At 46.6% G+C, this 72,089-nt stretch overlaps 1 protein-coding gene across 5 annotated transcripts; it reads left to right on the top strand.

Moving 5' to 3' along the window:
* The first annotated feature begins 12,799 nt into the window (after nucleotides 1–12,799).
* LOC126547888 (5-phosphohydroxy-L-lysine phospho-lyase) lies at nucleotides 12,800–47,901 on the top strand. Of its 5 annotated transcripts, XM_050195918.2 has the most exons (12): nucleotides 12,978–13,067; nucleotides 15,634–16,066; nucleotides 17,196–17,317; nucleotides 18,752–18,911; nucleotides 20,996–21,070; nucleotides 22,436–22,529; nucleotides 26,067–26,278; nucleotides 31,618–31,718; nucleotides 37,681–37,805; nucleotides 39,661–39,815; nucleotides 44,489–44,578; nucleotides 45,593–47,901. In XM_050195918.2, the coding sequence occupies exons 3-12, from the start codon at nucleotides 17,263–17,265 to the stop codon at nucleotides 45,867–45,869; spliced, it is 1,344 nt and encodes a 447-aa protein (XP_050051875.1). In that variant the 5' UTR covers nucleotides 12,978–13,067; nucleotides 15,634–16,066; nucleotides 17,196–17,262; the 3' UTR covers nucleotides 45,870–47,901. The 5 variants fall into 5 exon arrangements, with proteins under 5 accessions (XP_050051872.1, XP_050051875.1, XP_072141411.1 ...); XM_050195915.3 differs by lacking the exon at nucleotides 15,634–16,066 and having other exon boundaries at nucleotides 12,800–13,067; XM_072285310.1 differs by lacking the exon at nucleotides 12,978–13,067 and having other exon boundaries at nucleotides 13,086–16,066.
* The last annotated feature ends 24,188 nt before the right edge of the window (nucleotides 47,902–72,089 follow it).

Consider the following 72,089-nt stretch of genomic DNA (forward strand, 5'->3'; position numbering starts at 1 on the left):
TGCAGAATCGAATGAGTGGTCACTTCATATCCAGAGAACATACATCAGCCAAACATATTTTTTGAAAGTCCACTCTAATCCTGAACATCCCTGTTTTAACACCATTAATGATATGACATATGCTACACTGTTTCGTAATCGTCCTTCCGTAAGACAGCCTTTCTCGCTGCGTGTGAGGGAGCTTAGTCATGAAACGCGTGTTCCACTCCTGGAACTTCGCCTAATGCATCCAGCCAAGCTGCTACCTCCTTGGGAGTGGCAGCTCATACAATGCGATATATCTTTCGTGCAAGTTACGAAACACGCTTCAGACATTGAAATCCAAATGCATTTCCGGGAACTACAGCACAAACACTCCTGCACGGAGTTCTACACAGACGCATCGAAGTCACACGACGGGGTGTCCTACGCAGCCGTCGGGCCATCCTTCTCGGAAACCGACGTACTACATGCGGAAACTAGTATCTTTACGGCTGAGGCCTACGCACTATTGTCGGCTGTGAAGCATATCAGAAAATCAGAACTCCAGAAAGCAGTCATATATACGGATTCCCTTAGTGTTGTGAAGGCCTTGATGGCATTCTCTAACCACAAAAATCCGGTAATTAACGAACTCTATTCTGCTCTGTGTAAAGCGTATATAGGTAATCAGCATGTCATCATATGCTGGGTGCCAGGTCATAGGGGCATCGAAGGTAACGTTGTGGCGGACCAGATGGCCACGTCAGTTGCATCACATTCTGCTAATCACACCGCTGCAGTTCCTGTCACAGACCTGAAGCCCTTCTTACGGAGGAAACTACGGAACCAGTGGCAACGCCTATGGGACGCGGAAACAAATAATAAGCTCCACGTGATAAAGCCACAGTTAGGATTCTGGCCTTCCGTAACAAAATCACGCCGGACAGATGTCCTATTCTGTCGTCTAAGAATAGGACACACATTTGACACACATAACTATTTACTCACCGGAAACGAGCCTCCAACCTGCGGTAGATGCGGGGAGAGGCTCACCGTCCTCCACGTCCTTCTGGAGTGTCGGAAAGCCGAGTATGAAAGAAAGAAACATTTTCCCATAGCATACCAGCAGCAGATCCCCCTTCATCCAGGAATGTTACTCGGCCCAGAACCGCTATTTGACACCGTCGCAGTTCTAAGTTATCTGAAAGATGTTGTGTTTCATGTTTTTAGCCCCACATGTTCGTAGCGTCTCCTCTCTTCAGAGGATGGCGCTATGATAATTATTTTGAATAGCACATGCCTCTAGGCCCTTGTGGTTCAAGGGCTCTGGCGAGGCAGCAGTGCTCCAAGTAATTTTACCATCTTATATATTTTATAATTTGCATCATCCTTCTACGATGGATTTTAATGTTCATAGTACTCGTCATTAATCATCGCCATAATTTTATAGCACATAGATTTTACGCACTTTACAGCGACTATTTTTAGGCCACTTTACAGCCAAGTCACATCTCCGTCACAGAACTCATCATTCCACCGCGAAATCACTAACACTGTCTTGGCGCTCTTTGGCCATATCTGGCCCTTGCGCCACTAAACCACATACATTCGTACCAGTATGAGAAATAGAAACACATATTCGACTAATTATCGAAAATTACCTAATTAACTTCTTAATTAATTACTTTAGACACACATTGCAATTTACGAATTGCAGCCGGTGAGCTTGCAAGACGTATTCCCTTGAATCTCCAGGATGACGCCAGTTTCGAGATATTATTTCCCGAAATGTGGGATGGAGTACATATGGGCATCCCAGTTACCTTTGTGATTCAGTGCATAATAATGGTTGTGGCAAATAACCCCCCCCCCACACACACACACACAGACACGCAAAAAAAAAAAAAAAAGCTAAGTGGAACATCAGTGCATTTTTACAGCGAGTTTGATGGCGCATATCTCCAAGCTGATGTCAATCGCGAAATTCATTCAAAGTGAATAGTCCTTGCAACCTCACCGGCATCAATTCGTAAATTGCAGTATGTGCCGTAATCAATTAAGAAGTTAATTAGTGAATGTTCGTTAATTATTTGAATACGTGTTTCGATTTCTCGCTCAAGTAATGTCCGCCTCATTGAACAATGCAGCTCAAGGACTAGAATTGTGTTTATCTGCAACAAGCGATTTTTTCGCCTGTTGCAGTCGCGTGAAACGCATACATATACGTGTCCCCTCGACGGAGGACACGCTACAGTTATAGCAGCTGCCCTGCCAGATGTGGCATTCCTGTCGCGTTGGGTGAAACAGCTGCTTTTATGTGAACGCGAGGATGACACTGCACCGTCGTTTCTTTTTCAAGTTTCTGATTACACTGTGCCCTGTCCTGTACGCCGTGCAATTTGCTTGCTGTGCCGCGGATATGCGGCGTTTGCTGTATAGCGAAGATATGAAAGGGCTTTGTTAGACGAATAGTATTAGCCTTAGTTAGAAAGCCCAAACGCCATTCCACATCGATTGAAGCTTAGAACAACCTGATTACCTTATATCGGGCCATGGAAGTGAAATTTTATTTAATGTATACATTATAGTAATTAGTTAATTAATTAGTAATAGGTTGCTGATCTATCCACAACTGAAGCTTCGTTCCAGCGGGTCAGAAACGCTGTACTATGGCTTTTGCGTTAAGTTTCACGCGCTTAAAGTAGCATTTTTGAGGTATCAAACGGGTGGTACCAAATCTGATGCGTTGGGCTTTGCGTAGTTAAGTAAAAACGGTCTTCGAAAAACTCGCTCAGATATCTAACAATGCAGCCTTCTGCTTTTGGTCCTCACGTTCAAAAAAAAAAAAAAAATATTGGTATTGTGTGGATATGTTTGAGTGTGCGTGGCGCCGTTATGGCGTTGTTCTCTTTCCTGAAAACACGTCGACAGCTCTAGTTGCGTTGGTTAAACCATTGGGAGAAACAAAAAAAGTGTGAGCCTGTGTGGTGAGGGGAGTGGGGGAAATACCAGCCAACTTCGGCGATATTTTTTTTTTTTTTTTGAAGCTCGGAACTCGTTTCTACAGTGGCATGACCTCACCGCGCGGACAACGCCTCGTTACCACAAATTCCTTCGCGCGGTGCGCAAAAAACGTCGTTCTGGCCTCGGAAATGCTCACACGCACAAAACGCCCCACTCCCAGGATGCGCGTGCTGCACGTTACCCCGCAGATGTAGACGAGTGGAAGTTTTTGCGCACGAGCTCAGTGTACCGCTTCTTTTTTTTCTTTTTCGTTTCCATTGGACCCTTAAGGATATAGCATGCGTTTCTTTTGTGCATGTGCATGTGCAAATGTAATGTAAATAATGTTCGCCCTACGTCGCTGACACTATACTTAGGTGCAGTAAAAGAAACATTGCGCAACATCTTAGTGCTTGGCGCGTCCGGCTACCAAGTGTACTACATTGCCACAGGCGTATGACGTTGATGCTCGGCAGTTGTGGGGGGAAAAAAACCTGGAGATCTTTAACGTGCACCTGAATCTGAATACACGAGCGTATTTCGCACTTCGTCCTCTCACGAAAATGCGGGCCAGAATCGCACCCGTGACCTCCGAAGCACAGCAGCGCAACGGCTTCGAGAGGAGGTGAACTGTACGAGTAGGAATTAACAGTGTTGTATTTGTCTTTTACACATATTTGCATTGTAGAGTAGCCTACAGAAAGAGGTCCCAGACAATAACGCTGGAATGGGAACTCTTGTTAAATACATGAAACATGTGAATATTAAGAGCATACAAGCTGTTGCAATACCAACGTTATCTATAGCGAAATAAAGTAAAATATTAGGTTGAGAGAACGAAGAAATCCAGAGAAGTGCTGTGTGAGAACATATTACCTATATTTTATATGTATATCTATTAAGATATACGACACACGTTCAACACCAAAAAGGAGCCAGTTATACAATTTTAAATTAGCACGCTCAACAGCTTGTTGCCCTTAGTTGCTATACTAATATGAAATAACACGTTGTAATTTAAAGAAAATTTTGTGTTATTTAAGTTGACTAGGTGATGGCAACCAATGACAAATCATAGATTAGGGTTAGATATCACGCAAAGGACTATAGTGGTAAAATTATACTTATAGTTATAATTATTACAATATAATAATTATAATCACTTAGGTGTGCATTATGACAAGAAAATGTAAGTATACAAAATACGTGATTTTGTACGCGCTAAAGAGGTGCTAAATGACAAGAATAAGTATAAGAACCCATGACGAAAAGCGTAATTATTGTGGCTGAATGAGAAGGGGCACAGTGAAGCTTAGACATGGTGGGAAGGCAGAAATAATAATCAGGCTTCCGTACCCTATTACCACAATCTGTAGGGCATAATAGGAATCGACTTAATATATAGGGTGTCCTATCTAACGCTAGTCAAGCTGTTGTTTGTTTAATTTGTTTAAATACTGTTTTCTAATTAGCAAAGTAATTAGTACAATAAAATTATGTTTGTGGCGGAAGAGGACAGATGATCGAACGCCGCTTATATGTCTCGTAACCGTATATTGTAACTTTTTTTAAAGCTTGGGTAACGTTAGCTGGGACAGCCAGTATACTGGGACAATGTTAGTCCTGTTCTTGTTGTTCGAAGAAAACAGCGTGTACTTTGTTTTCGCGAGGTTTTTTATTAGCTTATTTGTTTGGCATCATGAACAAAGTTTAATAATGTTGCCATGAAGACTGTTAGTTCGTTGATGTTCTAGGCAGAAGAAAATATAGTAAAAAAATTAAATTATGGGGTTTTACGTGCCAAAACCACTTTCTGATTATGAGGCACGCCGTAGTGGAGGACTCCGGAAATTTCGACCACCTGGGGTTCTTTAACGTGCACCTAAATCTAAGTACACGGGTGTTTTCGCATTTCGCCCCCATCGAAATGCGGCCGCCGTGGCCGGGATTCGATCCCGCGACCTCGTGCTCGGCAGCCCAACACCATAGCCACTGAGCAACCACGGCGGGTAAAATATAGTAGTGTCGTTCGTATATAATAAACAATTACTATAGGAGAAGTAAGTGTGTCAGACAGGTCATTAATGTAAAGTAAAAATAAAAGTTGGTCAAGATTTCAGCTTTCGGGAACGCCGATGTTAACTATTTTAGTGTCAGACATTACTCCCGATATAGGCCATTTGTTTCCTGTTCGGGAGGTAGCTGAGTATTAATTCCAATGAGGGACCTGCAGTAATTCCCTAAGAATTAACCTCGGCTTATGCATAAGAACGCCATGGTTAATTGACTGAAAGGAATTAGTGAAATCACTAAAAAAAAACTGATCCGACTAATTTCCCAGCATCAATATCAGGCTCAATACTATCAGTAAGAGCAATCATGGAGGTGTTAGGTGAATATCCATGACGAAAAGCAAAACGTATATTTGTTAACAGGTTAGGTTTTTTTAATGGCAATTGTAATCACGATTTTCGCGATCTTGAGGGGGCACCACAGTCTAGCAAAAATGGCGGCTGGATCCAGGAATCCGTCGATGCTCAGCTTCAACTCTGTCACATACTTTCTCGACTGCGATATTCAATCAATCGCGGAGTTTCGTCGAAGGCCAACTTCGTTTGTTGGCCAAGTACTTTGTGACTGTTGGCTTAAACGAAAGAAAAAAAAGATGACGCAGTGTAAGTCGGCGGCCTACGCTTGCAAAAGTATACATACCCTGCCGCAAGCGAATCCGCATACATCATGAGTGAGCTTCCGTGGTGTTTTAACTCACGTCGGCGTCAGTGGTGCTGAACGTTCCTGTATACAGCAGCAACATTGGAGAAGCGCAAGCTTGTCTCTTGTACGCTGGCATACTGCTACAGGTTAAGAAGCACTCTATTTAGCCACTTTGCGGGGGGCAGTATAGGTGACCAATTGATACAGTTCACCGTGGCGTGACCTGCATATGCTTTTGAGTGCAGAAATCTACACGAGTATACTGCAGTAGATGCGCTCACAATTTAGCGAAAACCAGTGCTTGTAAATGATTGATTCAGATATCTTGTTATACGAAGTGCCGGCGTACAAGCGTGCTACAACGAAAACGCCGAATGGTCTGTCTGCTTAGATATAAGCGGATTCGAGAGCTGGCACTTCGCGCTGCCGGTGATTATTCGCGTCAGAGCTAGGCCGGGAGCGCGTAGCGATTAAATATACGAGTTGCTTTATATGGTCGCCTGACATTTCGTGTATATGGGGCCTGAATGTGATAAAGCTCCGCGTGGCTGAAGCTATAGGATGTAAGCTAACCTAGGGCGCGATCGGAGATGTCTTGTTCGATACGCGTTCTGTTCGGTTGCTGCAACGTCACTAAGTAGCAGTATGCAAAATTTGTGACAACGGGGTGGAGACAGCAGCCAATCAGGAAGCGGTGACCTCCCCGGAAGTTTACTTCCGTCGTTTGTCGTCTGCTTGCAGACAGTATACTACAAAACAAAATGTTTCTCGTCTTCCAAATGAATGAAATCTTTATCTACAAAAATATTTTTTTTTCTTCTCAAGCCCAAACACGTTTTCAAATAGTAGTACGTGTGACTACTGCAATTTATAACTATAGGTTTGTTCGATTCAGAAAGAGGTGCACGGCACCACAAACGAAAAGGTGCAGGGGGTGCCGGCCTGCACCCACTCGCTGCAAGGTTCAAGGGTGCAGTGCACCGCGGCGGCACCTTGCCTTGCACCCCGTTCAATCGAGCGCGGGGGTGCAGGGTGCACTGCTGCACCTCGGGGAATCGAGGGTCTAGGTGCAGTCCACCGTGAGTAGGTGCAGAAGGTGCAGAGAGACTTGGCTGAATCGAATAGACCTTATTAGTTTCTTTGCGTCGTCCCTAGGTAGTGTCGCGCACAGCGAGAAAAAAAAAAAAACGACGGGTAGAGTGGCACACTTTTCAAGAGGCAGCGACAACATTCCAGTGGCTCGCTGGCACCGATGATGGGGTCGATTTCGCTGTACAACCAACGAATTATTTGTTTCGAGAAACAAAAACGACGCCGGAATTCACTTTCTGCCATTTCTTCAAACGCGTTTCGCACCGCCATACGCCCTCCTCCTTCCTCTAGAAACGCCAGCGCAACAACCTAAGTTCCCAACGGAAGCGCCATTTTCTCGAATTAAACTATGGATTGTATTTAAACGTGCCATGCCGCAGCCGCCGGTTAATTGGATCCAATGCAGTCCAACAGACGCGCCAGGCGAAGCCGTATGATCGCTCCAAACTTCCCAGCTCCCGTCGGGTTCGGCGCCTATATCAGACGAAATGCTCGGTGGGAGGATGATTGACAGGAGCGTGTCGTCATTTTGACGTCACCAAAAACATGGCCGCGCCCCGCGGCTGGCGACGTCGGCGCGGAGTAGGCCAATCGCGCGCGCCGGTAACCGAACGAACGCGCCGAACAACCATCTCCGATCGCACCCCTAATCGACACTTTAGGAGTTCTTTCCCTCGTGTATCACGGTGTTGGTGTTCAGTGCGCGTTCGAAATAAATGTTTATCTAATTACCCTTTGCATCATTTGAGCTCATATGGTGTTTACTTAGAATGGGCTTGCCGAACTACTTGAGGGGCACTGACAGGAAATGTGTCTGGAGACCGAAAAAAAAAAAGAGTTTCTGCAAGAGACCTATCTGTGGAGCTGAGAGAGCTGTGACATATACGTTACCACGACATCTTGCATATGTTATACGCTGACAAGAACAGCATAAAGCAGTTGCTAGCTGAGTCAAATTGTATAGCCACTGTCCAAGTGTCTTGCGTCGTGTACCATCTCTCCGCAAATTATTTACCTGATATACTTGGTTGTGGCGCGAAATACATTTCGTGAAAAGGGACAGAAAAAAGAAGACGGTAATTGGTGCTTCACTGGCTTCTTTATTTTTTCTGTCCCTTTTCACGAAAGGTATTTCGTGCCACTATCAAGTATACCTGGGATATCTAAGCACCAACTTGGCCAAGAGAAGTCCTTTTGGAATATCTGTCCGTAGATGAACACACCTCGTTAATTCTACCTGTAACTGAGAATTGACGCAAAGATCTTCGAAGCAAAGTGTCTACTCAGCGTTTTCCTGTTCTCTGCTTGAATGATACTGTTTTTATACTCGATGGCCAGAACCAACCGTACAATAAATAGAAACTCTCGAATGAGCCGCCTGCATATGGTGGACTTGATCCGAGCCGCCCCTATAACATGCCACTGGCTGCCGACAATCTGAGAAGCTGAAAAACTTACCGAGAAACATTTTAGGGAGTATATTATACATTCGTGTTACGCTTCTCGTATAATCCAAGATCACTGAAACATGTTCAGCCCCTCGCACGCGCGCTAATTTGAACACCACAGCTTATTCCGATAGAGGTGGCTAATTGTCTCTTAGTGCGAAAGCATGCCAATCTAGTGACGACCGTGTCTGCTCGTGATTCTCATTGAAAGGCAACATGATTGCATATTTATAACCGAAGATACACAGGCGACTGTGCAAGGAAAAACAGTTAGAAATCATCGCCGAAGCATTCCGTACAGATGGTTAACCAGTGAAGCAGAGACATGCGGCCCCGGCATCACTGGGTTAATACTGACGGTTCATTAAACGACGGCTTGGTAGGCTGCCGGATCCTCGGTACGCAGTTGCTGCTTGTGCTCGGCTGCACGGGCCTATTCTGGTGCCCGGGCGGAAGCATCGGAACGGCGTAGACGAACTCGTTCCCGGCTTTGCTCGCGGCGTTGCGGATCGAAAGCTGCCTGCTCCTCAGGAGTACGTATGACGCATGGACTACCCATTTCAGAGCCGGAGAGAAACTGCTGCGCGCGTGCTCCGCTGTGATGGAGAGCAATGACGTCACTACTGGCGCAGCCAATCGCGCGCCTCTCTTTATCATTTTTTTGTCGCGCGTGCGCATGGGGTTGCGCCGGAGGAGTTATTGGCGTACAGGCGACAGACGGGTGCACGGATCGGCTAGCCATATGCAGCTTCGCTGTAAAACCTTAGCTGCAGATCAATTTAGCTAAAGCGCTTCGCCGTCGAGGAAAAACCCGAAATCATGTAAGCTCTCTTATCAGACAAAAAGTAGACATCCGGCTGAAAATGCCGCAAGCATACAACCATCGTTGCAGTTACAATATGGGCGTGGCCATACGCATGTTTCTAGGCGCTGTTAGGATCGGCCTGCAGCTATTTCAGCCCGCTGCAGGTGCGTTGATCGATCCGGGGTGGTGGCGCCCTTCAGAGAACCAGCGAGGACAGCGCTAACCAACCGTGAACGTCCTTTGGAGAACTGCGGACTACGGCAGCTCCGGAATTTAAAGGCGCCGGCTGGGTTCGGGCGTGACCACCTGGCTGCGGGGACGCAGGACAATGGACACCACGACGACTGCGCTGCAAAGGTCGTCTGCCCGCGGAGGGGGCACTGAAACCTGTGTGTGCGTGTGTGTAAAACGTCCCGCAGAGAGGGTGCTTGTTTACGCTGACGTCGAACGTTTTGCCTCACCTAGGGATCTAGGGAACACGAAGTGGATAAAACGAGCTGTTGTCGGCGGATAGAGTGTGCTCGTCGTCGTGCTCTGTGCTCGTCAATGTACTAGTGAGCTGTGTGCTCGTTTGCTGTATGCTTTTGTCTCGCGGGCTCCATTTGGGAGTGGCGCTAGACTGTCGATGTATGTCTTGTTTAAGCTGTAAATAATGTAAATAAGTCCTGCTCGCCTAGTCCTGTCGCCCCAAGTTCCTCCGATCGTCCTACAAGCCCGACTCAAAACCCTTACAGCGCACAGCTGCCTCCTCTTCGCCTCGCTGGTATACGGAAACGACGGAATAGTTCCCCACTATTCCATCTTGTGGATGTGCAGAACGGCATGCAACAGTGCTCTGGATGTTTCTTTTTGCGCCACTGGTCTGGCGACACCAAAAGAGGGCTTGACAAATGGCCGATGTACTACGCAGCAAACGTGGCTTCAAAATTCTCACGCACGGATCCCGGATAGAGTGCTTCGCGGCGCGGAGTCCGTTACGTGAAAATAGCGATAAGGCGGGGTGCCATTAGCTTTTCTTTTACTAAAGGGGACGATAACAATAGGCCGACAGTTAGTGCCTTCAGTATTGTTGCCTATGTTGAAGATGGGGATAACTTTGCTTTCTTATTAGTGCATCGGGTGAAACAGCGGTCCTAAATAATTAATTAATGATGCGGGCCGAAGTAATAGCTGTAATGTCAATTCTATTTTTAATGTAGCGCGCATGGAAGTTACAGATACCAGGGCTTGTGCATTTAAGATTAAGAATTCTATTGAGCGCCTCGCTTGGGCGTCTTGGCAGAAACAAGAAGGAATGCGACGCGTGTTGAAGGTTATGACATCGGGAAGGACCTAGTAAGCATGTGTTGCAGAGAAAAAAAAATACATTCTGGGGTTTGACGCGCCAAAGCCACAATATGATTATGAGGCGCGCTGTAGTAGGGGACTCCGGATTAATTTTGACCACCTGGGGTTCTTTAACGTGCATGCAAAGCACGGAAAGCGGGCGTTTCTGCACTTCGCTCCCAGTAAAATACGGCCGGAATTTGATCCCGTGCCTAGCAGCGTAACGCCATAGCCACTGAGCAACCACAACGGGTATTGCACAGAAACAAGGTGATCACTGAACGCCCTGGTGATATTCCACAAACCATGCCATCCCGTCTCCGTAGAACTGGATTTCTTATATTACATTGATATTGACATTGGTCTTTTGTTCAAAAAAGTTGTTAATTGCACGCCATTGTTTACTTTAGTTGTAGCCCATTTCTTGTACTTGATTGTGATACTGAATCTTCCTAGCCACTTTTAGCAAATAATTCAGTGTTACTTATAACTGTAAAGCAAATATATAAAAGCTGACTCTTTAATTTTTAGATAAAATCTTTCTTACGGATAACTATAGCAATACAGGGGTTAACCAGGTGTTTCGAGGTGAAGAGTAACTTCTACGGCTGGATACATGCAGTTGATGGTGTAAGACGACTGACTGTACGTCATACAGTGAAGTGGCACGAGATCAGTCAACGTTGATGACCAGTTCAATAAACTTCATTTGATCAAAACAAGACTTTTGGTGCTGCCGGAAACGAAGCATTATTAGATAATGGCCGGTAATGATGGCTCGTATGATGTGGGCTTCGAGGGTGCGGAGGGCGCTAACATGTTAGGGCATGATCAATAATGGTATACCTGATCAAGCGTTAGAGTAACGAGCGGGAACACTGAGGGTGAGGGTAACTGATCAAGGCCGTAACCCTCACAAATGTCAATGCACACTTTTGAAATCGTGCATGAGTCGTCAAGTAAATTATTGATTATATCTCAAACGACTACTACATTTTTGTTCGCTTGTGTAATTGTGTTAAGCAATGAGCTATAGACCAGAATAAAATTACAAAGGAGAGAGATAGGTGAATAATAGACACAGCCGAATATAGTTCTCTTGTTATCAGCATCAAGGACACATTTATTAAATACCCCATACCGCTTCACAGTCGCTCTCAACGCGAATCTCAGCTTTGGTCGACGTTTGTATCTTCATATTACAAGTCACCAGTCGGCTGTTCGTATCAGAACATGCACGGTCGTCAGAGAACGCCATGTTTTGACCTGTTTGTCTTTTTACGCCAACTGTCCTACCGGCTTCACAACACGCCGTGCTGACAGTAGGGCAGCGGTCACGCAGGAGCTTGATTCTCACGCTCATCGCTTTCAACGAACGGAAACAGAACGCGCATGAATGGCGAAGCGTATCAGACTGCTGTCCAGCAGCAGAGTAATCACGATGACGGGCGCTCGAAATCGATCAGCGCAGCAAAAGCCGGCCCTCGAACGAAATAAGGGCGCATGCAGCCGGCAAATAGACGTCACCACTAGGAGCACTGATAAGCCGCAAAGGTCTAACAGCTTACGACGACGGAGACTTCGTGACAGCTGGCTCTCAAAAATCACCATTTCCGAAAAGGGGCCCGCCGTTCAAGGCATTCCCAACAGCAATCAGCTGTGAGTCGCGCGCGAGCGCGATAAGACGCGAGAAAACCAGCTCTGGCGCGCGGGCGATTGCGACGGCACAAGTATGTCCTTCGCGGTGTCCCGCCGGGTCGCACACACCCCCTGTGCGCGAGTAACACGCCCTCCGACACGCTATCGCCACGTGCACAGCACATGGGCGCCGCGCCCCTAGCTCGTCGTCGCAGCCGCGGCGTTTCCTCCCTCGGGACCTGTGCCAACGCACGCTCAAAAAAAAAAAAAATAAAAAAAAAAAAATCGGAGAGAAAATTGCAGTGAAGCCAGCGTGGCGCGCTGACCCGCCGTCGCCGAGGCGGTTTTGACTGGATTCACCCGCCGCCTAAATGGAGGCTCATACAGCTGCGGGCGCCGTGTGTTTACTAGGCGTCGTCCGCATACAGAAAATTAGCGTTCGGCACGCGCTTTTGATTTTGTCTTCGCCGTCTCTATTTTCTTGTTCTAATCGCCCTCCCGTTCAGTCGCGCAGGCTAGCGTTGATAGCGAAGCGATTGCCCCATCGGCATCTGAGCACTCCGAGTCCGCGCGGTCTGCGCGCCCCTCACCCGCTCCCGGCGAAGAGAAGTCGGAGTCAGTAGGGGTACCGGCGAGGAAGAGACAGCGTCAGGCAGCGTCTCTCGCTCATAACAACCCTTACAATAGAGCTGTCCTTTCTCTCTAAACAGAGGTGCAACGACGTCACGACGTTAGGATGACACGATTGGCTGGCTGAACAAACGACTGTCCGGGTCGACCAATGAAATGGCTGACACAAAATAGGCAGGGTGCCATTATAAGCGGACAGTGCGGTTTTGCCCGGCGAGGTCGTGGCCGTGGTACACCGGGCTCTTGTTGCTGGGAGATATCTTGCCAGTGCTGTCGCTGAGCTGGTAGTGCAGCCTGAGCATTACTTGCCTACTGTCAGTTTTAGTCTAATCAGTCTCGCTCTCGCGCATCGCCCACACTTACAACCAGGCCGCAATGGAGACTGCACCGTCCTCGCTCGAGAAAATTAGCAAAGAGGAAACCATTCGGCTGCGTGACATCTACATAGGGTGAGTCTGCATTGCATGTGCGCTGGCCGCGCGTTGGTTGTGCCTTTTCAGCTGTCTAGCGATTGACTTTCAAGGCACTTTGGGTGCTTTGAGCTTGTCGCAAGGACTGCGCGGATGCCGGCACAAAATTTGTGTTCATTGACCCGCGCGGCTCTGTCTCAGTGACCTTGACTTTCCTGCTACCGGTAGCGTACCGTAACTCGTATACTCGTGTCGGATGGTCACACTCTTGTGGGTTTTTTGACTACGTAGGGTCGCGTTCGTCTCCAATTAGTTCACGGCGCGAAAGCGCCTATATATATACGGCTGCTAGGACTTTCTCCGTTCATTAGCGGATCGCATTTTCGAAGCGCGTGCGCATGTTGCGTCGATCTCGCGGTTAGCTATTTTCGGCACACGTTCTGCTCTAGTGTGGCATAGAGCCAGTATTTGCGCGCTGTTGCGGTGCCTGGCATTCTTGTGCACTGTTCCGTTGCGCTGCCTGTATATGTGCTATTTGGCTGCCAGCGCAAGCAAGAATTCGGCTGCAGCTCGCGTGTGCCTCGGCGTCTTAGTTGGTAGGCGTGACAGGCGTATTTATGCATAGCCTGATAACAGGGTGGCGTGACCCCCGTAAAAACTCCGGCAGCTTCAGAGCCGTCGCACGGTGATCAGATTGCGCAAAATTAGTTGCAATGAGGTTCCGCCTACAGAACAAACAAATGTTGTGATGTAGCTGTGTTGGACCCCGCTTGAGCGTCCATCGCTTCGAATCTGATATTGTTTTCGCGCCAAATTTTGTTTTGAACTGTGCAGCGTAACGTGCTTGTCGCTCATAGAATGCGAACTGGCCTGGCGCGGTTGGCACCGCTGCCATGAATGATTGAATCGCTCGTGCGGTCAGATACTTCATGGATTAGGCTGTGATCGCAGTTGTCGCCTGCATTTGGCACTGAACACATCGCAAAATGTTAGCACGTTGTAGGTGACGTTGAAACTAGCGTACGCAGCCAATTAACAGACATCTACGGCATCGACCCTCAGTCCTTGCTTCAAGCAACATTTCCTTTTGCTAATTCAGCACTCAAAGTGTAAGGCTTTACAAGCTTTTCCTGAAACCTTCGGAAACCTAAATATAGGCAAGCACATTTGTTGTCAACTAAGTTTAGAGCTGACCTCTGTCGAAACTGATCAGTTGCGAGGCTTATGAAGCATGTTACCTTTGAGTGCTAAGGAAGTGGCAGGTGCTGTGCTTCCCGTCTAAATTCCTGGCCATCAGGAAGGAAGTACTTCATGTGGAAATTACATTATTTTCTGTGTAGGAATTTACCTAGACAGTAAAGAACTGAGTCAAAGGTTGTTTGTCATTCATTTCTCAGTCATTCATGATATTTCTCGAAGATTGGGTATGGGACACCTCACCAGTTGCATGACATCTGATTATATAGATGTTATCCTTGCCACATCATCGAAAGGAGAGTCGTGGTACAAGTAAAGGAACTTGTATGTATTAATCCTTCAAGGGGAGAACATGTCCCCTTTTGGAAACTGCCATGGCTGGCACTGAAACCTCTTTGTCCATATTGCGCAATACGATGTTATTGGGCAATACCATGTCATTTTGTTTCTTGCTGAATTTGCATCTAATCGCGTATCTTTTACCTGAACACGTCCTGCACAAAGCCAAATTCAAATAAGCATGACTAGCCCAAGCCCACTACTTCATCCTTTTTGATTACTCAACTTGGAGCTTGTAACTCTATTTTCGTAATTTGACAGTGACATTGGGATTCTACATGCATAAGAAAAGAGGCATCCTTAGCACTTCAGTGCCGAGCCATCTGAGGTCTTGAGGCCAAGGTGTTTGATACGGTAGATGTTTTTTGTCACTGTCTCAACAGAACGGAACTGTTCTTACGTGCTTATTAGCTGCCACATCTGTTTAGACTCTGAATCAGTAGGTTGTAAACATAGGGGTCTGAAACAAATACTGATGTAGTTTTCTTTGAGTTGTTTCAAGTTTGCTTGTCAGGTTTGAAGAATGTTCCACTGTTTTCTTTATTAATCCAACACAGTCGCTACTTTTCTCTCGTGCTTGCATCAGAAGGTAGCAGGAACTTGCTTTCTGAAGGTAGCATTTGCATCTTGAGAACTTAAAATGTCGAGATTTATTGTGTCCAAGTTGCACATATTGAGAACAATCGAAAGCGGTGGTAAGCAGGAAGCCCAGCTGTCATTTCTTGTTGCTGCTTGCCCTCCTTGGAGGTGTGTCGAAGGTGCTTATTTAAGCACTTTTGACTGTGGGAAACATTGCAACTACATGTTACAGCCAGACAAATCGAGGCCAAATGGTAAACAACCTTGATACCCGCCTCCCCTTATGCAATAATTTCCACCTGTTCCCACTTCATAAACTTCTTTGATGGCTTGGATGTCTAGACAGGGCTAACCACTGCCCTTGCGCTCTCACCTGTCTTCGTGTGTGCTCCTGTGTGTGTGTGTGTGTCTGTGCAAAAGCAAAAAAAAAAAAAAGACGAGCCCCTGGTCCATTCCGGCTACACATACTAATCTGCCTCACCTCTTTTAGTTTCCTTTTAGGCGCCCAAGCCCTAACCACCACAAAGACCTCCACTGCTGCTGCTGCTGCTGCCAGCAGCTTCCAGCACCGATTCGACAGCAGCCCTTACCATCGCCGCAGGTGTTTCACGGACAGATATCCCGCTCAGCTGCTTGCAGTGTCCCAAACATGGGAGAGAGAGCTAGAGGCACTCTTTGTAGCACTAGCACATGGTGGACAGGTGGACAAAGGACTGATGCAGAGTGCATGCACTCTAGGCTGACTGAAACAGCCCAAGGCAGGCGCAGTGCTCTGTCAACCAGCCATTGCCCGTGGCCAGAGGAGACCAGCTCGGACTACACTGGGGGAACTCTCGTGCGCAATGAACTTGGAGATAGCTCTAGCCCCAGCTTCCTTGTGCTCAGATCTCTTGCGATGGCTAGAGATTCACCGTGAGAAAAAGGTGGGCACCCCGCATGTTGTGCAGCGGGTGTGGCCTGTGCTTCCAGATGGTAAACGCGTATTGACACGGCAGAAAAGAGGGGAAGGTAATGATCTCTTTGATCCTCCTTTGCTTCGTTTTGATGCACCCACCTGAGGTTGCCCTTGCACCTTAAGGCAAGGACTGGTGTGCTGGTTGAGAGAGAAAGTGCTGAGAAAGACTGTGTGAATGGATTTTTCCTTGAGTGTTCCAGAAGTGTTTGCCACTTGAGTGTGTGGGCTGTGTGTTTGCGTGCTTGTGGGTGAAAGTTGCATCCTCTCCAATTTGCACATCCTCTTTACCCTTCCCAACTGCCCGGATTCCTCCCTGCTGTTGCAGCCAGGTCGGCGAGACTGTTTTGCCTGCCGACGAGGTCTGCGACACATTTTTTTCTTCCCTCCTATTTTTTGCTGCCCTGCCTCGTCACTTTTGTCTGTGCTGGAGTGGCAATGTATGACTGATAGTTACTTGGCCGGTGTGCTGTGTTGTGCACAGATTGCTTGTCGTAGCCAAGAACACTACACAGGAATTGTGCTAAATTTGTTTTCAGCTCATGGCACCACCCTTCCCCTCTCGTACTGCCGAAATAACAAAAAAAAGCAACTCTCAACGTTGTCTGTTAGGTTGCATGACTGGCTGTTTGCGTTACCTTCTCAAAAAAAAAAAAAAAAAAGCAGTGCCAATACGCTGCTTTTCTAGCTTTCTGTCGTCATTCATGAGCTTAGTTAGGAAGAGTGTATTTCTCTGTGCTGGGGCTTCCAATTCCTATTGGTATTAGGCAGCAATTTTGTGGTTCTGAAGAGAACTGGGGTATACTTTGGCATAGTACAGCAATGGGACAAGTAGTTCTTGTTTGCAGTAATGTGATTGCTCTAAGTGGGAGCTCGGGGGACTTTCACTTCTGGGTATGCAACTTTGAGACTGCCTTTTCTGAGTGGACATTATGAAATGAATTAGCATAGACCAAGCCTTTTGGCATTGTCTTGTTTTGCCAGTCCCGTAGCCCAAGAGATTTGCGTTGAGTGCTGCAAATGCATTTGCTCGCCTCGTTCCATGGTGATGCAACTAACAGTACTCCCTCTCCTCTCTCTGCTGCCTGTGTGTGCTGCAGGAAGTCGTGCACTGTCTTCTTCAAGAGCAACGGGCCTCTGAAGATAGTGCGTGGCCAGGGCCAGTACATGTACGATGAGTCTGGCAATGCGTACCTCGACTGCATCAACAACGTTGCCCACGGTGAGTGCACCAGCTCCGTTGCCTATTCTTGCTGGTTTCATGGTAGTAAGCGAGAGAGGAAAACTATGTAGATCCTAAGCCATGTGGGAATGGCAAAGCAAAGCATTCTGTTGCACAATGCATTTCATTAAAGTTTGTAACATTTTTGCTTTCTGTGTACTTCACTTCTGTATTGCCCATCTGGATTTTAGTGTCGATGTTTGTGGTTTTTTGGCACTTTGAGACTGTTAAAATGCCCGACACATGTTTTAAGCGAAGCTTGAAATTTAGAAATGCCAACTGCTGATTCAGTGGACACGTATTGAAGGACAACATGTTTGGTACAACCTTCCTTGGTTACAAGTGAAGAGAAAATGCAACACAGCGCCACCAACATTCTCGCTCCTTGGTGATTTGAATTGTGGCAAGAGGATGCTCCTGTTCTCTTCTTACTTTTGACTGTTGTTCATATTTAGTGGCGCGTTTAGCAGCGGCATGACAATGTACACACAATTCAACTTCTTCCATTGCTTGGTCTTTTTCCACCACCAGAAGCAGAGTAATGCATAGTCTCTGAACGCACTTTGTATCTGTGTAGAATTCCTAACCCATTTGGAGTACAGTGCACATCAGTACAGTGGAGAGATGACAAGGAAACGTCATGCAGTAGGACACGGCGGCTACCCTGATGGGCTACAGTCTAACAAATAGCAAAAGCCCGGGAGCAGTCGTATAGATGATTCACATTAAAATGAGCAGCAGACACATGACTAATGGAGATTGCTAGTGGGTGCACAGGAGAGATTGGCAAGGTGTAAACTGCGCACGCTGTGGTTGTAACGCCGTGTTTGAAGACGGGGCACAGAAATAATTCGGAGAATGATCGCCGTTCTGTATCCCATCCTCTAATGCATTGCTATAACCCTGTTCCATCAAGCCAGCAACCAACTAGCCCATCTAAGTCTCCTAATGTGCAAACCGGTTTTCTCGCTCTGCTGTTGGAATAAACCAGCTGTTTTGAGAGCATGCACAAAGGGAGAGAACATTATTGTTCGATGGTGTTTGTCTTGAGGAATTTACATGCACTAATGAACTGAGCAACGTACCTGAACAGTACATGTTGAAATGATGTGGCTAAAGCCATGCAATTTTGGTTGCGTTTTGCTGTTGACAAGTGCCCAGTGGACATATTTAGAACCTCTGAAATTTGTGCACTCCCATTAGAGCAGCTCTGGAATGGAAGCTGTTCACGCTCTGGATATTCGTCATAAGTGAAGCAAAATGGCTACAGCAATAACCATAGATGTTGAAGTAACATGACTGTCACCATAGGCAACTGTAACATAGGATTCTGTGACATTGTGACTTTGCACTATCCCTTGAAGCAAAAATTATACAAAATGTGGAGCTGGGCACATATAAGTGAGCCTCTCTCTGTCTCTTCCACTGTCGCAGTGGGCCACTGCCACCCGCATGTGGTCAAGGCTGGCGCCGAGCAGATGGCATTGCTTAGCACCAACAGCCGCTACCTGCATGACCACCTGGTGCTCTACGCTCAGCGGCTCACAAACTACTTCCCAAACAAGCTCTCAGTCTGCTATTTCGTTAATTCAGGGTCAGTATGCAGTCCTGTGCTACTCTTTCAGGTTAATGGAAGGGTGGATGTCATTTAAAGAGTACTGACATGACATTGACATTTTTTTGGTGTGTGTTAAATGAAGGTGAACGCCCTCTAAACCCAAGAAACAATACTAGTAAGCATCGGAGCACCCTAAATAATGCACTATATAACTTGTTCATATGCAACCAGCTCCTCAGTACCTAGAAAGTGCATGCTGGCTCAATTTATTCCTGAAATTGCTGTGGATGCCATATGCGAGTGTAGCCAGAATAAACAATTGCAGCGCACTTTTTGCCTTTCTGATGAACAATGTGATCAAAGGTGGCCTTGTTGCTACATGATGTTGGCAAATGTTGCACCATGTCGTCTCCCAATTATGTTGATAATGCCAAGTCTAGCATTTCGAAACCAACGTTATCACCTTAAAGTATTCTATAAGGGTTTTTCAAGCGTCATGCTTGCTAAATGCCACCTTTATATGTGCAAGATGCAGGTGGTAGAGTTTCTGTAACATTGAAAATATGTTGGTGCTCCTTTAAAACATGTTGGTACTCTTTTTAAGCCGCACACTCCCTGCTTGATCTCTCGACACATTAGTTTGTAATGCAAAACAAACGGTAATTTCTGAACAGTGGGAAAGCTTTTTGTCCTTCAGTGAACGTTAGGGCATTCTTTCTGTGTTGTACCTCTGCAGCCATATGGTAGTTGCCAGAAAACTTTGGAAGGAATGCAAATACAGTCGCCGAACGTTTATTCGGACCTCACAGGGACTGCGGAATTGTCTGAATAAACAGGTGTCCGAAAAAGCAGATTAAGAAAAAAAGAAATCCTTTATTTCCACGCACTTATTCGGGCTCGGCAGTAGGCTTGAAGAAATTGTGAATGCACCGTTGCACATGTTCCGTGTATGCGCAATCAGATAAGCCTGAATCTCTGAGAGGGTCGTACGGTCACTATAGGCGGCTGAAAGCGCAGTCTCTGCTTGTACACGCTCCGCATGATTGGCAGCGTAGCACTTGGTGCATCATCTTCAGACTCCGAGTCATCATCCAGCGGTGCAGCAGAAACCTAACGAATGATCTCGCTGTCATCGAGTTCTGCGCATGTCAGTACAGAAGTGTTGGCACCTGTGAAACTGTCAAATGAGACGGTGTCCGGAATCGCAATGCAACTGCGCAGGTCTCGGCAGAACATTTTCGGCGTCAGTAGGGAGCACATCGGAAGGTGACAAATCCTAGGCCTCCCGGAACCCGCTTGCCGGCATTCTCCAGCGCAGTCTGCGTGGGCACTGTCGGCGTCATTAGACACTTGATGCGATGTTTCCGTATGCCACGTTGGATCACTGCAACCTCGACGCAGCACACAAAGCGAACATCACGCCGTCACGCCGACACCAGTCGCACAAGCGAAAAACATGGCCTACTCGCAGTGTCATGCACAAAGAAAGAAACAACTCAGCTGCTGGATTGTCTTGACATGGCTTACTAAGCTGAGACCAGAACTGCTGTAGCTACGAACCAGGCAGAAACGATGATGATGAGCGGGGATTTGCAGTAGCGCCACTTCGTGGGGCAGCAAGGAGGCTCCGTTCAAGACAAAAATGGCGTTCAGCGAGTCTAACCATGCACCGGTCAGAGTCACTGCATGGTGCTCTCGATCGAGTTGGCTCAAGGAGTGTCCGAAAAATCTGACGAGAGGTTGCAAGGTGCTGAACTTTCGGCAGTTGTTATACATTATGGTCTATGGGGAGAATGGCGGTGCCGCGAAGCAGACCGAATAATTGAGCATGTCCGAATTTTCGTAGTCCGAAAAATCAGTCGGCAACTGTAAATCTACAGTAACTGTCAAACTTAACACGAACAGTACTCGTATCTGTTGGCTTAACATTAAAACAAGGGCCATAAGAAGCAAACAGCTCTTTTTTCAGAAAACTTAAACCCAGTTTGCATGGGAATGGAATTTCATAATGTATGTTAGCGTTTGGAAGATATCTATTACATCTTCCAGTCTGTATTTTGACTACCTCTGCATTTGTTGCTTCTGTTCGTTCTGCACCTTGCTTCTCTTCTATTCCACAGGTCCGAGGCAAATGACCTTGCTATGAGGCTGGCGAAGTGTTACACAAAGAACAAAGACATCATTTGCCTTGACAGGTATGGATATCCAGTCTTATAGCTCTTGGGGTGGGGGTGGGGGGGGGGGGGCTTATTGTAAAAGTTTGTAAAAATGATTCCCCATTGCTGTTATCGGGTTTCGCTATTATTGAGACCTGCTGTTAATACAGCGCCTTTGAATAGAATGCGGTTAGACTTGTTAATCTAAATGCTCTAGAAGAAGTCGAAAAAGTGTTCAGTACGTAAAAATATGCAAGTACTAAAACTTGCAATTCTTGCATGTAAAGTGTTTGGCCTTGGTGACAATCGTCACTTCTGAAGGCATACAGCTAACACTGTTTTAGGGGTGGCGGTGAATGCAAGAATAAAGACTTTAGAGGCACGAATAGACATGTAGCGTTCCGGCTTTGCTGTCATTTGCATACGATTTCCATTCACGACTGTGACTATGTGGATTCCACCATGCTTCGTTTCGGTTGGACGTTGGCGCTGTTTTTGCCCTTTTGCGTCGCACATTTGCAGGACTCTCCAAGCTGCGAGAGTTGTCTGAATTAACCGGTGTGCGGCAAAATGTGTCCGAATTCACTCGAGTCTGATTGAGTTAAATAATGCATATGCTTACTAGGAACAGAGGACGAGTCCGAATTAACGAGGTTTTACTGTACTATAGTTGCATAGTTTTTTAGAAGTGCCAGTCAGTGCCTCCATAATTCAGGGTTCCATGTCTTGGAGCCTTGGAGTTAGCATTGCCTTTTAAGTGCCATCAGATTGCATGATATGTGGCTGGTATTGACTTGCTAACTGCCATACCAATGTGAAGAGGCTACAAAAGAAGCTAATTCTGTAATAAGATCAAGAACTGGCTGAGTTGGTTTCGATGCTTAATTGTGAGTGGCTAAAAAAAAATGCAGGACAATGAAAGGGATTAGGCCATATAAATGCCCACTTGCAACTCAAATTTAAATGAAAAATGCACCCTCTTACACATGAGCATTGGTTACATGATTTCGGGGCCTGCAGACCATGCAAAGGAACCAGTTGAAAATTATACCATGGACTGTTAATGAAAGTTGGATGGAAATGACCTAAAAGTAACTTATTGCTTTTTGGTAATTGCTTAGTTACTTTTATAGGGCAGTATTTGATCACTGCCATCAATTACAGTTTGGAAAGAGGTAATAATGGATTGCATTTTTTTCTGCAATGGGTACAAGTATGACCTTTGCTCAGAGTTTCCTGTGGGAAAAGGGTGGGAAATTTTAGAACTGTGCAAATTTTTCAAATACCATTAATGCAATTGCTTAGCCACTTGACATACTTGGCAGAAAGAACCTCGCTACAGCCGAGATGATGCCATGTTCACTGTGAGAGTCTTGACACATTTCTGGTTCCATTGTCGCACAGTGCTTACCATGGCCACCTGCAGTCCACCACGGCCATCAGTCCATACAAATTCAACCACATCATTGGCTGGCAGAAGAAAAAATCTGTACATGTGGTGAGTTATCTATAAAAGTAGCGTATGCCAGTTACCAAGCGCAGTTAAACCCACGTATAACAGTCCCAGATATAACGATTTATCAGTTATAACGACCACATTTCCCTGCAGTTAAAATTTTCCAACCGTTACTATTTAAACTGCTTTCAGGTATAATGAACATTTTCAGAAGTGCCATACTATTACAACAAACACTTCAAACCTGGTCATGGAAAAATAAGAATGCCTGCAGAGCTTCGCAGCGCGGAAGCGGGACTGAAGTGGGCGCACGGTTGTGCGCCTCCTGCTTCAGTCCAACCGTGTCGGATATCAGACCACCAAAGTGGGCAAGCGCCGTGCACTGATTTAAAAAATGGCGAGGAAAGTTGCTTGCCTTGAGCCATGCTTTCAAGGAATGTCTCCAGCATGCGTCATGGCGCGAAGACAGTACAGCAACCACGGCTTCCAAGATAGCACTGGGGCATGCAAGGGTGCTATCTCAAAGACCATGGCGGTGGTACTCTCACTTTGTGCAATTCTCCGTGTCGCACTGCATGCACTATGCCTATTTGGATGATTTGGACCAGCGGCTGCTCAAGCGTTGGTATCGTACCACTGCTGTTGATATTCACATGGCCAGAGTCTGCGTGAATGCGACAGGACATGCTGCTGCCACACAAACTTGCAAAGAGTCTGCAGTTACAGCGCTGTTATCAGCAGATCGTGGTTCATCCACGCTTCGTCTACATCGTTGCTGATAATGGTTCATGATGACGTTCTACCTTTCAAACTTTGTACTTTTTCGGCTGAAGTGACATACAAAACGTAACGTCGCTGCTCTCGGCGCGTGAGTGGCTGATGCTGATTCTATGGCAAGACCCTTCAAAATTCCAGCATGCCACAGTAGTTTCCGTTTCCCACCAACAATAATACACTTCACTACTGTGTGCAGAAGCACTTGTGTCCTGCTTATAGCAAAATATGCCAAGCTCTTGGAGAAAAAGTGCCAGTGACTGCTCTCGTGATTTCGAAGTGGCAGGTGATCCGAAACGGCTGGGTGCTGTTTTGAAAGAGGTATGACGGCACATTTCATTCTTTAGATGGCGTTTAATGGAAACTTGTAGCTAGATGCAGGAAAGAAACTGAATATTCAATTCACAGCCTAAAGTGGTGTTTAATGGTAACTGCCCATGCGAGCTTCAATATCGTTACTTTTTGCTCGTTTTGCCAGGAGAGTTCACGTGCAATGAATTACTGGTATATCGACCACTTTTCGCCTAACTGAGTTCGTTATAAATGGGTTCAACTGTGGCGTGCAAACCACTGTGGTGCAAGGTAAATTGGTACATGCATGACTTTGCCGTGAGCCATATTCAAGTTGCATGCTGTAGCAGCTTGGAATGAAACTTTAAGCATGCCACTTGCTGTATGTTGGTAGCGTGACTTTGTTAAATCCATTAATGCTGTGCAAAATTTATTCTCCAGATCAAGAAATTGTGAAATTAATTGGGAAAAAAAATGGAATGTCATTGAAATTGATCTGATCACTCTCGGAACCCTAAAATACAGTTCGCGGAACCCAGTTTGACATTCGTCTTTCTCTTGTGTCCTGCTTGAGAACATGAAGAACCGTAACTATCCAATTTTTCTCGTAAAGGGCCACATCAAAACAGGCATGTGTACACTGAGTTACTGTGCATTACACGCCAAATCTAACTGGGAGAATGTTTGTTGAAAGGCCTGCTGTTGATAAGATTCAAGAAAGTTTTGACTTTGATGTGAATTTGCTGGCCTTCAAAACAGGTAAAGGCAACCCAGCATCCTTTCCCCTTAGGTATGCATGCAGTGACGAGTTCTATTGCTTCATCAATAAATGCTTGTACACCAATATTCAAGTGATTTCTCACTTTTATCCTGCACCATTAAAACAGGATAAATGCTTTAAAAGATTTGATAGAAATCTGTCAAATCGGGCAAAGGATAAACTGACAGAAGAAATTGAAACAAATAAGTGCTGCACATTGGAGCAGTGAAATGGATAATTTTTCAGTGGTCAAGACAGTTTGAAAGGGTGGAAGTGCATGGGGGGATATTTCTTTGCATGTGCTCATAGCGCTCTGAAGGACAGTGAAATCTCGTTACCACAAACGCCACATTAAAGCACTTTTCAGAAATCCCCTACAGAGTGCCTTATAGTTGGTGTGAAGATATTTCAGTGATACAATTTTCATAATACTGAACTTTTCAGAATAAGTCATTATTCAGTTTCTATGTCATGTTAACATGTATTATTCACGTGGTAACATATAGTAATATTCCGAAATCTGAGGATTTTTAGATATCTGTGTATCTATCATTCACGGCAGCCAGAACTGTACAGGCTAGCAGACAAGGCACAGAAAGTGGACGCCATGGCGCATGGGTTTCGAGGGACTGATGCATCATGTTTTGCGAGCACATGCTTTGCCCGGACAAGTGTCACTTAGCAACAGAGGCGCGTCTGTTCCTTTTTTCTGCATCTGCCTCTTCTTTCTTTTGCGTTTCTTTCTGTGGCCGTACCAGATAACTCTTTCACATGTAGTGACTAGTGAAAATGTTTGTTGCTGCCATGAACGTCGCCGAACAATTTCTTGCGGCCAGCTTTCACATGTGTCGGCAACGACATGATTTCCATCAGACTGACATCCAAATTGAACCCAGTTCTCGTTGTATTCGTGCCCCTCTATTGTCGCAATAAAACAACACGAAAACCGGTAGTATGTCTGAATGTCACTACCTATTTAAAAATAATATGCTTTGTGGTCGTTAGTAGTGTTCCACATTTACGATTGCTTAGTGCTCAACTGCGGAGACGCCATCACAACACGTCGGCAGAAAAGCCCTATTTCGGTGGCGCTTGCTGTTGGCCTGCCCAAAATTGTGCTGATCGCTGCGACGGTGTGACCAACTTGGTAGAAAACAGTGGCAGAGCGACAGAACTAGCTGTGTCACTGAGTGAAAATATTTCTTTTTGAAACGGCCTACACGTGTGAAGAAATGTAACCCCTTTGCTCACGAGGGTGCCGCACGGTCAGACTTTCCAGATGGTGTCGTTTACATGCGCTTGCACTTTAGATTAGTTCAGTTGTCTGTCTCGAGTGAGACAGTTATGGTGTCCATAGCAAGAAATCTGAAAAATGGTAAGAAAAATCGCGCTTTGGAGGGCGACATGCAGCTGCCTCTTTGTCGGTGCTTTTCTCTGTGTCAGTGTCTCTTGCATGCTCCAGTGTTACTGTACGGTGCTTCAGTGGTGTGTGGTGGCAGAATCAGTGGAAAAAGCAGCGCAGACCATGAGCCAATAGCGACATTTTCGTGAGTAGATCATATGGTGACAACTGATAAATTGATGGGTGGCATGATTAATTTGAAGCTTTGACTATAATGACCTTTCAAAATGACGAACAATTTACCGTAGTCCCTGAAGTTATTTATGTCGAGATTTCACTGTACAACTGCCTGCAGAACTGAACTTGGGAGTCCCTGCCCTTTGAGTTTTAATCTGTGACATGTCTTCTCTAGGCTCCCCTGCCCTGCACTTACCGGGGCAAGTACCGTGACTGCGACTACCCACCTGGCACTGACCTGGGTCTCATGTATGCCCAAGAAGTTCTCAACCTGATTGATCAGGCCCACTCGGATGGTCGCCGCATTGCCGCCTTCATCCACGAGTCTCTTGTCAGCTGTGGTGGGCAGTTTCCTTTGCCCAAGAACTATCTGCGCAATGTCTACCAGTGAGTATTGTGCTTTTCAACTGTATTGGTCCTGCTAAGCAGTAGGGCCATATGTTTACATGTAGTGAATTGTACGAATTATGCAGCATAGACCACTTATAACATATGTTGCTGGAGTTGCTAATATCTGCACAATATGTGGTACATCGCTACAGTAAAAACTGATTATTTTGGATTCCACGGGACCACAAACAGTATCCAAATTAACTGAATGTTGAATTTGAGGGCATCAAGAAAAAATAAACATGCGCCTACTACATCAACACTCTTTTATTTAGGGAATTAATCGGCAAACCCCGTTTATATTTTGCACAAAAGCAGTGCTGAAGCTGCAATTCTCATCATCTTGTGACTGATAAGTGCTCGTAGTGGTGAAGGCCTCGCGATTTCCTTCGCAGTGCGGCCATGGCGCACATTTTCATCTGAGACACGCATTTCACTGCAGTGCATACATCGCAGTTATTTTTTTGCCAGCGAGCTGGTGGTTTTTCGCCCTCCATCGTAATGTAGCCAGTGCTCTTGATTCTTGACAACTTCCGGTGTGTTTGTCGCATTACGCCTGCAACCATTGCACAGTGTCAAAACGGTGCAGTCGAACCTCGATATAACGACTCTCAATGTAATGAAATTTGTGACGTAACAAACTATTTTAATTTCCCGATCTTAGTTGCATTGAAAACTATTTTCTTTTGCAATGTAACGAAGTAATTTTGCGACACTGTTCTGATTTAAAGTTTTCGGCCATCTCAATCATGACCTTGGAGCCTGTATGGCTAGTTCATCTAGCATAAAACTAAATATGTCGACTGAGGCAAAAGTTGTCGTGAAGATCTTTCTGCATGAAAAGTTTGAGCGGCAAAACCGGCGTCAAATTGTGGGTGCCGGTACTCGGTAGGTTGGAAACACCGCTGCGCCATTTGTCGCATTGGTAAACAACTTGCAGAAGCAGCGAGGTGTGCGGCAGCTCACAGTGCTCGGAGAAATGCGAGGCCAGGCAATGCCTTCTGCTCAAGTGTGATGTGGACGGAGTGAACGCACTGTAACATGGCCAAGTATACAATGGGGTGAGGGGGGGGGGGGGGGCAGGAATGCGCACGTCCCCTCCTTCCACACATACTCTCTCTCTGCGGCAAGTGCAAAGGTCGAGTCAAAATGGTTTTACACTTTTTTTAATTTGCAACCGCTGGCTGTGGACACTAAGCACGGTCAGTCAGGGCGTGCAAGATTTGCAGCACTGCGCGACTCAAATCTCGGACGCCATGAGCTCGGTCTATGCATTGCTCATGGCGCGATCTCCATTGCATGCACTGATGGTCATGATTGTGCTCTTATGGCCCAACCTTCTTGCAGTTTATTTATAATCGCTTACTACCAAGATGCTGTCCACGAGGAGTGCTCTGGGAAATTGTGAAGTTGTTTTTCATGCTGAAATTTCAAACCTCGAATTAATGAAATTGGAGATTTCACTAAGGTTTGTGCTGCAAGTACAACTTTGTTATATCGAGATTCAACTTGCTGGTTGCTTGCTGCAAGCACTGTGGACCAAACCATGGTCACTCTTGACGAGATCATGGACCCAACCACGCAACTCTGAAAGCACGCGACTGACGCGCTCGCCTAATTAAAACTAAATTATGGTTTGCAAACACCACTGCGGGCGAAACTGCGGTTGCTGACGACGCGATTATGGATGGCAACTAAGCAGTTGTGAAGGCATGTGGTTGACGCGATGTTATGCACGGCACTAAACGCAAGATTACACTACAAAGGTTGTAAATAGTCGCGAAGCATTCCTTGTACGATTTCCGCTCATGGCTATGGTGATGTGGACTCCGCTGCTTCTTTCGGTTGGACGCTAGCACCGTTTTTGTTCTTTTGGGTTGCACATTTCTGGCGCTCCGCGCTGCTAGAGTTCTCTGTATTAACCAATGTGTGGCGAAGTATGTCCGAATTAGTTTGATTCCATTAATGCATATGCTGACTGGGACTATAGGACTAGTCCAGTTTTCCGAATGAACGATAACGAGGTTTTACTGTATAGCCAAAATAATACTCTTCAAAGCTTGTACACACGCACAAATTATGTAGACCAAACAGTTGCACCCATGGTTGGTTGCTCAGTGGCTATGGTGTTGGGCTGCTGACCACGAGGTCACGGGATCGAATGCCGGCCATGGCGGCCGCATTTCGATGGAGGCGAAATGCGAAAACATCCGTGTACTTAGATTTAGGTTCACGTTAAAGATCCCCAGGTAGGCGAAATTTCCGGAGCCCTCCACTACGGTGAGTCTCATAATCGGAAAGTGGTTTTGGCACGTAAAACCCCCTAATTTTTTTAAACAGTTCCGCGCATCTAACAGTCGAAGGTGAATGACAATTTAAAAGAATGCAAACGCTCGTGTTAAAAGCATAATGCCTGAGGACCAGCCTTTATAGACTGTCTCCACATGAGGAAGGCAAAGTAACACAGAAAAAACATGCAAAAAAGGAAAATACTTACTTTTCACAGACAAACGTAAAAAATGAAAACATTCACAGATGATTACGATACTCCCTAATGCAAAATTTGAATGCAGCTTTATACATGTTGTCATTTCACAATGCATTGGCTAGTGCGGACAATATGGCTCGTGCGGCACATTGCAAACGGAGCGCAGTTTCGTGCGACTGCCTCTTTACTCTGGAGAACACGAGAGGCAACGCGTGGGTGACACGTGGGCATTATTCACAGCAGCCACTGCAGACAGACCTCCACCCATGCAGCTCCGTTTCCATACAGACGACGCGCGTTACTTTGGAGTCATCTCATAGCCATTGTTGCCACAAAGCCAGTCTTGTGTGACACTATGCTCTTCTTCTCGCACTTTTGCCGTACCCTCCTCCTCTGCTTGCCTCCCTGCACTCTCTTCATTATCGCCATCTTTCATCTCCCGCTGTACTCCGCATTCGCTTTCATCCTTCCCTGTGCTTGTTCGCTCGGTTGCGAGGGACGTCTTCGCTCGCCACATGAACGGGCGCATGAGAGCTGTGCTCTGAAAAGGTCGCCACTTTACCTTTCAGGTGAAGCATTGATAGTGATAGGAATGTACACTAGAACCTTCATTGGTAAGATCCTATTGTGTAGGGTTTCCTGGCGCCAACATTAGCAATGGAGAACCCAAAAAATTGCCCAATACCGTAAAACCTTGTTAATTCAGAAAATCGGACTCGTCCTTTGGTCCCGGCAGTCATATGCATTGTTTAATGGAATCAAACTCTTGTTAATTTGTACATCTTGGGCCACACACCTGTTAATTCAGACAACTCTTGGAGATCGTTGAGCATGGAACACTGCAAATGAGCAACACAACAGAGCAAGAACGGCATTGGCTTCCAACTAAAACGAACCATCGCAGTATGCATCGTCAGTGGCAGAAGTCAGATGTGAATGTGGGACCGCTTTGTGTGCATTTGTGCTCTGCAGCTTTTATTCTTGTGTTTACCACTGTGCATAACACTGCGTTTGCGATGTGCCCTTATAAATATGTGGTTGCTGTCCGTGATCATGTTAATCGAGACCACAGTTTTGTCTGCAGTGGTTGGGGCAAACAGTAGTTTCATTCTGAATTGGCGCAATGTCACAAACACAGCGGAAGCTGTCGAGGCGGAAAAGTACTGGCTACCTCGTGATGGACAGATGTTCTGTTGGCAACCAGCTCACTGATGAAAAAATAATCTGGATGTGCGCTGTAGTAAAAAGTATGTCTTGGGATGAAGCCATGGCAGCACTGCGAGTGTTGGTCAGTTGTGAGATGACGACAATTGCAGCTTCCGTACTGCTTTTGTGCAAAATAGATTTGCTGATTCATTCAGTAAGTAAGAGTGTTGACATATTAAACATGTGTTTATGGTCTTCTTCATACCCTGAATAATTCGACATTTGGTTAATTCGCCCTTTCTTTTTTTCACGTCTGTGCAATCCGAACATCAGATTCCATGTGAACAAGAAAAGATGCGAGGCACGCTTGAATGAGAGCAGTAGGCATCTGTCGGGAAAGTTTTCCTGCACCGTTTCCTCTTCCAATACCAGCAAATCTCTTGGATCGCATCTCAAATTCACTGCTATGGCCACCAAACCTACTGCGATAAGAATCTAGGCGATAACCCAACTGTGCCGCTGTTCCTTGTTGCTGCATCGTGTTTCGCTCTGGCTGCATCATATCCGGGCGTTGCCCACCAGCTCAATTTTGTTTGTCTCCTGGCACCATTTAAAACGTAACACAATAGGAAAACGACAGTGCGTATCTGGCCTCTTCGGCCCCACCAGCTCGGTGCGCATTGGCATCTTGGGCCACAATGATTTGCGCAGCCTGTCACTTTAAAACATAATGTCAACTACAATTTAGTCTGCCACATTTATTTAGTGACTTAGTACTTTCGTGAGTTAGTATATTTTTCTCGTGTTTTTCTTTTGCAGAACATATGAATGAGGTTGTACTGTATTAGACAATTATGCACAGTAAGAATATTAGTTATATTGGCCATATAAGTAGCACCAATAATTTACTTGCTAATTAACAAGCCTGGTGTCGCGCATGCATAAGCAAACGTGCACAGATCTCGTTCGATGACCGTGAACGCTTCGGGCTGCTTCTTGCTTCAATGTGCTTCTGAAACACGAGATTACACGACCCCCAACACAAGGCATGTGAAAGATCGTGCACATAAAGCCACCAGCAATCTCTGCTCGCCCTTTGCCTTTGCACTCTCCACAGATTACCTCCTAGCTACAGCGTGCAGACCGCATACGTACTCAGCTGTGCAGGCAGCCATTGCATAGCCAAGGGCCAGTCTAGAGGAGGAGAGAGAGACAGAGGAAAGGGGTAAGGCAGGGAGGTTAACCAGAGGGGAAGATCCGGTTTGCTACCCTACGCTGGGGAAAGAGGGGAGGGGGAGGTAAAGTGATAACAAAGTAGCGATAGAGAAAGGAGCACAGACATACAATCGCAGTCGGTCACTGTCACCGACTGTGACAGTGATGAGAGTGACAAGCGCTTGATCATGTGACCTCCAATAATGAGCATGCATCAAGCCGCCATACTTCTTGGCTCACCCTCACATCCTTCCCCTCGCACCTACAGCATGCAGGGCACACTGTTATCGCACTTGGAATTTATATTAAACGTCATGGCGACGACCATGGCCAAAATTCGCCTGGCGTGTCAATATGATTGCTATGGCAATGAAGCCACAGAGTGACAAAATGCACACGTTCGGTGTGAAGCTGGGTGTGGACTGTATTCTGCTCTTTTACGTGGTCTTCTGTGAGATAACCTTAATTTTCCTTTCCTTGCCTCTAGGTATGTTCGAGAAGCCGGTGGCGTCTGCATCGCTGATGAAGTCCAAACTGGATTCGGGCGTGTTGGAGAGCACATGTGGGGCTTCCAGCTTCAGGGGGAAGGTTAGCATTCCTTTCATCCATGCAGCTGCAGCTTCATGGCAGCTCTAACGGGAGTGTCTTTTTTTTTTCTTTCTTTTTTTTCTATGTTTGCCTGGTGGTATTTATTTGTCGCTGCGTGACTGTGCCTTAACTCTTCACTTCGCTTGAATGCTGCCACAAACTTTGAAATTTCCTTTGATGATTCTCGGGCTGCATAATTTTTCTTTTCGATATTATTTTTGAGCATGCACTAACAGTGAGCAAAAAACCAAAATTTTTTGTGGCAGATCCGTCACTGTTCTGGTGGCAACTTCCATTGGGGGCAAGGTATTAGGCTGGTTTTCCCCTTTATGAAAAAATAGCTCATTGCATAGGCTTGAGCTCTCGTTTCCCTGCTGTCGTGGTGGCTGTGCTACATTTTCTTGAAACGTGAGGAATTTCAAAGCTTCCTGGAGTACTGCTAAATGCCCTTTAGTTTACTACGGAGAGTCCCTATCTGTACTGGTTATCGGTCATTGTAAAATTTCCTTTCTTTTTTTTGAGGAAGGTGCATGTTTTGCTGGTACATCTGTACCCTTTTTTCTCTTGCAAGGCACCTTAGTTCTCCAAAAGAGAACATTTTTGCACCTTTGTAATAGCACTTGTGCGGCTGTAATTTAGTAGACATTCCCAGGCAGTCAAAATTAACCCAGCATCCCTCATAGACCCCATTTTCTGTTTCTTTTTTAAATTGAGGTGAAGTTGTTGCTAATATCTACTTGGTGTGCATACTACGCTATTCTCAGGGGTTAGGACTCCTGTGCTAATTGCACCATTTTGATACAAACGGCGATTCCTGCGCTAAACAGAAAGTGACCGAAATTGCGCCACACTGCCAGAACTGCTTCAGCATGTGAGCTGAGGCAGTGGCCGCAAACAGCGAGCGGACTCGTTCTCAAAAAAAAAAAAGCGCGGCCGCTCGCATTCCACATACTGTGCGACGGCTCCTCCTGCACAGTTTCTCATAATTTTTTCGCTTATAACACTGGGCTTTTTGGCACTTCCAGCAAGTGGGCGGTGCATGTGCGGCTACTCCCGGCGGTTGTCACTGCTGTGAGAACGGCCAGGGCAGCTGTATTTACCAGAATATGGTTGAATGGGCCGAGCAGCATGGGGCTCCCTAACTGAGGTGCAAAACAATGAAAAGTAGGCAGAGGGCACTCCGAGTGAACTAGAAGCTTATTTAGCTGTTTTTCCCTCGCGTCCAGTGTTTCGTTGTCTTGTTCCCACTGTGGTCACCGCTTTTGTCCTTGTACCGTTGGCATAAATGGAACCGCGTGCCATAACGAACACCGTTTATGTGTAAAAACAGTCGATGACTGATTTTTTTTTCTTCTGACATGCCCAATTATTGGGACGCCTTCGCAAAACTGCCACATACCCCATAAGGTCGATGTATAAGAACGTCTGGAATTTCAGATGCAAAATTTTTCACAGTCAGATTTTTCCAGTTTTTGCCATGACTGGAGGTCTGAAACAGCATTAATCGAAGCCACTGTCATTTTGATTATCTTGCCACCTCGAACCAGTGCTCTCACACTGGGATCCACTGGCAGCAGTAGCCACCACCGCAGCAATGTTAGGCCTAGCTACTCGGACGTTCGCTACCAAGCTTCTTGCTGTTAGGTGGTGTGTTTTTCATTGAAACAATTCACCGCTGTTAGCGATTTCGAATGTGCCTGCGATGACTTGAGCTTTTGGGGCAGTAAAGCGCATGCATTCATTTTTTCCGATGTTTTTGCGGCCCCTAGGGAGTCTGAAAAACTGGACGTTGACTAGTAGCCAGTTTCTAAGCATGGAACAGTACCACGTGTACATTTTAAAGTTTGAATGAAGCCACTGTTACAACTGTTTTCAGTTTCACATAAACTGGGAACAAAATAATTAACGCATTGGAGTAGTTAGTCTGAGAATGGTTTGTGTTTGAATTTATGCTGATAGTGCCTTCATGTGATTATTTCCTGTGTAGAGTGAAACTGCCTCATAAACCCATACCTATAAAGATAATGATAACGTATATGGCTATAAGGTAGTTAAACATGTTGGGACTAACTAGAAAGCATTCTTTCCTATCTGTTTTCGCCAATATGTAATGTCGGCGTAATTTTGCCTTCAAGCTTAGTGTGAGCCCTATGGCACCTTTGTCAACACATAAGTAGCGGTGCGAGATCACGCTAGTGAGTTATTACTTAAGAAAAGTGTTCTTTGCGATTTCTTATTTACATTTCATATGTCCATGACTGTACATCTGTGCATTAAACTGGGAAGGCTTAGGAGTAAGGATCAACGGCGAATATCTCGGCAACCTTTGGTTTGCAGATGACATTGTACTGTTAAGCAACACTAGAGATGAGTTACAGCAAATGATTGAGGACCTTAACAGAGAGTGTAAGAGTGGGGTTGAAGATTAATATGCAGAAGACAAAGATTATGATGAATAGCCAGGCAAGGGAACATGAGTTCAGGATCACCAGTGAGCCTCTAGAGTCTATGAAGGAGTATGTTTACCTATGTCAATTACTCGCAGGGAACCCTGATTATGAGAAGGAAATTTACAGAATAAAAATAGGTTGGAGCGCATACGGCAGGCATTGTCAGCTCCTGACTAGAAGCTTACCATTATCATTGAAAAGAAAGGTGTACAATCGGTGCATTTTACTGGCGCTGACATATGGGGCAGAAACTTGGAGATTGACGAAGAAGCTTGAGAACAAGTTAAGGGCCGCGCAAAGAGCGATGGAATAAAGAATGCTAGGCATTACATTTTACCACGCCTATTCGAATCGATCACCGGTGATCGATGCTTTAGATTGCCTATTTGGACTTATTGGAGCTGTTTCTTATCCACTTAAGGCCATCCAGTAGTTAGTACAGGCACTGCACTTTCATAATCGGTTGAAATTTTTGCGCTCTGGCTACACTGCGATTTTTCACGGATCTTTTTACGAACTAATGTTGCGCATGTTGTAATGAAAAAAGGCGTGGCTATCACCTTCTGCGATACTTGAGAGAAAAAAACATGCTGCTCATGATTACGCCGCACTGGCATCAAAATTTTGTAATCAAGTGACTCCCAGCAAGTCAAGAATTATATCGCCGGCTTTGCCATCCGACAGTGCTGAGTGGTGATAATTGACCGAAAATGACGCCAGCTGTTCACTAGTGAGCTTTGGTTTGGCCTCCGAGTCGTTTTATTCCACCAAAGTGTATTTCTGAAGGTCCACCGCATGTCCAGCATGTGGATCTGGCATTTTCAACCAGTTTCCACGAGTTTCCGTAACGCTTCTCTCGTAAAATCCTGGAAGCGGGTGCTGCCGGTATCACTGCGCAGTTATTGAAAGTTGTTCCCTTGGCGTTGTCCCGGTGTTGCGAAGAAAAGTACAGTCTTCAAAACTATGCTGCACCCGCATTTCAATTTAGTGATGAGGACTCTAATTATGATTCCAAAGATGACGGCAAAGCAAATTCAAGTTCTGACGGTGACGATGCTTTGAGTCGGCATGCAACGTCCGCTGCTGTTCATCAGCAAGTTTCCTTTACGGCCTTAAGCGGTCTCCTTCCTTGTGCACGCTTATCTGCCGATCTTTTTGTACGACCTGAGAGCTCTACTGGTTATCTTCAGGGTTCATACTTCACTTGGTTATGAATTGCTGCCATCGGCAGCAAAAAAAAAACTTCCGTTCACGCCAAGAAGCCTGCCTGTAGCACATCTCGGCCCAGCACTACAGATCAGCGCAAGACTGTTTACAATGGCATGGGATTTCTTTCTACTCTTCTTCTCTGCAGAGGTGATAAAGGCAATCTGCAAAAATGCTAACAGATATGCTTGGATGCATAATCTTGTAGTTGCCCAGCTACGCTGAGAGTGATCGGTCCTGGAAGAGGTGCATGACTCTAGATGAACTGGGGAAGTACGTTCCTTGGACTTTTCATTGGACCATCCTCAGAAAATGCCAAAAAGGCGGAACTGCAGAATGTGTTATGAGGACGGCGAAGTTGAACAGAAACCAGTCGTTTTGTGGGAAAAGTGCAGAGTGCATCTATGCTTCACAAAATCCAGGAACTGCTTCAACGCATGGCATGAGCAAAGAACTGGTCTTAGTTTCTTTATTGTATCCAAAGAACGGCTGTGTACTGAGCATTTATTTTTTTCATACTCTATTCCTGGGTTATTTACCTTTGAGATTTATATTCTGAATTTCCTTTGATATTAATGTTTTTGTAGATATCATGTTTTTTTTAATCAACTGGCAGCAAAAATGGTGCTTTCTAGAATTTGTGTTTTGCCTAATTTTTTTATTTTTTTTGGCAACGTATGTTTTTGGAAAGAGCATTTCATTATGTAAAATATGCTATGTTGCAATGGGTGCAGGAATATTATTTGTAGCGGTAAATCGTTTTTTTCTGAGACCTATAAAGAACAACTTTCTCGCAGTAACGGAAGAGTTAAAGGAGAGAAAGAGAGCGGTTTGGATCGGAGGGCAAATGGGTATAGCCAATATTCTAATTGACATTAAGGTAAAAAGATGGAGCTGGGCAGGTCGTGCAATGCATAGGTTAGATAATTGGTGGACCATTAGGGTTACAGAGTGGGTGCCAAGAGAAGGGAAGCAGTTGAAGGCAGCAGAAGACCAGGTGGGGCGATGAAATCGGGAAATTTGCAGGCACTAGTTGGAATCGGTTGGTGCAGGACAAGGGTAATTAGAAATCGCAGGGAGAGGCCTTCGTCCTGCAGTGGACATAAAATAGGATGATGATGATGATGTACATCTGCTTGCATACGAATGTGTAGCAGTAGTTGCATTATGGAAATGGAAGTGCTGGCCGAAACTTTGATTTCGTGCAATGCGAAAGAATCCTGTATTAGGGAGGTGTGCTATGAGCGGGTTCAGCAGGTGGGAGTCTCTGTCCCCAGGGCCGGTGTAACATAAAACCATTCATCTGTTTTTGTGCCCATATGGGAGAGGCCCCTGCCATTTTTGACCAGTCATGAAGGGCTTATTGTGAATAAAAACAGATTGAAATATACCGCCCTAGGGCCGATTGCGGCTCTCTGGGTCTGCGGTGGCATGTGGGGACCCAGAAATGATATTACCGCGTTCACTGGAGTGCATAATTTGAGAACATTTTCCGCAATCATCGTGAGCATCGGCACGGGAATATATAGTTCGATCGTTGTCACTGCCGTTTTCGGCTTCACAGGAAAGCAGGCGCCGTGCCACCAACAACTCAACACACCCTTCTATGTTCTAGTACGCTATAGCTACAAAGTGCGCTTCTGCCGTCCCGCGTTCCGATTCACTTGCGGCAAGGTGAAACTATTTCTATTATGGTGAAATGGCTTTCAGTAAACCACAGTAGTTCATAACACTGGCTTCTCCTTGCAGTCTGTTGGTGAAGCCATTCTCAGGCACTGTCGAAATATTGAAGAAAAATGTATTTATAAAAAGATGTCCCGATTACTTTCCGAAATTTTGGACTTGCTATTGCAGAGTGCATGTTTTTGCCATTGCTGCCACGAATTAAAAATCTGCACACCATTGCCAAAATTTGCATGCACTAGACTGTTTTAGTATTGGGGTGATCTGCTTAGAAATTTGGCTTATTAAGACGTTGCTTAACACAGTTGCAGTGCAGTGCTTGTGTTGGTTAATTCTGTGTTTCGTCGTGGTTTTGAAGTACACTTCCATATTCCATTATTACACTAAAATTCAGGATTGGCCTACTCGAGACTGCTTCAAAATGGAATTTTATCTGCTCTAACCTGCTCTAGGATGACTTTGGGCAGTCCCACCCCTGTATTGTTCCAATCAGTTGACCAAGTAGCACCTGTGTGAACTTTTGTCTGCTTCCTTTGTGACTGGTCGGAATGAGGACGTTAAAGCATTATGCCACGCTTGAGCAGTCTCGGACCCTTGAATAATTTTTATTTTGTTTGTTGCAGACATCTGCCCCGACATTGTAACCCTGGGCAAACCAATTGGCAATGGCCACCCAATTGCCATGGTGGTGACTACAAAAGAAGTCGCAAGCAGATTTGAAGCTCAAGGTGCTGAGTACTTCAACACAGTAAGTTTGTCAGGGGCCCATCTGTACTATGGCTTTTGTGTGACATTGTCATTTCTACTTACGTCCCTTGGCATCAGTTGTAGGGCCTTTATAAAGGCTCAGTCTAGATTACTGCACACACGTTATCTCCAGGTACCTCTTTTGGTTATCTTGACCTTGCTCCTTGACTGCTTGAAACTCTTGCTGGATACAGCAAAAACTTGTTTATTCAGGTTTCATGGGGACACCCGCCGAATTCGAATTAAACGAAATTTGAGCTAATGTAAGTGATAAAAAGAAGGCTATATTTGATGACGAGAGGAATGGCAGCACCTCTGGAAGCATCGCCTTTATTTACAAAAGAAATCTGTTATCGATTTCTGCTTTTTTTTTTTTCTCTGAAAGTGATTGGTGTAAGCTTATCTTCCTCATCTTCTTCAACACTGAAGAACAACCATGCGCGATTCAGTCCATCACCTGTAGTAAGAGACCGCACTGGTTTCCTCTTCATCCTCATCATCGTCGTCTTCCACTGCGTTGTCATTGCTGACTACTTGGGCAATGATGTCATCGTCTGTGATGGCACCACAGGCCATGGCGCAGCTGTTGACACTTACATACTCTACAAAGTCCATGCTTCATATACAGACCTCGGATCTGTTAACAGTCCATGAGCATGGGGCACGGGTACACCATAGCGCCCACCGACGACGCCACGCGGGGACGCTAAGGTCAGCGCCTTGGTACCAACTGCGAAAGATGGCGAAAATAAAGTTCGGCGGCGCATGCTTGAGGCGTAAGCAGGGCATGCGTTGCTGTCCTAGAAGCCTGCTATGCTCGTCATCTTGTGGTGCTCTGCTGCGACCCCTCAATTCCCGACAATACCATTTGTGTCTTCCACGGGCTCACTGGCCTTACCAGTGAGACTACGTGCCGCATGCACGCTATGCTAACAGTGCGTTCAATTAAGTTCATGGTGAATAATCTTGCTGATAATGCGAGTGTGCTTGTACAAGACACAAATGGTATCTCCAGCTCTTGTGTTGTTCACAGATCTGAGGTCTGTACCTGATCAGGAACGCGATCATTCTCCTCAGGTACGCTAGTCCCCCGTATGCCATGCGACAAAGACATGGTGGCCCGCGCACAGTGGGCCTCTTCGATTATCCGTCCTTCACAGTCCTGGACTGTCCTAGATGCTGCATATGCAATGCTCATTGGCTGAAAGCACCACCGTGGATGTAGGTCTGGCCGCCGCTGCGGCAGAAACATCCCACAACACACAGAATGGGGCACTGAGACAACAAAGACCTCTGCAACTGACATGTTGCTCGACGTGCCAAATGCGTGGCTGCGTCACATTGGCCACGCCATTCGCAAATATAAAAACGGGGAAATATGCCAGCCATGACGTGCTTCCGGCTCCTTTAATCTTTTCGGTTGCATGCTTTCCACAAAAGCATAGTCTAAGATCTGAGGGACCTATTGCTGGGGCGTGAATTGATGACGATGGTAATAAGTACAATTGTCATCGATAAGCCTAATCCCCCCTTTTTCTTTCCATCCGCGTTCATTTGCCATCTGTGGAAATGAGTCTGTAGCCAGGGTGTCAGCGTTCTGCTACGTGATATTTTTGAGCCTGCCATGTAAATCCAAAGCTAGTCTTGTGATGAGGCACTCGAAGCTACACACACAAAAATAAGACCGTTGTGCTCCTGTGAACATCGTTTAGAATTAGGAGCCACCGCATGGTATTTGCAAAGATGGCGGCTGTGAACATTCAGTGGTCATGGTCACTCTCGAGAAAGCTACGGCTACATGCTTGCATCGGTATATTTCTTTACATGGCGCATATTTTTTTTTTTCCCATGTCCAGTATGGTGGTAATCCAGTGTCCGTGGCAGTGGCTTCTGCAGTGTTGGACGTCATTGAAAATGAGAAGCTGCAGCAACATGCCAAGGAAGTGGGTGCCTACCTCCTGGCCTCGCTGCGAGAGCTTCAACAGAGGCATCCTCTCATTGGTGATGTCCGGTGAGTGGCCATGTTGAGTGACCAAAGTCAAAGGTCTAACTCCATAATGTGCATCTTTGAGTTTGCTGGCACTCTACCTGCTATTACTGGCTGAACATTGCGCATTGTCATTGCGCATTGCAAAAGTGTGCTAGTGCCACTAGCCATAAGTTATCCGGTGCAAAGCCGGGTGACTGTACACTTGCCACTTGGAAAAATTTGCAAGTACCCTACACTCGTGTGTTCCCGTAAACAGTGGACCGCAGTGTACTTCTCCGAAACCTGCTGCCCCTACTTTGTCTAGTTCGAGTATTTCTTCGATTACAACATGGTCATTATATGATAAGGTGAGGGTGCAGTTATGGAACCCAAGGAAAAAGTCTGCACCGTTGACTTCCATTAAGTCTACCCTGTCGGAGCTAACAAATTTAATCATATTATCCAGGGGGTCGAATTAAGCAAGATGCAGAGGAAATGCCAAAACACATTGCTGAATTCAGCAGCATTTGCCCGACTTTAACACTCCCTCAAATCAGCCGTGCTCCAACTTTGTGTGTCCAGTAGAAAACTAATGTAGATATGACATTAAAGCGCCTAAGCAAAGCATAAATCAAATGCGCAACTGATTTTTTTTAGCAAGAAAACTTGGGCAAGGGTCTAAAATGTTTTGCACCATGGCACCTGGTTTCCTAAATTCAGCTTCTGCACAATATGCTCATGCTATGTGGCAAAGCATACGAATACCACGAAAACGGTTTTGTGTCTGATTGAACAGCACAGGCAATTTTCTGCCCAATTTGCTTTTGGGTGGAGGGGGGGGGGGCAGCAGAGGGGAGATGGCAAGTTGGCATTCGGTACATATCATAATTGAATATTGTGAGCTGTGGTTATTGCTTGAAAACCTTCCAAGGGCAGGTCGGAAATTGGTGTTTTCGATGGGACATTTTTGATGGGTATTCAGCGCATTCACTGTCCCTCAAGCTTTGCCAAGACAGACGCTGCACATAAGGGGCCGCTATTGGGACTACATAGGGGTCAGGCACATATTGTTGCCTGTTAAAGTGCAAATTATCCGGCGAAGGACAATTTTAGGATTGAAATACCAAACGTTTGGACTCTTCGAAATACATGGGCGCCGGCTGGGACCTTCAGTCAGGATCGAATTAACCGCAGTCAAATTAACAGAGGTCTGTGTACAGTAGCCGACCAATTATTCTGATTCTGCAAAGATTGCACAAAACACTGTATATTCGTGTCTGAATATATATATATTTCCCTGGGGGAAAAAATGTTTTCATGCGCAAGTGACCGGGAAAGCGTGTGAATGCAGTGCAGTATGTGCTTGTTTACATCCGACCATGTCAATCTGCACTTCGGCCAATGTCATGCCTTCGTGATAGACAGGGGAAGGTACAGTCGCAGCTTGCGCCAAATTTGCATCTCTTGGCAACTCGAACATAGGTGGACCACTTGTCACTAGCAGAATGATCGCAGGTACACGATGTCCATTGTGCGGCGCTTCTCTCGCTTCACTGTGGCTTCTGTCGACACAAATTGCAAGCATGGACCTGGCTGATGATCCTGAAAGACTAAAATTTGTAACAGGAGACAACAGTGTCGGCTGATACCGTTTGAACATTTATTGCTTAACGACAACGTAATAAATTGCAAAAGTGCAATGTGTGTAGAGCATGCACGCACATGTCCCGACTTGCAAACAACAGGTTGGCTTGGCATGGCCTATTGGCTTAGCTGGCAACTACAGTATAAACCTCGATATAACGAAGTAGGTTTGTGTGCGATTTCAATATAACGAAATTTCGCTTCCATAGCAAAGGAATGCCAAGGCAATAAATGGAAACTTCCGCGGACACAGATAGTCCAATGAATGAGTTGCAAGCAACTGCTTGCAAATGCAACTCTCAAATCGCACGCGGCACGCCAAGAGTGACCACCGAAGTGAAGCTGCATCATGTTCCTTATAAATTCCAAGTGCGATAAGATCCTATCGCGCCCCGCACACTTTGTGCTTAAGGCGATAGTGTGTGAGGGTGAGAAAGAAAGATGGTGGCTTTACGCATGAGTGCCACCTCCCTGCGCGAACAAAGGGAAAGAGGGGGAGGGGAGCCAGCTCGCGGTAGCGCAATCACAAGCGTGTGCATGGAGTGGGAGGGGGGTGGATTAGTCGGCGCTCGTCGCGATTTCTGGCGCACATCTCTGCCATAGCTGCGCATGGCTGGAAGCGCGGCTGAGTGCATAGGCAGCCATGCACCCTGCATTACAGGTAATCTGCCGCCTGTGCAAAGAGTGGACGTGCCGAGATAGCGTGGCATGTCGTGTAAGCTGTCCTCTCGCGCCTTTAGTATCGAAGGTTGCGTAATCTCTAGTTTCGGTGATCCGTTACAGCGAGAGACAGACGAAGCATCTGTTGCCCGCTGCCGGCGCTTTTCACGATAGTGTTGTCCCAGTGCGGGCGACGCTATCAGTCGCGGGGGTGGAGTGCATGGGAAAGCACGGCTGGCTGCGCTGAATTTGTACCACCTACGTGAAGGTATCGTTGACGTTGGCATGGAACCGTATCATGCGTTGCTGACTCCCAAATCCATCAATATTGCTTTCTAATTCAAATTTGCTTTTTTTGATTGCCCGATAATTCAGAAAATTTTACGGCCCCTTTTCATGCAAGAAAAATTGATCGGCGACTGTACTTATTTGCTTAAAAGGTAGAATTGCAATACGAAATATGATATAACGAAGAGAATTGCCGATTATATCTACTTCGTTATATCGAGGTTTAACTCAATAGGCAATGGACTAGGCCAGAAACGTCCTTTTGGTTTCAAGGAGGCATTGGCCAAAAAAAAAAAAAAAAACCCCGCAATGATTGCTCTTTCTGCCCGTATTGGCACCAGAATTCTCACAGTTCTGCTGGTGCAGTCCGAAATATTGAACGGCACACTGTAATGTGTCCGTAATTTCGGTCTTCATTATGCATTGTCATAGCACTGCCACTAGCCCCTATGTAGTGTTAGAGTAATTCGGCAAGTCTATATTACTCAGTTTCATTAATTAACCTAACATTTAAAAAAATGCTTTGGTTCGTTAACGTAACTTAGAAAAAAATCCCACTTAAAATAAGCATATCCTGGTAAACATTAATTTCTCGCATATTCCACAACTGCTCTCCACCAGCTGTTGAAGCAGTGCTTTCATCATTTTCATCGATGACGCATCTAGAAACCACAAGCATTCCTTTTGTATTGGTGTAATATCAAAGCTTTGCCTGTCAAAGCTTGTTTGGTACAATTTGTGTTGCCATTAAAAAAAACTTGTCACCGCAAATATAGTGCCAATGCCACCATTCTCATTTCTTCAGACATGGAAGGGCCACAAAATCACTTGAAATAATCGGGCAGTCTGAAAAAAGGCATTTGCAGAGACAGATCTATTTTGCTGTTTCTTTACAGCACCAGCAACACGGATATTTTGTCTAGACTTTTACTCATTGTCCTTCTGTGAAATGTCTACTTAAGTTTCATGATAGTCAATGATGTGGAGGTGTTTTGCATTTGCACATTGTGCAGGCTGAATGCGAGTAATCGCGTCGTCGGAATGAAGCGCCGTTATGTTCCATGCAGCATTGACTGCTCGACACTGCAAATTCAGTTCAGAGTTTTCTGCCTATAACTCTGGAGTTCGCACTCTGCAACTTTGCTTTGTGGTCGGCAACGTACATGCATTTCCCCAATCGCAGAGGGAAAGTTATCGTTGCGTATAAAGATAATTGAAAAAATACAGCTCGCTCAGTTTGATGCCTCTGCGAATACAGAACGAACCAAAGATCTCGCTTGTTGAGATTTGCCGGTTACGTTGAACACCCAAAGGGATTGTTTAACTGCCACTGGCATTCAACCTTCGCATGTCTTGTGGTTGCTGTCTTTATTTTGCCATGGCCTCTTGTTTCGGACATCCTCTGTGGATGCACATTGGTCGCTTCTTGTAGCCTTGGTGGTCACAGGACTAGCTTTTCTTTTCATAGCAGGCGCGATAATGTTGTGGGTTAGTTTCAAGGATCAACCGTTTGCCACATGCATTTGCACAGCTGGCAGAGCGGCTTGTGTCATGTGGACTTGCCAAGGACCTCTTCTTTCCAGAATCCTTGGCCAGAAGCAGGTCACATTGAATGGTAGAGTGAAAAAGCCCCTGCATTTTACCATTGGCACCGACCATGGTTGAAGCATGCTACGTGGGAAGCAGTGACTTGCAGTCGTGTCATGCACTGTCCATGCTTTCGCCCATCTCTGTCATGCATATTGGGCTTGATGAGCAAACAAAAACCCACAGAACTGGCCTGTCATAAAGACAGGAAGGCCTTTTGGCTTTCTGGAGGAAAACTGGTAATCAAACCTTCCCAAACAAATGGAAGGCCACTATGAAGTACACTACAATAATGTCAGAGGGAAAAAAAGCACCCGCAGCATCAGGCAGATATTGATAATTTTCAGGCCTTCGTATGAAAACTGAGCTGTAGTCAGTCCTGACATAGTCATCCCAATGAAATTGCCAGTCGAACAGCAAATTACTAAGACTGGTGTCTGCAGGAACCACCTGTAGCTCTGTCAGTTGCGCCTGCTCACCTGGACGTCAGTATGCGGATATTGTTCAACAGTGGTGGGTACTGTGTTGCTCTGCAGGGGTCGTGGACTTTTTGTGGGTGTGGAACTAGTCCTTGATCGAGAGACAAGGGAGCCTGCTGGAGAACAAGCCAGTGTGCTCTCTCTCAGGTGTGTATTCACCAGATTGCCTTCCTCACCCCCCTTTCTTTTTCTCTTATCTGCAAGCATGCTTGGTTGAATATGGTTTCTTTAGTATTCAAACTTCAATGACTGTCCCCTGTTTCAGTATCTTAGTTTCCTGTTCTTGGGAGTTTTAAGTAACTTCGCCCACTAGAAATCTGTTTGCTTATCCAGTGGCTCTTGGTAGCTAGCTGCAAACTCCTTGACATTCTTGCAGGTCATTTGGAGAACCACTTCAATTCATTATTTATTTTTTAATGCTGGCTCGTGCACAGACAAAAAAAATTAGAGGCATTGGACTAGGGTGGTTGCACATTTAATGCATCCTACACTGCTGCACCTTGCATCAGCAGTTGATTGGTGGGTGATAATGTAGCAGGTAAAAAAAAAGCCAGCAACAGGCAATTATAAGAAATGTAACTGGCTAGGTGCCCCTGCTGCTACAACTGCATTGCAAAAGTTCGATGCAAGCAGAATTTTTGTGCAATGGAAGAGAAACTTGTATGTTGCCTCTGTAAATGCCCTTCAATATCATTTGTACTATGCAGTGTGCATTTGTATAATTCTGGCTTGTCTTTGTTTTCCTATTCCCCTAAGGTTAGTTTAGTCGCTTAAAATAAACCAGTGCCAATCGCAGATACATTTAAGCTTTACTATAATGAGGTTTCATCTAGCACAAAAATACCTTCATTATATCCACTATTCAGTAAAAGCATATATTCGTTACTGATTTGGGCAAGATGCATTTTAGCTTAACTTTTTTGTGTCCAGCTATTAGTTCGTGCTTACTATATTGAGGTTAGAGTATTACTGGTGGTATCCCCTGTCGCCAATTTTCGAACAATCTTTACCTTCAGAAGTAAAAAGCCTCGGTGTTGATTTTTTTTTTCTTCCCGTCTTTATGCGAGGCCCCGTATTGTAACGAGTGACACAAGCAGATTATTCTTCCACCTGTGGCATACATGTTTTTCACACCCCTCTCGTCTCCCTGGCTTGTTGTAGGCTCAAGCAAAATGGCGTGCTGCTGAGTACAGAAGGCAAGTACGGCAATGTGCTCAAGTTCAAGCCACCCATGGTGTTCAACCGTGACAATGTGGACACTGTCGTATCGAAGCTTGACATTCTGCTTACGAAGATTGAAGATGAGTGTGTGGACTTGCGCTACAACTTTGCCAATGTTGCACGGTCACTTGCCAGCAGCGCGGAGTCTCTCTCTACAGCCTCGTCAATCGACTCGCTTGAGGAGAGCTCCGAGGAAGATGTGTCGTCCTCCTCGTAGGCTCTGCCTTGGGAATACCTTTGTGACAGAGAAACGAGTAGCTTTTTTTTTTTTTTTTTTCTGCACAGCCACTTTTAAATCGAGTGTCCTTGTCTGTAATCTGTTCTACATGTGCATTTGGAAGTTTATTTTGCATGCCACCCTGTGTCATGCTATGATGCGCAGCTTTGTTTCTAGGCTAGCACACAAGGAAAAGATTGCTTCTTGAGAAACGAGAGCAGGGTTTACTTAAACCAGATGCTATTTTTGACAATATCGTGGTAGTTCATTTCTGTGGTATCGTTCTAAAAAATTGTCATCATTGCTGTGTACTTTGCTTAAGTTTCTATCATTTATTTCTTCGCCCTAGACTGCCATCGCAGAGACTATGAATGTATATATAGGCATTGTTGTTTTTATGTCAACATGGTCAGTAACATGGCAATGTCTTTGCTTTTGCCAGTACAAATATGCAGCTTCCTCTGCCACTCTCCGAGTGGCAGTCAAGTACGTCATAGATTGAAGTTTAGGTGGTGTTGCTTGCAAGAATTGCCACTTAGTCAACATTTTTGGTAATATTTCAAGCTAGTGCAAGATTTTGCATTGAAGTGCCCCTGTTGTCTTCCACTTGCCGTTATTTAACTGTGGCAAAAAAAAACGAGAACTTTTTTTTTTTTTTTCAGTGGGTCGCGAGGATACTGATATATTGCCTATGTAACAAGTTTTCTAGTTATGTGCAAGTTAATGCTGTATTTAGAAGTGGTTGTGCAAGGAAGATGCTCAGTCTTGAGTAGTCGTGTTTTAGCTGCCACCTTTGAGGTTTCGGCCTAGTGGCTTTGTTTTATTCTTTGGTGCACCTGGCGCAATGCCTTGCTAACTTATTTGTTTTCCTTCAGAGTGCTTAATGCACATCATCCTCTGGAGTTGGAATTTTTATTGACTGGTATCCAGTTGTCATTTCACACGTATCAATCTTGTTTTAAAGAGGGGCATCGCCTGTCCTTTCTTTCAGCCATGCTTATTCATTGGAGCCTAAGTATTGCGTGTTGTGTTCTATTCATGTGTTTGGCTCGGTTTTTGTGTCTCCTATCACATGCAAGTGTCCTAGGCTGGAGGCAGCAACTGATAAGCTTCATTCTCCACAGTCCTCATCAGCTGATGTCTCCAGCTCACGGCTGCTGTCTGGTGGCATTGTGTTGGTCTCGCGAGACTTCATTTGACTCGGTAACATGTAGGGGTGTGTGAATCTTCCAAACTTTTGAATAACAAATTGAATAGTGACCAACTCAAATCAGTCTTAAATAGTCACTTGAATAGTCAGAATTGAATAGTCACTATTCATAAATGCAGATGTTTTTCGAATATTTCCTAATGTCAACTGCACTCAAATACACATAAAATTGTAGCAAAAGTATCGTAATGTTTCACCCTCGCAGACGTAGTATAGGCGTAAAACATACCTTGTGTAGTGGAGCAGGCTACGTCGCTTAGGTAGATGAGGAGCCCTGTGCCTGCGAAGGCATGACTTGCTTGCTTCTGCTCCATCTGTGCTTTTAATAAACAAAGCTTCATAGCACACCATGTAAAGATGCGAAATTGCCAGCCTTAAAGATACTGGGATGTGAACATAATTTTCTATTGTGATAACGGCTATTAATTATTCGAAAGCTATTTGAAAACTGTTCGATTTGCTTCTGGTACTATTTGATACGATCTCAAAAATCTCTATTCGCACACCCCTAGTAATGTGTCACTGCCACATATTTTGAGCAGGGCAGTTGACAATGCTTGTAGCTTTCTCATCATTCACTGCCTGCTCTTGGCCCACTCTACTGGGTGAGGCAAGGAGGATGGATTCTTTCTGTATATTATCTTCTTGCTGATAATTCCAGTCTTCCATAGTTTATTTTTCGCTCTCTTATACAGTGTCTTCTACATGTGTTGTAACGTATGCAAACTAAATGGCAGGCTTGATGCCATTCCTTATACATATATATAATGTTAGAATGACTTCCTGCAATAAACGGAGCCTATGATTCTGTCAAGTGCTGTATGACATGCATCAGTGTGATCATTGTGTCATTGTGAATTATTGGGCCATTTCTTTCTTTTTTTCTTGTGTGTGTTTGTGTTGCAAGAACCATTGGCAAACATGGTGACGTCAACAGAAATTTTAAAATGCAATTGTCTCACTGGAGCTGCATTCACAGATTAGGTTCCACGGCATTGATGCAGGTGAACTGGAAATCAGTGCAACGTTTCCAGGCAAAACATAATGTGCAGCTTCAACGTTGCAGTGCGAGGTCAATGCAAACCATCTATAAGCCACCATGTGGTGCATGTAGTGTCTCGTTTAAAACAGTGGAGACCTTTGCATGACATCGCTAATTTCGATTGCATGTTTAATTCAGTTTAAGTTATGGGGCTTTACGTTCCAAAACCACGATCTGATTATATTTGCAGAGTCCCTTAGTGAGGGACATTGGACCACCTTTTTGGACCACCTGGGGTTCTTTAACGTGCACCTAAATCTAAGTACATGGGTATTTTCACACCTCATTTGGTTGGGAGGGAAATTCATATTGTGAAAATTAGTATGAACTTTTATTTTTTGGGAGGCTTTATGTTGTGAAAAAACAAAATAGAATGGCAAGAAAGAAACGATGTGGTTAAAGGAAAAGAATGTTTTTGTTTCTGCATAAGAACCTTCACTAAACCCACCATGGTTGCTCAGTGGCTATGGTGTTAGGCTGCTGAGCACGAGGTCGCGGGATCGAATCCCGGCCACGGTGGCCGCATTTCGATGGGGGCGAAATGCGAAAACACCCGTGTACTTAGATTTAGGTGCACATTAAAGAACCCCAGGTGGTCGAAATTTCCGGAGTCCCCCACTACGGCGTGCCTCATAATCAGAAAGTGGTTTTGGCACGTAAAACCCCATAATTTTTTAACCTTACCCGCCGTGGTTGCTCAGTGGCTATGGTGTTGGGCTGCTGAGCACGAGGTCGCGGGATCGAATCCCGGCCACGGCGGCCGCATTTCGATGGGGGCGAAATGCGAAAACACCCGTGTGCTTAGATTTAGGTGCACGTTAAAGAACCCCAGGTGGTCAAAATTTCCGGAGTCGTCCACTACGGCGTGCCTCATAATCAGAAAGTGGTTTTGGCACGTAAAACCCCAAATATTATTATTATTAATTTTTTAACCTTCACTAAAAAGTACGAAGTACTGTAATTCACATCCGCATCTATCTTGCATTGCATGATGTAACTTCACAGTTTGGCATTGGTCTGCTAATTTTAGTTGTCATTTGTGCAATAATCTTTACTTTGTACCAGCTCAAAATTCTTTATGGGTAAACTAGTGCAGGAACGAGACATGAAGATCTTAGTTTCCCAGTAATTAACTATCAACTATCCATCCCATTTCAAACTTCTGTAACGAAGAAGAGTAACCTGCCTGCGCCACAGCACCATCGCTACCGGTATGAGCTCACGGTTGCTGTCCTTGCCGAACGCTTTTGACTGCTACCCATTCGCCTGCCCCCGTTGCTAATAAATATCTTAGCAAATATCTACCCCTCACAATATCTTGTGACGGGTAGACTTGTCCGGGAGGTAATTTTCGGCGTTGGCACTGAGCACAGGAGCGAGTGAACTTTCGGACATAGTTGTACATGCCGCGCCAATAAAATCGAATGCGTAGTCGAGCATAGGTCTTGAAGAGGCCTGCATGCGTGCACTGAGGGTCTGCATGGAAAGCGTCGCAGATAAGGTCATGGAGATGGCGGGGTATCACAAGAAGCTACTTGCGACCGTCGGAAAGGTAATTACGACGATAAAGAAGGCCGTCGCGAATGCAGAAGTGGGTAGCCTGGCGGCGAAGAGCGCGAGATGGTGAAGAGGTGGATGGATCAGAAAGGATGCTGATGAAAGAACTGATCCAGGGATCCTTGCGCTGCTCCGACGGCATGTTGTGCAGTGCATCAGATGTAAGTGTGGCTTCAAGGGCGGATAGGCAAGTGCAGTCAGCGGAGACCGGTGAGCGAGAAAGGGCGTCAGCGTCCGTGTGTTTGCGGCCGGAACGGTAGAGAACGCGGATGTCTTACTCCTGTAGCTTAAGGGCCCAGCGAACAAGTCTGCCAGATGGGTCCTTAAGGGTAGACAGCCAACAAAGGGCGTGATGGTCAGTGACGACATCGAAAGGGTGACCATACAAATAAGGTCGAAATTTTCCAAGGGCCCAAATAATGGCTAAACACTCTTTCTCTGTAACAGAGTAATTAGCCTCGGCCTTTGTTAGAGTTCGGCTCGCATAGGCAACGACATATTCGTCGAACCCCGCTTTTCGTTGCGCGAGTACGGCGCCGAGTCCGACGCCGCTGGCATCGTTGTGGACCTCTGTGGGGGCTGCAGGATCGAAGTGGCGGAGGACAGGTGGCGAGGTTAGCAGGTGGCGTAATTTCGTGAAGGCGTCATCACAGGCGGGCGACCAAGCGGGAAGTTCTTTGTCGCCACTCAGAAGGGCTGTCGGGTGCACTTATGGAAGCGAAATTTCGAATGAAACGTTGGAAATAGGAGCATAAACCAGGGAAACTTTGAAGCTCCTTTAACTTCTTTGGTTGTGCAAAGTCGGTGACAGCGCGGAGCTTTGCTGGATCTGGAAGGACACCGTCTCGCGATACAACATGGCCAAGAATAGTGAGCTTTAGGGCGCCGAAACGACATTTTTTAAAGTTGAGTTGAAGCCCCGCGTCAGTAAGGCATTTCAGAACGTGCTCGAGACGGCTGAGATGTGTTCGGAAATCAGCGGAAAAGACAACTACGTCATCCAGGTAGCATAGACATGTGTTCCATTTGAGGCCGCGTAAAATATTATCCATCATTCTCTCAAAAGTGGCTGGAGTGTTACACAGGCCGAAAGGCATTACGATGAATTTGTATAATCCTTCATGTGTTACAAATGCTGTTTTAGGTCGATCAGATGGTGCCAAAGGGACTTGCCAGTATCCGGAACGTAAATACAGCGAAGAACTCCGCTCCCTGTAAACAGTCGAGGGCGTCGTCGATGCGCGGTAACGCGTAAACGTCCTTGCGCGTTATCTTGTTCAGACGTCGGTAGTCGACGCAGAATCGAATAGAGCCATCCTTTTTCTTAACGAGAACGACCGGTGATGCCCAGGGACTGTTGGAAGCCTGCACAACGCCACGCTTGAGCATGTCAGCAACCTGGTGGTCAATGACACGGCGCTCAGAGGCGGATACTCGATCGGTAAGGGCGCTGCCGTATAGGTGCATGACTGCCGGTATCTATCTGGTGAAAAACGGTCGATGTGCAGCCCAAACCGGAAGCATGGCTGTCGAAAGAAGCGCTGCACTTCTGCAGGAGAGCGATAAGCTGGTTTCGTTCTGAAGATGACGTTCCATCGTCGATGGAGCAGTGGAAAGCGTCGAGGAGTGACTGATCAACCGCTGGGTCACAAGTAAGTGCGCCAAGGTCCGTAGAAGTAGAAACGGCAGGAGCGTCAAAGATGCAAAAGGTGTCGACTGGTTGAACGAGGCCTAGGCATTCACCATGAAATAAAGGTAAAGGGCAGGCCGTGGGATTGTCGACGACCATTTTCGTGACGCTACTGCGAAGAGTAAGGAGAGCAAAGGGCAGCGGAGAACATCGGCGGGGAATGAACACCTCAGAGGGTGTAAAGAGAACTGCGCCATCAGAAATAGCGGCGCACGACACAGGCACAAGCAGGGAAGAGCGTGGAGGGACGGCTTTGTCTTCGGACACGAACAGTTTAGCACAAGAAGGGCCGTTTTCGATAGTCTCAAGGTTGGGAAGTGCAGAAAGTTCGAGTTCGGCGCGACAACAGTCAATAACGGCGTTATTATTTGCAAGGAAGTCCCAGCCTAATATAATGTCATGCGAACACGAGGGCAGCACGACGAATTCGACAGTATACAGTTGACCTTGAATGAAGACGCGAGCAGTACAGGCAGCGAGAGGCGTTATATTTTAAGCGTTCGCGGTTCGAAAGGAGAAGTCGGAGAGAGGCGTCAAAACCTTTCGTAGTGTGCGGCAGAGTGCGGCGGTAATTACGGATACGGCGGCTCCTGTATCTACAAGTGTCAGGACGGCGATTCCTTCGACAGACACTTCAATTACGTTGGCTGGAGAGGGACGAGGACTTGGGCATTGCGACGTGGACGCAGTTCGTGCCTCGGGAACTGCGGCCATCAGTTTTCCTGCTCGGTGGACACGGGACGGCGCCGCATCGGAGAAATCGAGCGACGACGGGGAGATGATGATAGGCGAGTAGAGGCGGTTGGGCGGTCAGGGGAAAAGGAAGAGGTAGGAAGACTGGAAGGCGAAGAGGAAAACGGAGCTGAGAAAGGTGGCGCTCGCCGGATGTTCCGAAGAGGAAGCATGGAACGACGGCAATGGCGCGCCACATGATCAGCACCTCCACAAGCAAAGCATATTGGGCGGTCATCCAAGGTGCGCCACTGTTGGTGGTAAGGTCCAAGTCGTAGCTGAGGAGTCAGAAAATGCTGTTGGTCGGGTAGCGGCATAGATGGCGACAAAGATGTCGGCGGTCTATGCATAGAGGGCGGCAAGAGCGTTTGTGGGCGAGATCGGGAAACTGCTTCAGCGTAAGTGAGAGGTGCAGTGACTGGTGTCTGCTCAGCGGCTGGAGGAACGGCTTGAGATACTTGCTCTTGAATGAAGTCGCGCATCGTAGGAGGCAAAGCCTGTGGTGGTTCCGGGACAGAAGATATCAAAGATAGCTGCCGGGCGACCTCTGCGCGAACGAATTCCTGAATTTTTATGAACAGATCAGCATGGTTGTCGTCGATTCCAAGGCTTGACAGAGAGTCAGCGGGTGGAGTGGGACGTCGGGTGTGAAGCCGTTGCCTGCGCAACTCGTCGTAACTCTGGCACCATTCTATCGCTTCAGCGACGGTGTGAGGACTCTTCGATAATAACATTTGGAACGCGTCGTCCTGAATACCATTCATTATATGTTTGATCTTCTCCTCCTCTGACATCGACGCGTTCACCCGTTTGCAAAGGTCAACAACGTCCTCAATGTAGCTCGAGATGTTCTCTCCGGCCTCTTGGGATCGTGTGCGCAAACGTTGTTCTGCACGAAGCTTTCGTACTGCTGGCCGATCGAAAACTTGGGTAAAGCTGGTCTTGAAGACCAACCACGAAGTGAGGTAGGCTTCATGGTTTAGAAACCATAGTTTCGCAACGTCCGTAAGATAGAAGGCGACGTTTCTCAACTTGGTAACATCGTCCCACTGGTTATGGGCACTCACTCGCTCATAAGATGAGATCCAATCTTCAACGTCTTTGTCATCTGTGCCGGAGAAGATAGGGGGATCTGGCTGACGCAAGGCACCGGCACAAACCAAGGTGACCGGCGCCGTTGGAGGAGTTGGAGGAGTGCATGCGTCGTCGGGCATGATCGGGGTTAGAGTGCGACTCCGAAGTTCCAGGGTGGTCGAAACCCAGCACCTCCACCACTTGCTAAGATATTTATTAGCAACGGGGGCAGGCGAATGGGTAGCAGTCAGAAGCGTTCGGCAAGGACAGCAACCGTGAGCTCATACCGGTAGCGATGGTGCTGTGGCGCAGGCAGGTTATTCTTCTTCGTTACACTTCATCCATTAAATGCTGTGCGCTTGTATAATGAAATAAGTCTGCCACCATCGCAAAGATCCTGTTTGCCTATACTGTTCAGCAGAGTGGTTGATCCCTGTTGTTTTTGGAAGTTTGATCAGTTCAATCGATTCCAAAGAAACAACTGCACTACGAAAGTTTGCAAGTCGACGTCAGAGCCTCCCATACATCTGTTAGATGTGGCTGCAATGGAGACGTTCATATTTAATTCACCCCAATGCTCCTGTCCCTGCACTGCATTGCAAAAAAAAAAAAAAAAGAAACCGCACCAGGCTTCATTGTAAACTTGAGTTATGTGCTGGAAGTTCTACAACGCCGTCTAGGGATCGTTTTACCGAAAAAGTTCTCCAAGTGGGTTTATTATTGGAGTAGATATAATGCCTTGCTACCATACAACCAGAAGGCGAATGTGACTGCTAACAGAGACATTCATTCCCTCTGCCTCGAGTAGATTCCCCAAGCGACCTTTCCCTGCCATCTGCCACATATGAGTGGAGCAACGTTACTACATTACGGGAGCCGAGAGAGCCATAGGTGTATATACGGGGGGGGGGGGGGGGGGTCGAAGTAGGCCATTTACCCCACCCCCACTTTTGAAAGCCGGAAATACGGTGCCTAGAGTCCCGACCGTGACCACTCGAGTCTACAGAAAACCGCTTGGAGCCCTGATAATGGAGGTCTGACATCTCCACCAGCAGCATGCGGAGTCTTGGCCACATTGGTTCTGCGGGGCGCTCATCACCGGTACGTATATAGCACACATGGTCTACTCGGTTGTAGCTGATAAATTTCCCCACCTCTACAAGTCGGTAGTAGTCTTTCAAGACTTGATGTAGGCACTGATTCGGGCTACTTTGTCATACAGCAACCTCAATAGTGCAATTGAGGTTCCCAGTACTTTAATGACTGCTTTCATTTATTTCACCGTGAAAGGTGTTCTCGGGGTGGGTCTAGAGGCAGCACAAGGCGATCGCTTCTCGCTGCCAGCGCTCTTCAACACGACAGCGTTGGGACAGCGAGTGCTTGTGGCCGTCGAGTGAGATGCGTTTATATTTGCCTGCGCATGCGGGACACCATGCATGCCTGTCATAGGTGCATCTACCGGTGTGTTTGTGGGGGAAGGAAGGACCCTCCCCCCACAGTCAGAAGTGAAAGGTAAGCCATTGACCCACCCACCCCTACACGCACGCATACACTTGTGATAGCGGGCACTGTCGGCTGCACACTGACAAATCCAACAAAACAGCTGATGCCAAGATCTCTCTCAAAAATTGTGACCACTTAGGTTCGATTTCTTTTTTACGTATCCCCTGCTTGGGTAACTATAGGATTGCCTTTCAGGCGTCGCCGCCACTTGCTGTAGCAGGTGACGCTCGGCCGGCGGCACTAAGCAGATAAGGGTTACCGTAGTTTGCGGTGGGAGACTCCTGTGGGACGTGCATTGCAAGCTTGCACTGCTGAGAAAGCTGTCGCTTGGAAGTCCAAAACAAGTTTAATCTACCATCCCTTGCATCATCAAGTGTTTGCTGGGACCGTCTAACGTAAACATCTTTGAAAAGACAAGACAGATTTGCATTTACAGCGAAGCTGTATATGCCTAGCCAATTCATCCGTCTGTCGGTCGGTCGCCTGTACGCCGAAAACTCCTCTGGCGCAATCCCATGCGCATGCACGAAAAGAGAGAGAGAGAGAGAGAGAGAAAGAGAGGTGCGCGATTAGCCAACACAATCTAGATAGCACAAGCCTGCTTACGGATCCATGACGTCACGCTCCCTGGCCCGAAATTTCCATTGACGAGGCTGGCGTGGTGAAAGCGGTGATGTCAAAATCACTGTTGCATACTCGGGAGCATCCCCATTAGATTCTATGGCAGTCGGGCCAGGTAACATGACGTCATGGATCGGAGTGAAAAGGCCTTGTGCTATAAACGTGGTGTTGGATTAGCTGCGCCAGTAATGACGTCGTTGCTCTCCGTCGCAGCCGAGCGCGCGCACAGCAGTTTCTCTCCAGCTCCGAAATGGGTAGGCCACGCGCCATACGTACTCCTTAAGAGCATGCAGCTTTCGATCAGCAGCGCCGCGAACGAGTTCGTCTACGCCGTGTCAATTCTGCAGCCCGGGCACAAGAACAAGCTCGTGCAGCCGAGCGCAAGCAGCAACTGCGTACCGAGGATCCGGCAGCCTACCAAGCAGTCGTTTAATGAACCGTCGGGATTAACGCAGTGATAAACACCGGGGCCCCACGTATCAGCTTCGCTGGTTAACCATCTGGACAGTGTTCTTGGGCGGTGATTTTTTTTATAATTTACTGGTATTTAATCATTGTTGCCATTAGCGATTTTGTCGCTGGATTTAGTGACTTTCTTGTTTGTTTACGGCAAAATTTTCTTTTTAGCAGTCGGCGACCTTTTTTAGCTACTTTAATGAACAAATGACGATATCTTAACGACTTATAGATTAGAAAGGCCGCTTGAAAAAGGGCCTTCTAGAAAGCCGTTTAATATTCAAAAGCTACATGCAAGGGGCCAAAATTCGCTGTACGACGCATAAGCTGCGTAAATATGATCAACCAACGGTTCCCGTCACATTGACAGCTTTCACATTGTGATTGTGCTTCACAGCACAGTGGCCATCATAGCCTTCACACTTTGCTCACAAAATTGAAGTTTCATATTGTTTACAAAACGTATTTGAATGCGTTTAAACATTGCGGGCTCAGCAGTGTCACTAAATCCATTGGATTGGTAAACGTGCGCAAGCGTGTCGGAGAGCTAATTTACCAAAACCAAATGAAATAGATTTCGTGTTCAGATTTAGAACACAGCATATCGACTGCGTAATATAAGTACGGCTGAACTCGTTTGGCGCGCGACTGAACAGATCGCTTCCTTTTCTCACGGCTTTGCCACCAATCGGTACTTCGCGGCGGCTTTAAGGTAGCTCCAGGGCGAAAATGCCGTATGCGACGTGTACGAAGCTCGGGTAATTGTCATCGCCGTGTTAACACATGCGGCAAAGTGGGTTCCGCAGAATTTAGTTCTGGTACCACGAACGTCGAGAAGCACCAAAAATTAGGGATAATACGTAAGCTAAGCGCATTTTCATGCTAGAAAAAAAACAACGTTCCTCGTGTTCTTTCGAATCGGGCTGTATTTGTAGCCTACGAATGCGAAGGTAAATAAAAAAAAAATACGGGGCATGCTTAGAACTTTGTAAGAATGTGAAGGCGAAAGCACCTTCTGTTGATCTGCTGTTGAGCTCTGCTGAACTTTCTACAGTCTAAATTCAACATTCCCAGAACGCCTGCGTCGCAGTAGGGCCGCACGTTGCTCTCGTCGGGCCGCTGCCCCGGCTTCACCCACAACCGCTTTCTCCTGACGGCGGTTACGACGAGTGGCCCATTTCGAGCTGCTCTAGCCTCTTCCGCAGTGGCGTAGGTTCTCGGTCTTCCCGCCCTCGATAAGGGCCTGGTGCGTCGTCATCCCATGACGATGCGGAAGGAAGCTCTGAGCACACGCGCGACCGCGTACACAAGGCATGCTACCGCCGTTTCCAGGACGTTCTACGGCCGCCACCGCTGACACTTTTCTCCTCCTCCGTCGTATCACCTCTGCTATCAAATGCGTGAGCTGCTTTTCTATGCCTACCCAACGAGAAATTTGTCCGTCACGGAAGAGAATGAATGGCTCGTTACCCCATTAAGGAATGGCTTCATACCTCCGTTAATTTCTGTACCTCACAATGCGACGCTTATAACATATACATCTAACGCTTTCGCCTTAAAATTTAGGATATCAGTATAAGTTATGTAAATACTAGAGGTAGGCGATCGGATACGGACTTTTTCAAATGCGAATCAAATACGAATAGTAAGTATCGATTATCGAATCGAATATCGAACAGACAAACGCAGACGCACATATTTACAGCAGGTATATTTATTTCGGCATAATTAGGAACACACTTGTACTGAATAGACACTCAACTATCACGGACAATTAGGGTCGTTTTATATACAAGATCATTACAACCGTCATTAAAAGAACTGCACGAGTAGCCGCTTAACAACTTTGGAGCCTGGCGGCAAACAAGCTTTGCAAGAATGCCAGGCTGCTCTGTGAACAACTTTCCAAAAACTCAAAATAAATAGTAATTGAAAAGATATGAGAAGTTATGGAAAAGGAAAAGAAAAAAGCTAATGGTTTATTTGTGTGCTCTAGACACAATGAAGGGTCTGTGACAATGAAAACATCACTGGTTGGAAGGTAAAAGATAAAACTACTGCATGACTAGACTGAAAAAAACGCTGATTGGCAGACCAGAAGTAAAATTGCCGCGGTTGTAATGTATGGGACGAAAAGAAGGGGAACCGAAGGGCCCGGATTTGTAAGGGCATCGTTTTTGTAGGAACGCTCGCACACATTCGTTACTCAGAACCATATTAAACCAACAAAAAATGAAGAAAACGAAAGCATAGGGAGAAATTATTTGCAGTTAACTGAAGACTAAAAATGAGAAGCAAAAGGGAAATATAGCAAAAAACAACTTGCTAACGGTGAGAGCTGAGCCCACAACCTGCGCATTACACGCGCGTTGCACTATCAATTGTGCTACGGCGATGGAAGTTCCCACGCGTCCATGCGTTATTGGGTATTTATGTATGTGTATGAGAGCCAACCCAAGGCGTGTTAACCAGTGCCTCACTTTCACCGCAAAACTGAAAACAGCTTGTATTACCGATTTTGTTTCTGCATTGCTTCAAAAACTTTGTCGCCGTTTTACTTCTGATAATTATAATTTGCGATACTTTGCTCAGCAGGTGGAGAACAGTAAACGGATTTTAACAGTCGGTTGCTGCGAAATATTTTGGTTAGTTTTGATGTTCGAAAGTATTGAATAGTTAATTTCGAATACGAATAAAATATTACGCACCAACTATTCGTATCTGAAACTTCGCATATTCGCCCACCCTGTAGTTAAGCTAAAGCCTTCTATACCCTACTGGCTAACTCACTGCTTTTCTTCAGCTGCGTGGACATTAGACCAACATGAAACGTTTAGGTAAATGATTTACTTCACGTTAGCTTATATTAGAGTGTTTGGAAAGACATACGTTCTTAAAAATCTACTTCACAGTTATAGCGAGAATTTTAGTGATATTTTTGTCTCCCTTCAGTGGCACGCTTCAGAAAATATAGGTAACACTAGACTGTAATGGTTCATAATGTGCGATTGAAAACTAGTTCTGTCGACGACAAAGATAGCTTTCAGCCTTTCTTATTGCAATAGTAATCGGATAATCCGCAAGGGACGCGATCTTTACCGTTCGTACCACCTGGGCCCGCTCTGAGTATGCTCTGCCCAGTCATTAAGGTGAATTTTCTCTATAACCTCTAATGAATATGTTTCAATAAATAAACGGGTCGTTAACACAATGAGTAAAAGAACGTGTCATTGTTTATTGACCTGCGGCAGCCGAAGCAGCCATTACCTAACCCCCTCCCACCCGCGCTTCCCGCCCTCCGCCCCCTTTTCGTGTCAGGCTTTGTGGTAAAACATACGGAAAAAGAACAAAAAGAACATATATACTGCAGGAGGCAAAGGGGAAAATAATATACAGGTTTACAGTATAGTGCGGTATAGTTAGCATGTCGTCAGTGTCGACAGGGTAGCGACGGCAAAACGATCCCAGGCGGCACGTACTGCAAAGATCACTTTCCGATCTGCAACCCCAGCAAACTCAATCTCTCGCTATATATATAATATCAGATGAATATTTCTCTGGATGATCCAGCTGTGTTAGAAGGACACGAGTGGAACGAACTATTGTGTGAAACATTTATTGATTTCCGACGTTTCGGCCGTGTTCCAGCTTCCGTCCCTGAAATATCTCCCTCCCCCTTCTCTCTCTCTCTCTCTCTCTCTCTATATATATATATATATATATATATATATATATATATATATATATATATATATATTGGTTCATGAAAGAGGCAGGAGCACAGATGCAAACGGGTGTGTATGTACAGGAGACATAGATGGCGCACAAGCAGCAGCACTGCAGTCTTCGTCCTGCTTCTCTCGAGATACCTTCATCGTTCTCTTCCCCGCAACATCACCCTCCCGGCGGGGCAGCTCCGTCCCGGTGGCGTATTTAGAATTGCTCGTAGGTACAACGGGGCGTGCCACTTTTGACGGAGCTCGACGTTTCTGCGCAGGCGCGAGTAAGAGCGGGCGCGAGAGAGAAAATCTGGGGGCTTTTGCTCCTTGAATATATGACTCAGCCTAGGCACTACGGAGGAGGTTTCTTAGATTGCGTTGTATTCGTTTGTCCCCTGACATGCCGGCATTGCGGAGTTCGGTCGAGTTGGTTTATACGCTCCGCCGCTGGCTGCCCGCGCGGTGAGGCAGTGGGCGCGGACGCCGCTTGGGTGATCGCTGTGTCTGAAGGGACAATGTTCTGACTGGTGTTTTATAAGTCGCTGGTCGAATTTTTCGTCGCGACGATAGATCGGATTTTTTACAAGCACTGCTCCAGGAGGGCACATGTAACCGGCAAACGGAGGCCTCAGGAGAGCACCTGAGGTTATATTAAAGCAGGCGGCGCAGGATCTCCGGGGCACCCAAGCGGTAGCGGGGGGATCAAAGCTGGAAGCCGGGCGGCCCGTGGGTTGGGGCCGCAGAGGCCGAAGCGTGCCTGGGGGTGTTCGCATAAAACATTGGCTGTCCGCGATAGCGGACAGCCGATCTTATACTCCCCTGGCATGCGCAGGCCTCTGCGAGCCCCAACCCACGGACCAGTCCGGCTTCTAGCTTTGATATCCCCGTTGCCGCTTTGGTGTCCTGGAGGCGCCGCCAATAATGCGAAATAATGACACGTTGTTTTCATTAGTAAAAACATGATCGATTAAATATGATTGCGTCGAGCCGCCAACTTGCGATGCTAAGTTCAGCACAACCGCGCCCCGCGACTTCTGCCGGCACGGCGCGCCTAGGGACAAGCGCATACACCGCGCCCCAAGGGACTCCTCCGTAGTACCTAGGCAGAGTCGTATTTTCAAGAGTCAAAACTCCCCACATTTCCTCTCTCGCACCCGCTCTCACTCGCGCATGCGCGCAAACGTCCGTCGTCTCCGCAAGTTCCACGCCCCGTTGTACCTACGAGCAGTTGGAAATACGCGTCCCGGTGCAGGTTATGGAGCATAAATTAAAGCGGGTACATGGGGCTTGAGTATAGCAACGTGAACAACATCGCTGCTTATATCTGGAGGTAGCGAAGACTCGCCTGCCGGTGCAATCTTGTACGTCATGCCAGAGAGTTGGTGCAAGCTCTTGTACGGACCAGAGTAACGCGACAGGAGTTTTTCTGACAAACCGACACAACGCGAAGGTGTCCAAAGGAACACAAGATCACCAGGGGAAAAATGGGCTGCTCGGTGCCGATGGTCGTAAAGGCACTTTTGGGAACCTTGCGAGGCAGTAAGGCGATCAAGAGCCATGTGTCGGGACTGGGCGGCCAAGGCACTATATCATTACGGGTCTAAGCGGTTGGGGTCTGTAATATGTAGGGAAGTAGAGAAAGAGAGAGAATGGAAGAGGAAAGGCAGGGAGGTTAACCAGATATGAGTCTCCGGTTTGCTACCCTACACTGGGGATGGGGGATAGGGGTTAGAAAGATGACAGAGAGGAAAACGCTAAAAAAAAGGGAAAAAATGTAGGGAAGTAACGTGTCCATAGGTAATGCTGGGTCGCGCCCAAGCAAACGGTAGAACGGTGAAAATTCGGTGGTGTCAGGGCGACACGAATTATAAGCAAAATGCCTTCGTGGGAAATCGCCCCCCCCCCCCCCCCCCAGACGTTCACGGACACGCGTCCGCTGGCGGCCACCTCCTGGATATTCTGCGGACTAAAGCGTGTGTTTTCGGTCCGCCACACTCTCTTGCGTTGATCCCAGCGGCTCGAGATCGTGGACTCATCAGAGAAAACTACATACTTCCACTCACTCTCGCTCCAGATGCGGTGTTCAGTAGCGAAGCTCAGGCGAGCTGCTTTGTTGGCTTCAGTGAGCAGAGGTTTCTGTGCGGCTATGCGACTTCGCAGTCCTGCTTCTCTAAGCCTTTGTCGTACCATGCTGTCGCTCAAGTTGTCCAATCCAAGAGCACCTCGAACGTCCTTTGCACTTTGGAATGGTTTGTCGCTGACGGCAGCCACGATGCAAAGGTGTTGGTCGTTCGTTGTTGATCGGGGTCGTCTGCGGTTCGGCGCATCGTTTATGCGTCCTTCGTCTCGGTAAGCCTGGATAATCTGGTTGACCGTTTTCAACGGGTGGCCTGTCACGAGAGCAATATTGCGCTGCGTATAACCTCTTTTAGACATTTCTATTATATCTTCCCGCTCTTTAAGAGGCACTCGAGGCATCTTGAGGCTACAAAATCAGAGTTGACTCCTCTGCGTGGGCCACTGCAGTGTGCCACGTGAATTTTTCTGAACGAACTTCGTGCAACAAAGTCGCACGAGAGACAGTTTATCAATGTTCTTTTTTTTTAATTTTTCTTTATTCTATTCCTCTGTCGTCATTGGTTCAATCGTCGCCGCTGTTCGAGGTGCCACTGACTACCGGGTGCGTTGATTCAAATAAAGAATCGGTTTGAAATACAGGGCAAACTTGGTCTCGGAATACTATCAAGCGGTTGCGCGAAGAAAAAAAGAGAATGAAAGAAAAGAAAGTGAATCGGTGTAAGTCACTGGCGACGATTACCGTCTTATCGGCTTTCGGACGATCCATGGCGTAAGCTGCTCCTTTGTAGAAATGCCAGCGTGGTGGGAGTGCCAACAGTTAGTGGAAGAGCGCCCTCCTTTCCCCCTTTATTTTTCACAGCACCATCCGCGTATCGCTCCGAGTCTGTTTCGAGGCTGTTTGCCACGCGTTCCTGCGTTCCCTTTCATATTGCTCATGATAGTACATGTCTTTGGTGTACGGCATGGCTATTAACGCGATAGCGTGAAGGGTCCTGCGTCCAGCGTTGACCGTCTTTTCGCGAAAAATCATTCCGAACTGCGCAGACCCTCCGTGTAGCGCAGAGGCGTTACTGAAATAATAGAATTTCGCAAAGTAAAATGCGCCAGGAAAATCGTAAGCTACGTCTTACACACAACCTACAGGCATGATAGCGTCGGATTGTAATTTGAATATGCGGGAAAACATAATTCTGTTCCGCGGAAGAAACACAAACACCTTTTCCAGTGTTACTACCATCCATAGAGCGGCGCGCCCGGTTCCTTGCAACAGCTATAGATGGTGCTCCCCCCCTCCCCCCCCCCCCCCCCCCCCGTATCCGCGTCCCACAAAAGAGGCGGCGTTTCTACCAGAAAGCTCGCCTTCGTGCATAGCGTTCACCGCCAGCGTTTCCCGGTGAACATTACGGTTACAACGCCTACTCAAGTTCCCGCATCTGGTGGCTGTGACGTCATGGACCTTTATGGCATCTTCTAGGGCCTACTAATTATATATAGCTGTACAGATTGACTACATTGTGTTCTAAAGGAAACAAATATTATACATGACAAGTTTCAGGAACCTTTACTCAGCCAACGCGGCCGAAATGCGAAAACATACTTTGGAATCCCTGACGTCACGCTGACGTACCAGCGCGGGGGTTTCGGCGCGAAATTCGAATACTGATACTTGGACCTTTATTTTCTACCCAATAAGTAACGTCGGTCGAGCTTCAATAGGCAGGCGTCGCTCCAACTCGGGAGCAGTACGATACGCTACCCTGGAGTACGCAACACGCTCCTGTTTCGCTTATAGAGAACCGCAGATTTTCTGCGGGTAATTTTTGGACATTCTTTCCTTATGAAGGGTGATTAATAAACAGACCATAAGAAAGCTCGGAAGGTTACGTATCCTGGCTCCATCGATAGCTCAATTAGTAGAGAGGTGGACTGTCGAAGTGCCATTAGGGCAACGGTTATTCATAGGTTGCTGGTTAAAATCCAGCATGACGAATTTCTTATTTTCTGCCATAGCCTGTTTTCCATCAGCCGTTCCGTCATCACTGGCTCTTTGTTTCGCTTTTAGAGAATGGCTGACTTCCTGCCGGTAATTTTTGGGTGTTCTTTCGTTTAGTGGCGACTAATAAAGTCGTACAAAGAGAGCGCGGAAGGTTACGTCTCTTCGTTCCATCGATAGCTTAGTTGGTATTGTGGTGGACAGCCTTTTCCCCCCGCCTAAATATTCTTCGACGCGCCTGGTCACCCTAGGGCCGAGGAAGGGTCTGGGGACGGACGACGTTTCTCATCTGCTACACATAGCCGGCGAGGAAGCTCTGGTGGTGATTCTTCGAAGAGCACCACTCTTCCTTCGGTGCCGCAACACAGGACACAACCGGCGCGACTGTCACGTCCCGCGCTTCCCACGTAGTCGTCGTCACGGCCATGAGGAGTCGCAGTGCGTGAGGACGTACGCAAACGTAACAGGGCTGACGGCTGCGGATGAAACAACTCAACTTCTCATGGACGGAGTGTATGCCGAGGAAGTCCCGGCGGGGAGCGTCAACGAGGTGAAGCCGCAGCGACACAACCACCGAAACCGCAGGGGCAAACAACTGCAGGAGAAGCGGGTGTGCCAGGTACATCTACGCGACATGTGAGCGACCACTCGGCCGTCGACGTTCATAAGCAGGACACAGCGACCAAAGGAGCACCTGACGCCGCCCCTTTGGTGTCAGTTCACAACGAAACAATGGACGTTATCAATGCTGGTTCCGGTGGGGTAGTTGGGAAGAGGACACACGAAGAGTCAACAAGCGACGGCGCAAAAACTGAAGCAACAAGTAGTGAGGAACCAGCGCAGATGTCGGTGGTAATACGCCGGCCAACAATACGGCGGACGCCGGATATCCCGCGGGACGAAAGACCGGCGGTGACGACACTTATGTATACCCGAAGGGATTTGTGCCTGTGCAGGCACTCAGACGCGAGTGCTGATCACTACCGAAGGTTGGGGGTGGTCAGCTGCTCCTCAAGCAAGGTACGCTTGCAGACTGCACTTGTTTCGTGAACCTGGTGCTCTGTTTGTTTAACGCTTGTAGACAGAACTATAAGTAGAAATAAAAGTGGTACGTGTGGTTATATTCGTTTTTCTTTTCTAATTACCTTTAGCAATAATTAACAATTGATTTGGAGATGGGAATACGAGCTGCTACCATTAATGCACGTGGCCTCGCAGCAAGGCGGAGGCAGTACCAGCAGAACCGACTATGCGTTGAAAATGAACTCGAAATTGTCGCCGTACAAGGGACGAAAGTTGAAAGCAAGGAGCAAACAAACAAAATGGTAATGCCTCTCAGAACATGTTATAACTTGTGCATATGTCACGCCGTCGGCACGTCTAGTAATTGCGCTGTCTTTGTTCGAAGGGGTGCTATAGCAGTATTAGTACGAGCGAAGAGGCCACCATAGTGAGCGAAAACGGGTGATTCATAGTTCCTGATGTGTCTTTTAGTGAATCACGATTGAGGATGATGTGCGTGAATGGGCCAATGATATCAACGAAAGAGATCTTTCTTTATCGAAGTTAGAAGAGCACGTTCGTTGAGACAAGCAGATCATCAGATCATCCTTCTGGTTGACTTTAACTGTGTGTGTTACGCAGGAGATCGTGCTAAACGTGCTCTCGTCCGTGACAAGAGTGCAGTGTCTTTGAACACTTTAGTAAACGATTACGAACTAGAAGACGTTGGTCGCATTTTGACCAGTACATCACAGCCGTAATTTGCGCACTATCAGCGGGATAGCCAAGCAAGACTTTACAGAGCTTATATATCGTTAGATCTTGTGTCTTTATCTAAGATCTATGTTGTGCAGCCGGTGTCCTTTAGCGACAACAGTATGGTGTGGTTTCCAAGTCCAAGAAGCTGCGGTTTTATTGGGCGCTTTGAAAATTTTACGAAAAGCATCTGAGCAATGACAGATTTGTAAACGATGTTGAATTGAATTCTGGGGGATTATGCGCTAAACCCACAATTTGATTATGGGGCACGTCGTAGTGGGGGACTCCGGAGTAATTTTGACCACCAGGGGATTATTAAGAGGAAGCTTTAGCTCGGGCCCAACTCCGACGCGGCCTATTCAAATACATGTAAAACGCAAAAACGTTTTTCTGAGATAACCCCTGGACTGATTTTAAAGAAATTTGTTGCATTTGAGAGAGAAAGTTAAATTCTAGTGACTGTTGGAAGCAGAATTTCGATTTAGGGCTTGAAATTCGTTACAAGAATTTTCAAACATTCAGAAGTTTGAAAAAAATAGAAACACGAAGTTTAAGAATTGATAGCTCTGCATGAAGAACAGATATCGAGGTTCTGTGAACGGCATCCATTAGATCAATGAAAGCGGACAAATTCGGTTTGTCATTTTACATCTTACGTGAATGTATTACGTCGTTTACAAGGGTTCTGCAAAAGCTGTATTTCCATGTTAACAAATTTTTTGAGATTCATGTGTAACATATCAATTTTGTCCGCTTTGTATGTACTATTATATGCATTTCACAGAATTGTATTATAATTTTTCCTTGATGAGTTACAGAGTTGTAAACTTTATAGTTTCGTTTTTGGAAAATATTCGTTTTTGGCCCAACTTTTATTAAACACCTGACGACATAAATCGAAAATTCGAAACCAGCAGTCACTAGGTTTTAAGTTCTTCCTGTAAATGCAATAAACCTCGTCAAATTTGGCGAAGTGGTTGCCGAGGAAAACGAATTCTCCTTTTACATGTATTTAGATAGGAGCACCCGATCTAAAGCTTCCTCTTAACGTGCCCCCACTGCACGGGACACGGGCGTTCTTGCATCGAAATGCGGCTGTCGCGGCTGGGATTTGATCCCGCGACCTCGTGCTTAGCAGCGCAACACTACAGCCGCTAAGCCATCGCGGCTGGTTTGTAACCGATGTGAAATGCGAGATTAAGAACTTGTTTAGTAATAAGATTGCATCTTGCAAAGAAGTATGGGAGGATTTCAGGGTTTGCGTGAACGTGGTCGGTTCAAATAGGGACTGCTATAGACGTTACAATGAAAAAATAAAGAACTCAATTTCCGGATATTCATGGACAGCGCGGAACCTGGAAAGTTTCGCGAATAATTTATAAAAGAAATAATCTGCGGATCTCGCGCACTGTGGGACTCAATGTAAGCGAAGCTTCGTATGCTGCTTGCTTTGATTGACTTTATTTACCGCTGATGTTGGAGGCGAATGTGTAATTTCTTCATCGTTTAGTACAATACGAGAGTGGTGAGTTGATGTTAAACGTTACCTTGCGTGCACCAGTGCTGTTTGTCTGTGTAGTCCACAGAACACACAGGGAGACGTGTTTGCTTGAGGCGTTGTTGCACGTCATTGTTTATAATCTCTGAGTGGGCTGAGCATTATCATTGCCTCAAATGGAACATCGCATCGTGCCAGCAGCGGTCTGCACCACGTTTCGCTACGTAGCCAAGACGCTCCTGTTCCCCGCGACGCTTCTTTCGGGCCTGGGTGCATGCTCTGGAGCATTTTGCTCGCGCGTGTTTACGTGCTCCTTCTGCATACGCTGCGGGCATGCTGATGAGACGCCAGCTCCAAGAGCTCTTTTCAGGCTATGGACGATTGTAACGTTTACACTATCACAGTCCAGCATGCGACATCCACAGCCCAGCACCTGCATTTTTGTCCCCATAGGAAAGCGAGCCCAGCACGTGCCATACACAGAAACTGAGAAACGCTGCCGCGGCGGCCCTGCCTGGGATGCGTGGAGACGAGCGCCATCTGGTGGTGTTGCAAGAAACACAGCGGCGCGCGCGAGCAAGAGCACAGCAGAGGCGCCCGGAAAGTCGGGAGAACAGGCAACGAAAGCTTCAGTTTAAAAAGCAAGGTAGAGGCTATCGGCACGGAAAAATACAGAGCATCAGTTATTCGGGCATGTGCGGAAATGCTGTGGGTCGATGGAACGCCGAACAAACGCGCTATCGCTGATAAAAAGAGGTATGCGAGGAAAAGTGAAATAAGACAGATTAATTATCCTGATGATGTTACGTCCGAAATTAATATGACAGAACAGGCGTTTACAGCACATTACCGTAGAAAACAAAGATAATGATCTCTAGCCTGGTAAGGGAACAAGAGTTCAGGATCGCCAGTCAGTCTCCAGAGTCTGTGAAGGAATACGTTTACCTACGTAAATTAGTCACAGGGGCCCTCATCATGAGAAGGAAATTTACAAAAGAGTAAAAATGGGTTGGAGCGTATACGGCAGACATTGTCAAATGCAGACTGAAAGCTTACCATTATTATAAAAAGAAAGGTGTGCAATCAATGAATCCTATCGGGGCTAAAATACGGCGCGGAAACTTGGAGACTGACAAAGAAGCTCGAGAACAAGTTAAGGACCGCGCAAAGAGCGATGGAACGAAGAATGTTAGGCTTGACGTTAAGAGACAGGAAGAGAGCGGTGTAGATCAGAGAGCAAACGGGGATAGCCGATATTCTAACTGACATCAAGAGAAAGAAATGGAGCTGGGCAGGTCATGTAATGCGTAGGTTATATAAGCGGTGGGCCATTAGGGTTACAGAACGGGTGCCAAGAGAAGGGAAGCGCAGTCGAGGACGGCAGACGGTGGGGAAATTAAGAAATTCTCAGGCGCTAGTTGGAATAGGTTGGCGCAGGACAGGGGTAATTGGAGACCGTCGGGATAGGCCTTCGTCCTTCAGTAGATATAATATAGGCTGCTGCTGCTGATGATGATGACCGCCAATTGTTCGGTGACGCAATTCACGTGGGAGTTGAGTTCGAAGCATGTTTCTAGGCTTTCACGCCGCGTGTTGATGGTGTAAAAGCCAGTCTCGAAGAACCGATAAGCACTCGAGAAGTGGAACGCGCGATTGAAGAAATTCCTACCGTCAAGTCGCCGGGTCCAGATGGCTTAGGAGCCGCGCTTTATAAGACATTTGCACCTGGGCTTGCTCATGTGTTAGAGCATGTGTACACTGAGGCATATGAAATGAAACGAATGCCACCTTCTTTTAGATGTGCACACATGGTTTTAATACCGAAAACAGATGATCACATGCAAGGCGCTTTTATCAGTTGGGGCATACAAGCCAATTACAAATACCGATTACAAAATATTCATGAAGGTGTTGGCAAATAGGCTTTAAACAGTCGTGACTAATCTTTTCGGCCGGCATCAAACTTGCGGCATAAAAGACCGCACCATTGCTACAAACACTCATGCAGCACAAACCGTTCTCGAGTGTTGCGATGCTTTCGCTAGTCGAGTTGGTTTGTTGCAGCTCGACCTGGCGAAGGCCTTCGATCTCGTGTCCCACAATGTCCTTTTAGAGCGCAGCTCTTGGGCGCCCGTTCTTGCCTTTATTGTTCGCATCCCTAGGCGTCCTTCCTTGGCGTAACCGAACGAACGAGCACAGCGAAGGATGAAACAGCGAAAGCGGAGCGCAGTGGGGGGTGAAAGCCGACGATAGCGAAGAGCGCGAGGAGGAAAGCGGAGGAGGAGGGTGCAGCGGAACTATGACGCGGAAAGTGGAGAAGCAGGGTGTGGCGAAAGCGTGTGAAGAAAAGCGTACGGCCGGGCAAGACGGGCTCTGCGGCGACGACCGCTACGAAATGATGCCAGAGTAGCGCGCCGTCGTCTGTTCACTGATGGCATGCGGCGAGCGCGTCCACCGATACCATATATGGAAACAAAGCGCTGCGTGAGCGGAGGTCTGTCTGCGGTGGCTGCTGTGAATCGTGCCCTCGCGTCACCCACGCGCTACCCCTCGCGATCTCCCGATTAGCGAGGCAGTCACGCCACACTTCGCTCCGTTTTCAACGTGCCGCACGAGACAGATTGTCCGCGCCAGCCAATATATCAAATTTCACATTAGGGACTATTGTAATCGTTGGTGAATTTCTTTATTTCTATGTAAAAATATGACAACAATGAGATGCAAAGCTCAAAACAATATATATGCCGATGATACCACACTATAGTGTTTCGTAGTAACTGCTGTACCCCCGCTTCAGTTACACATAAACAAATTTCTTATTAGAGAGTTGTAGAATTCGACACCTTGGTCCCTAAGCCACGCTGGGCAGGCTGCTCTTGGGTTTAAAGGAGCAGCAGAGTCTGAGAATTGGGTCAAACGCAGACAGCGTTGGGTCGAGCGCACGGGCGCCGCAGTTGGGAAAATAAAAAGCCGCACGAAAGCAAAAAAGAAGAAAAGCTTTTCTTTCAAGTGAAAACAAACAAAATGCATTTTTTGTGAAGGAAGGGCAAACAATATGATGTAATAAACGTAATTACTATGTTTGTAGTACGAGCTAAGTATGCTGTTTTAAAACTCAAGATGGCTTGGGATCCCACGCTAGTTTTCGATTTTTGGGTCTTGCGTCAACGCGAACCCAAGAACCTAAGACTGGCTTGGGTTCTGCGCTTGCGCAGAACTCAATCCACTTGTGTGCGTGTGCGAGAATGTGCGAGTGAAAGCGTGCGAGGGTGAGCCGACGAACGCGGCTGAATTTCGCGTGTGCTAGCGAGGAAGGCGGGCCGCAAGCGCGCCCTATTTTGTCGCGCGCGAGGCGCGGGGGTAATGCTAAGGTAATGCTAGGTAGGGGGAGGGGGAACACTACAGGGGCGCTATTCTGGGCATTCCGCCATTTTCTTCGATGCATGACGTAGGAGCAACGCAAACAAAATGGCGCTGGTGGCCCAGTTTTGCTTACGTAACGTGACGCCAACTTGACGTTTCGCGTAAGAAACTGAAATGAAGGCACTGAATGAAGCGTTATCAGTAAAGCAAAACAGTTTTCCTCCGCAGTAAAAATAAAGCAGCTATCTGAAAGCGTATGATGATTCCGTCGAAAACGCTTCTCGCTTCCGTCGTCTGCTGCGTACAAGCCGTCGTCTGCTTCAATAGCTAGGATGCGTGTCCCCGGAAAATGGAATGAGTCATCGCATGTTGGCGCCAACGCGCTTGTTTTCTTGCTTGAGACTACATACGCGACCTACCAGTGGTGATGCGCGCACGTTCGGCCACGTTATCGCTATTTCGTGAAACGCAAGTGACTCAGCCCGACTCGGCTGGCTGAGAAACGGCCGAATATCACCGATAGCGTTGCGCGCGCCAGAGATATCCACTAGCGCGACGCAAGCGCCGGCGCTGCCATCTCTTCTTCATTTCGCTGGTGCAGGAGGAAACTTCAAGGCGCCGCCTTGCGTACATTTCTTTTTATAAATTAGAAAGAGGCCGTTGTCATAACTTTTGATTGTGCGAAAAGGCATTAATCTTGATTACAATACAAATGCAGCAGTGAAAAGTGGACAACATTTCCGAAAGTTTGTAATGTTCAACCAATCTTATTTCGTATAAACTCGTTCTTTTAAAAAATGATGGCCCCAAACACAAATGCCAACACTACCCGAGAGTGATGCAAATACTATGAGCACGCGTTATGAACAAAAGATTTTCGTGGCGCCAAACGACGGGGAAAATGTGGCGATACGCATTCCTCTAGGCTGCCATTGCATATGGCTGCTCATTAGCATAATTCGCGCGGCTCGTCGCAGCAAAAATTATGGCGGAAAATCTCAGCAATGGCGGCCCAGCGCAACGTCACGCATCGTCAAAATGACGTTTACGAAACAGCCCTTCCTGTGACGCTCCTCACGAGATATTCCTTCAGCCAATCAGCAAGCTGGCATGGCGCACATCTTGGATCGCCACCACATATTCGCGCAATTGCAGATGCATTGCACTGGCTTCTGCGCACTACCGCTCACATTCTTTTTGAAGCGCTAACATCGCAATATAGCTGCCAAGGACCAAAAAAATGTATTAGTCCATAAAATTTGCAGCTCCACGTCACGTTTCGTCATCTTGATGAAAACGCAAAATTGCATGTTGCAATACTTCCGCTTCCCGGCACAAGTTTCAAAACACGTGACCTCTCGACAGCCAATCAGAGAGTAAACATGGCGGATAATGGCGGCCGTGCAGCCGCCATGCGTGTCCAGAATAGCGCCCCAGGAACAGGAACACTAGCGGCTGCTGCTTACGGCGCGGCCGTGCGGGCACCGTATCTTGAAAGCCATCTGCGACGTGGCCAAAGTGCGCGCCCGCGCGCGCCTAATCTTCAAAGCGATCTGCGATATTTGCAGAGGGCGCGTATAGTGCCGGTAGCTTCGTATGCGCTGTGCTTTAGACGTTTCGTTGGCGTTGAAGCGATAGATGCACGAAGGTAAATTCGATCGCTGCTGCTGCTGCGATTTCTCACTCCAGCATTTTGACAGCGAGTTTACGCGCTTATCGAGCTTGTTAAATTAGTTAAAACACGTTGGCGGGCTAGTTGATTTGAATTCATGATCAATTGTGTAAGCGCGACTGAACGAGGACGTTGAAAGAAACAGACACACAGACACAGGGCTGTCTCTATTTGTCTGTTTCTTTCTTTCTACGTCCTCGTTGAGTCGCACTTACATATTATATCATTGTTAATTTAGTTAGCGAACCTT

The sequence above is a fragment of the Dermacentor andersoni genome, chromosome 1, assembly GCF_023375885.2.
Source record: "Dermacentor andersoni chromosome 1, qqDerAnde1_hic_scaffold, whole genome shotgun sequence".
Taxonomy (NCBI): domain Eukaryota; kingdom Metazoa; phylum Arthropoda; class Arachnida; order Ixodida; family Ixodidae; genus Dermacentor; species Dermacentor andersoni.

Excerpts from the sequence above, each read along its gene's own strand:
- LOC126547888 (XM_050195914.3), top strand. The coding sequence starts at position 17,116 with ATGCATTTGCTCGCCTCGTTCCATGGTGATGCAACTAACAGTACTCCC. Across the intron at positions 21,071-22,435 it reads GACATCATTTGCCTTGACAG|TGCTTACCATGGCCACCTGC; the intron begins GTATGGATATCC and ends ATTGTCGCACAG. Across the intron at positions 31,719-37,680 it reads CTTCCAGCTTCAGGGGGAAG|ACATCTGCCCCGACATTGTA; the intron begins GTTAGCATTCCT and ends TGTTTGTTGCAG.